The sequence below is a fragment of the Coregonus lavaretus genome (assembly GCF_964263955.1).
Source record: "Coregonus lavaretus genome assembly, chromosome: 37".
Lineage (NCBI taxonomy): Eukaryota > Metazoa > Chordata > Actinopteri > Salmoniformes > Salmonidae > Coregonus > Coregonus lavaretus.
The window spans coordinates 6,336,030-6,408,118 of record NC_140024.1 but is presented as its reverse complement, the minus strand read 5'-3'; the positions used below and the strand labels follow the sequence as shown (position 1 = coordinate 6,408,118).

The 72,089-nt window shown below is 43.6% G+C and overlaps 1 protein-coding gene across 1 annotated transcript; it reads left to right on the top strand.

Annotated features, from left to right (window-relative positions):
* Window positions 1-17,369: 17,369 nt before the first annotated feature.
* LOC311111333 (anoctamin-1-like) lies at window positions 17,370-71,858 on the top strand (the record flags this gene model as incomplete). Its single annotated transcript, XM_084154054.1, has 25 exons — window positions 17,370-17,436; window positions 19,330-19,502; window positions 24,118-24,462; window positions 29,293-29,391; window positions 29,846-29,997; window positions 34,366-34,420; window positions 34,827-34,878; window positions 35,080-35,135; window positions 35,226-35,267; window positions 39,754-39,818; window positions 41,466-41,600; window positions 43,365-43,525; window positions 45,086-45,168; window positions 48,498-48,569; window positions 49,661-49,735; window positions 57,935-58,136; window positions 58,405-58,516; window positions 58,708-58,765; window positions 59,150-59,250; window positions 59,443-59,585; window positions 62,769-62,921; window positions 63,462-63,514; window positions 63,680-63,864; window positions 71,380-71,485; window positions 71,646-71,858. 25 exons carry the CDS (start codon window positions 17,370-17,372, stop codon window positions 71,856-71,858), a joined length of 2,958 nt encoding a protein of 985 aa, XP_084010180.1.
* Between the last annotated feature and the right edge of the window lie 231 nt (window positions 71,859-72,089).

Sequence of the window (72,089 nt, the reverse complement as noted above, 5' to 3'; positions counted from 1 at the left end):
ATCCAGTCCCTAAAGAAGAAAAACTGGAAGCAGGCCTGTTGGGAAGGGCCCTATCAGGTTATATTGGTCACTGCCTTTGCCATTAGAATAGCTGAGAGAGCCACCTGGGTCCACGTTACCCACTGCAAAAAGGTAGGCCCACATACCAGCACCGTTGAACACATGCAGAGTTAGAGAGAAGAACTGGAACCAATAGGGTCTGGGGATCACCTACCCCGACCTATCATCATATGTGTTCTCAGGGTGTGAGTATGGGGTAGTACCAAGCAGAAAGACTGAGGACAGGAGAGGGTTGGCGGTTTTTGGGAATATGGATAACTTGAGTTGCATCATAGTCTCTGTAATGGTCTTGATATGTCAAGATCCACCACCAATTGTGCTATGCCCTTACCATTGTTAAGAAGTAAAAGAGAAGAGAAGCGACCCGACATACTGACCGTCAAGGACGAGTGGCCTACAGAATGGGAGTCAGAGAAGGGCAGACTGTCAGATTCAGAATAAGGGTTAGGGACGTAGCCAATGGGTGGGGTACATGTCAATAAGCAAATTGGGATTATAAAATCCTATTATATTCGTGTTCGGCCCCCACGGCGGATTGTTCCTAGACTCAAGTGTTTAAATACACTTGGGGATGGGGATATGAGACCGAGGGGGACTGAATATCCAGATGGGGGGTAAAGAGAAATAAAGACATCACCAATTATCAATTGGAGACTTAAGTTCAGAAGCACAGGAGAGAATTCTGAACCTTACAGCCCCTGTAACCGATGTGTGGTGGGCGTGTGCCAGTAAAGGCAGTGTAAGGCAGAGAATTCCAAAGGGGTGGCTAGATACATGCGCCCTGATTATACTGGTTCAGCTAGTTAGAATTAGTTACCAGGAACCAAGGATTAAACAGATGTAGGAGGAGTTTTAACAAGAAGGAGAATAGCCCTATTTAGATGGATGCGATTGGGATACCAAGGGGGGTATCGGATGGATACCGAGCTATGAAACAATTAGGGGAAGGGTTTACTACCACGTTCTTTTGGTGGGTGACAATAAACAAAATTGTGAATTGGATTAATTATATCTATTACGACCAACAACGATTTATTGGCTGGACTAGGGATGCAACAGAAGGGATCTTTTGAACAATTATCCGCCATCTCACTCTTATGACTTAGTAAAAAGAGGTTGGCTCTAGATCAGGCAGAAAGGGGTGGTGTCTATAGAATGTTAAGCCATTGTTGTACATTTATCCCTAACAATACCAGTCCTGACTAGTTGGTTTAGATAAACTATCAGCTGAGATGAGGAGCATGGCTGGAATGGAGGGAAACGGACTGTTCTCCTGGTTGGGTGATTGGTTTGGTGGGTACTCTGTTATGGTGGTTACTGGATTTCTGACCCTAGTAGTTGTGTTTCTAATATTAATGTGCTGTACTGCCTGTGTAATTCCTTGTCTGAGAAAGTCTGTTACAGATGTCGTGCATACGGCTGGTATGATGCCCCTCCTAGGGGCTCAAGAAGGGGATGCAGACACTGAGATGGGGTTGACAAAGGATGACCCTTGGTTTGCTATTGGTGTGGTGGTGGAGTGACATCCTAGAGGGTGTCTAAAGGGGGCCAAAATGTACTTCCCTGTTTGTGTTTTATGTTTTGTTAATCTTGTATTTTGTGTTCTATTAATCCTGTGTTTTATGCTTTATTAATCAAGTTAACCATTGTGAATGTTTGTCTTTCCTTATGTGAAGGTTTGAAGTTCCTGGGTGGCTGGTAGCCAACCTAGTACAAGTTGGGTGTAGATGGAAGGACTGAAGGCCTTTTTTATTATCATTATTGCCTATTAATAAAAGTGTGATTATTTTTGTTTGTATTGTATTTTAATGAGTGACACCCTAGAGGGTGTCAAAAGGGGGAATCCTAAATTTCCCTTTCTTATTTTGGGTTTTCTTATTTTGGATTCACACCCAGTGGGTGTGAAAAGGGGTATTGTGGGAAATTATTCTCTTATATTTTAGATGTGCTGTTAGCTTAGAAAGAATACATTAATGATTAAACATAATAGGTTTGTGCTGTACTGATATAGATTGGTCAACATAACAAGCTGTGATTAATGTGAGGAACTATTAGGGGGTAGGCCGAGACAGACTTGTGTCTCACAGACACAAACACTGCCTCTTTGTTAGAACGCTCAAGGACGTGTACTGCAAAAGTGCTGACTCTCTGGACAAGTTGCAAAACAACCAACACCTGGCAACAGTGAAGTGCCAAGGGGCTGGGACCAGCCTGTGCGCCAACGATAGGCTGAGTAAGTCTAAACCACGCTCAGTCTCTACTCTGATAGGCCAGCAGGGAGTGGGAACTATCTCTGTCAGAGTATTTGGAGAAGAACTTAGAACAATGGATCAGTTCTCTGAGTGCCCTACGTGGTATTTCAGTGAACTCGTATATACGAACATCATATTTACCATTGAAGCGTTTTGCATTAATTAAAATACTAGTCTATTTTAGAAGACGTGTATTGACCTCTTTTGTTCCCAATACCAGATTTGAATTGACGCAACTTATCATTGGGAAGCATCACATTTCAACCATCAACTGTCCAAGTATACCTGACTTTTTGAACTACTATAGAACAATTTTCTAAATGGCAAAATGTTCTAGATGTCACAATGGTCTCTGGGGTGTAACTTGATTTGCTAATGTAACACTTGTGAGTTCTGTTTGTTGGAATCACAGAACTAGAATTCATTAAATTTCTATAGTTGGAATTCTTGTTGATGTAAAATGCTCAGGATTAGAACAATGCCCGCATTCAATAAATAGAGAGATTGAACGGGATCTTAAGCACTTACAAATTCGTAACATATCCAGGTGAAAGCTATGATCCCTTATTGATGTCACTTAAATGAGTGTATATGAAGGGGATGAGTCAGGTTAGAGAAGGATTTTTAAGCCTTGACACAACTGAAACATGGATTGTGTATGTGTGCCATTCAGAGGGTGAATGGGCAAGACAAAATATTGAAATACCTTTGAACGGGGTATCGTAGTAGGTGCCAGGCGCACTGGTTTGTGTCAAGAACTGCAACGCTGCTGGGTTTTTCACGCTCAACAGTTTCCCGTTGTATCAAGAATGGTCCACCACCCAAAGGACATCCAGCCAACTTGACACAACTGTGGGAAGCATTGGAGTCAACATGGGCCAGCATCCCTGTGGCATGTTTTCGACACCTTGTAGAGTTTCATGCCCCAACAAATTGAGGCTGTTCTTAGGGCAAAAGGTGTTCCTAATGATTGGTATACTCAGTGTATATATCTTATTTTTTTGCAGGACATAACATATCATACAAAATGGATGACGTTGTACACAATAGTGCAACATTTACGGGGACCCATTTTGGCTCGTGAGCGATACTTTCAAAACTACCGGCTGAAATTATACAAAACCTTTAACGCATCTTTAGAGGGTTGAATAGCCACCCTTACAATGGACACCTAACAGCTGTAATTTAAGGTTGCTTGCATAACCCTGGTTCTCTGATAATGAGTGATGTCTCTCACTATGGGGACACGCCCTTCTAGGCAGAGTCACAGGAAGTGGGGAACCCCATTCATTATAAGGCTTCACGGTCCCATCCTCTACTTCATTATCAAGCTTATGTTTTCTTCCTTAAGCAAGCGTGAAGGGAAACACGGTGAGAGACCTCACTCATATTATCAGAGAACCGGGGTTACGCAAGTAACCTTAAGTTATCTTGCAAATACTTGTTTCGTTGTCTCACCATGGGGAGATAGCCAACACAGCGCTAGTATAATCTCCGAAGCTAGGTAGTCATGACAGAACCATGTCTCAGAGGCCCCCCGAACTAAGAGACATACGCACAGAGCAGGCGCAAAGACATTCATTCGGTAGAAGCCTCAAAACAAATGAAGGGTAACCAACGTACAGCATAATAAGTCTCTATACAGAGATGCTGCAAGTGATGCCCTTGAGTGGTCCTGAACACGGTAGCAAAGAGACCCTCAAGCCTTACCGAGGTAGCATACCCATGCTAACTTAATGGACCTCAGCTATCAAAACGGGAAAAGTTGTTTGATGAGTGTCACGGTTTCGGCCGAGGCGGCCCCTCCTCCTTGTTCGGGCAGGTTTCGGCGGTCGTCGTCTCCGGAGTACTAGCTGCCACCGTTCTATGTTTCTTGTTTGATTGGTTTTGTCTGTTTGTCACACCTGTTTTGTGTTATGTCTCATTAAGCACCCTATTTAGTTCCTTGTTGTTAGTTTAGGTGTTGTGTGTAATTGTTCCTTGTCGTGTTGCTGCGCTACCTGTTTTGGTGCGCTATTTTGTAGCTTACCTCCTTGTTTGTTTTAAGGAGAAGATTACGCACATGTTTAGTGCGCCCGTTTGTTTACGCCTGTGCGCGCTTTTCTCGCCTCCGGGCTGTTTTTGGATTATATTTTGTGTGATCTACTAAAGTCTTTGTTGGACTTAACTTCTGCGTCCTGCGCCTGATTCCACACCACACCTACCTACAGCAACTCTTGACAGAATTACACACCATCGAATGGAATCAGCAGGAGCACCCACCGACATCATGGAGGAGCGTCTCCGAGGTCAAGATGATCGGATTAATCAGATCGGGCACGCTTTGGACCGGGTGATGAACATTCTCCATCGTTGGGAGACCAGCGATGTACCCACACCTCCACCTACCGCACCATCACCTTCGGTCAACCCGCCCGTCCAACAACCGGAACCCAGTGGGATTCGGCTCTCGCTCCCGAGGGCGTACGACGGCACCGCTGCCGGGTGTCAGGGGTTCCTGTTACAGGTGGAGCTCTACCTTGCCACCATACACCCGGCGCCCTCGGGATACGAGAGCGTTTCCGCCCTCATCTCCTGTCTCACCGGCAAGGCGTTGGAGTGGGCCAACGCCGAATGGAGGGGAATAGACGCCGCCACAGTCACCTATGCGGAGTTCTCCCGCCGCTTCCGTGCGGTCTTCGACCATCCACCAGAAGGGAAGGCGGCGGGGGAGCGTCTATTCTACCTCCGACAGGGGATGAGGAGCACTCAAGAGTTTGCGCTGGAGTTCCGGACTCTAGCGGCAGATGCAGGGTGGAATGAGCGGGCCCTCATAGACCACTTTAGATGCAGCCTTCGGGAGGACGTCCGCAGAGAGTTAGCGTGCAGGGATACTACACTAACATTTGACCAGTTGGTGGACATGGCCATTCGGCTGGACACCCTGCTCGCGACCCGCGGACGTCCCAGGTGGGGGCCGCCCATTCCACCCTCCAGCGCCTCCGAGCCGAGCCCGATGGAGCTCGGAGGTGCTGGCGCTAGAGGGAGGAGTAGAAGGAGCCCGAGGGGGGCAGTCTCCTGCACCAACTGTGGCCGCGGAGGGCACACCGCGGCTAGGTGCTGGGGAGGGTCCCCTGGTGAGGGAGATGGCAGGTCACACATTGGGGAGTCCTCCCAGGTGAGTAGGCGCCCTACTTACCCAGAGCTTTCTGTCGTACACTTAACATTACCTGTTTGTTTCCCACAGGTTGCACCTCGTTCCCAGCATAAGGCGCTAGTCGATTCAGGCGCAGCTGGGAATTTTGTAGATCGTAAATTCTGTGTTGAGTTAGGGATTCCCCTCCTTCCGGTCGATAAGCCTTTCCCTGTACATGCCCTAGATAGTCGTCCGTTAGGATCTGGGTTGATTAGGGAGGTCACGGCGCCACTTAGGATGATGATGCAGGAGAGCCATTAGTAGACGATTCAACTCTATCTGATCGACTCTCCTGCGTATCCGGTGGTACTGGGGCTTCCCTGGTTGATTACCCATGATCCTACGATTTCGTGGCGAGAGAAGGCTCTTAAAGGGTGGTCTGCTCAGTGTGAGGGGCTATGTCTGGGTGTTTCCGTAGGGGCGACCTCGGTGGAGAGTCCGAACCAGATGCCAGCACTGCACATTCCGCCTGAGTATGAGGATTTGGCACTCGTGTTTAGTAAAACAAGAGCGGCACGGTTGCCGCCTCATAGACAGGGGGATTGTGCGATAGACCTCCAGGCAGGAGCTGCGCTCCCGCGGAGCCATGTGTATCCTTTGTCACAGGAGGAGAAAAGGGCAATGGAGACATACATTGCCGAGTCTCTGAGACAGGGATACATACGGTCCTCCACTTCTCCCGCGTCCTCGAGCTTCTTTTTTGTGAAGAAAAAGGATGGAGGTTTGCGTCCGTGTATTGATTACCGCGGTCTCAATCAGGTGACTGTGAAATATAGTTATCCACTCCCGCTGATTGCGACCATGACGGAGTCCTTACACGGGGCACGGTTCTTCACAAAATTGGACCTCAGGAGCGCATATAACTTGGTGCGCATTAGGGAGGGCGATGAGTGGAAGACAGCATTTAGTACTACCTCCGGCCATTACGAGTATCTCGTCATGCCATATGGTTTAATGAATGCTCCATCAGTCTTCCAATCTTTTGTAGATGAGATTTTCCGGGACATGCAGGCGCAGGGAGTAGTGGTGTACATAGATGATATTCTTGTGTACAGTTCTACTCGGGCCGAGCATGTAGCCCTGGTGCGCAGGGTATTGAGGAGACTGTTGGAGCATGACCTGTATGTCAAAGCCGAGAAATGTCTGTTCTTCCAGGAGTCAGTCTCCTTTTTGGGTTACCAGTTGTCTGCGTCAGGGGTGAGAATGGAGGTTGACCGGGTGTCTGCCGTGCGTAATTGGCAAACCCCAACTACGGTTAAAGAGGTGCAGCGGTGCTTGGGTTTTGCGAATTACTACCGGAGGTTTATCCGGGGTTTTGGACAGGTGGCAGCTCCCATAACGTCTCTTCTGAAGGGGGGTCCGGTGCGCTTGCGGTGGTCGGCTGAGGCGGACAGGGCTTTTGGGAGACTGAAGGACCTGTTTACCTCGGCTCCAGTGCTGGCGCACCCGGATCCCACTTTACCCTTCCAAGTAGAGGTAGACGCGTCTGAGGCCGGTATCGGGGCAGTTCTTTCACAACGGTCCGGCACACCACCTAAGCTCCGCCCCTGTGCTTTTTATTCTAAAAAGCTCAGTCCGGCGGAGCGGAATTATGACGTAGGGGACAGGGAGCTGTTAGCCGTGGGACAGGGAGCTGTTAGCCGTAGTACAGGCCCTAAAGGTGTGGAGGCATTGGCTTGAGGGGGCTCAACACCCTTTCCTCATTCTGACCGACCACCGTAACCTGGAATACATTCGGGCAGCTAGGAGACTGAATCCTCGCCAGGCTCGATGGACTATGTTTCTCGCCCGGTTTGTGTTCAAGATCACTTACATCCCTGGGTCCCAGAACGGGAAGGCAGATGCCCTGTCTCGGCGGTATGACACGGAGGAGAGGTGCGTGGAGCCCATTCCCATACTACCGGAGTCTTGTCTGGTGGCACCGGTGGTGTGGGAGGTCGATGCGGAGATCGAGCGGGCATTACGCACCGACCCTAGCCCTCCACAGTGTCCGGTGGGTCGGACGTACGTCCCGCTCGAGGTCCGGGATCGGCTGATTTATTGGGCTCACACGTCACCCTCCTCTGGACATCCAGGTATTGGCCGGACAGTGCACTGCCTTAGTACAAAATACTGGTGGCCAACGTTAGCCAGGGATGTGAGGGTTTATGTCTCCTCCTGCTCAGTGTGTGCCCAGTGTAAGGCGCCCAGACACTTGCCCAGGGGTAAATTACAACCCCTGCCCGTTCCACAACGACCCTGGTCTCACCTCTCGGTGGATTTTGTTACCGACCTTCCCTCCTCACAAGGGAATACCACCATCCTGGTCGTTGTGGATCGGTTCTCGAAGGCCTGTCGTCTCCTTCCCATGCCGGGTCTTCCTACTGCCCTACAGACCGCTGAGGCTCTATTTACTCACGTCTTCCGGCATTACGGGGTACCCGAGGATATAGTGTCCGATCGAGGCCCCCAGTTTACCTCCAGAGTCTGGAGAGCCTTTATGGAACGGTTGGGGGTCTCGGTGAGCCTTACCTCGGGTTACCACCCGGAGAGTAATGGGCAGGTCGAACGAGTCAACCAGGATGTGGGTAGGTTTCTGAGGTCATATTGTCAGGGCCGGCCGGAGGAGTGGGCGAGATATGTGCCCTGGGCCGAGATGGCACAGAACTCTCTCCGCCACTCCTCCACTAGACTAACCCCTTTCCAGTGTGTGTTAGGGTACCAGCCGGTTCTGGCACCTTGGCATGAGAGCCAGATCGAGGCCCCTGCTGTGGATGAGTGGGTGCGGCGCTCGGAGGAGACGTGGAACGCTGCACACGTCCATCTGCAGTGAGCCATCCGTCGACAGAAGACGAGCGCCGACCTACACCGCAGTGAGGGGCCAGTGTACGCACCTGGAGATCGAGTCTGGCTCTCAACCAGAAACCTGCCCCTCCGCCTGCCCTGCCGGAAGCTGGGTCGGCGGTTTGTGGGGCCTTTTAAAGTCCTGAGGAGATTGAACGAGGTGTGTTACAGGTTACAACTGCCCATTGATTACAAGAATATTAACCCCTCGTTCCATGTGTCTCTCCTCAGGCCGGTGGTAGCTGGTCCACTCCAGGATTTTGAGATAGAGGAGACTCCTCCGCCCCCGTTGGACATCGAGGGGGCTCCGGCGTACACTGTTCGGACCATCCTGGATTCGAGACGCCGGATGGGGGGTCTCCAATATCTCGTGGAGTGGGAGGGGTACGGTCCGGAGGAGCGGTGCTGGGTGCCGAGGAGGGACATTCTGGATCCGTCCCTGCTGACCGAATTCCATCGTGGTCATCCTACGCGCCCTGCTCCGCGTCCTCCTGGTCGTCCCCGAGGCCGGGGGCGGCGCACGGCTGGAGCCGCGCGTCAAGGGGGGGGTACTGTCACGGTTTCGGCCGAGGCGGCCCCTCCTCCTTGTTCGGGCAGGTTTCGGCGGTCGTCGTCTCCGGAGTACTAGCTGCCACCGTTCTATGTTTCTTGTTTGATTGGTTTTGTCTGTTTGTCACACCTGTTTTGTGTTATGTCTCATTAAGCACCCTATTTAGTTCCTTGTTGTTAGTTTAGGTGTTGTGTGTAATTGTTCCTTGTCGTGTTGCTGCGCTACCTGTTTTGGTGCGCTATTTTGTAGCTTACCTCCTTGTTTGTTTTAAGGAGAAGATTACGCACATGTTTAGTGCGCCCGTTTGTTTACGCCTGTGCGCGCTTTTCTCGCCTCCGGGCTGTTTTTGGATTATATTTTGTGTGATCTACTAAAGTCTTTGTTGGACTTAACTTCTGCGTCCTGATTCCACACCACACCTACCTACAGCAACTCTTGACAATGAGAGAGAGGAGAGAGAAGTGTCTTCTACCTTGGGGCGACACCCAAGAGACAGGGAGAGCAGTTCTTGTGTCAAGCCGAACTCTAGAAAGCAGATGCACCCCTCCTCCACTTTGGGGGAGTCTGTCTTCTGCCCGAGAAGGGGCAGGGCCGGACATTGTATGACCTGTGCCATGCTCCTCTCCGCCGCTGGGGACAGACCCCTAGGTCGGGACTTCGAAGCGGCTGCAGTGAAGGACTGCTTGCCCCAGGACTGTGTCGGTGGGGTCTGGAGCCTCTGGATGCCGAGAGCTGTCTACAAGCCTGATGACTTGCGCTCACAAAAGGTAGGCTTTTATAGACATAACAAGGCTCCGTGCCCCTTGGCAAGGGGACATAGAGTGTTATATTTCTGGAGGCAGGGTGCTGTAAGCACGGAGTGGGGACAGTGCTAGGTGGCGACTGATATTTACCCGTCCAGCCTCGGCTTGAACTTAAAGCGGTACCGAGGGGACAACTTTAGCTTGGAGGGCACTTGTGCCCAGAACAACCGTCTTTTAGCCCTGCTTCGGCGAGTGGTTGTAAAAACTAGCCTTGACGCGGTAGCTCGCTTGGTTTTAGCGTCTCTTGGACCGGAGTACCGTGTAAGTGGGACTAGTTATGTAAGTAAGGACGACCGACAGAAAGTAGGTGAACTATGCAAGAGAGCTAAGCTAGCCATGTGCTAGCTGAGGTACCCCACGTGAGAGTTTAACGCTAGCCTTGTCGCGTTAGCTAGCCTGTTTTATGCCGTCTTGTAGACTGAATCACTGAGTAGTGGGACCGGTTCAAACAGTAAGCACAAGCAACTGGGTACTAGGCGAACTATATATGAGAGTTAGGCTAGCAATTTGCCAGACGGTAGTTAATACTGTACCTAGCTGGTGTTTGCCGCAAGGGCTAGTAGCCTGGCTTAAGCTGACTCAGACCGGTTCTAGATAACGCTGTACAACACTCAAAGGATTTGGTGTCGCCGAGAGCTGCCTGAGCATGTTAACCGGGTTATGCGTGTGCTAGACGATGTTTAGGTGTGGGATTCTTGTAATCGGCATTAGCTAGCTAAGTGGTCACCCACTAGACTACTAGCTTAGCCAAAGCTAGCACCGTGTTAGCTGAAGAGAACCATGTTGCTATTCAGTCTAGAGAGCTTCTTTTGACCATACTAACCTGCTGTGTAACCGGTCAGTTTAGCTGTAGTAATTCTATCAATTTCAGTGCTTGTCTTAGTTCTCCCAGTAAGAAGAAAGCAGTAGCCATATCTCCGAGAGAGACGGTTCTGTCAGCAAGGTTATGCATGTGCTACTCAAAGCCTGAACATGGGGTCTGTAAAGCTTAGCTAGCTAGTAGAAGCCTAGTGGGCTAAACGCCTAGCTGTAGTTAGCACTCTGTTAGTCGGAGAGCACCGCGTGGGGGTGTTGCTCTACAGGCTAAAAATCTCCCACAACCATAGTACGGAGAGGCAAAACCAGTCAGTCTAGCCAGCGAGGGTGCTGATAAGCTAAACGAGGGGAGAAGTAATGCTACCAAGTGCAGGTAGAAATAGCTAGCAGAAACAGTGAGCTCTAATTGTGTGCTGGCCGACGTTAGCTGTGGAGCTCGTCCTGGCGTTCGCTAGCTAGCATTCACCCTAATAGCCTAGCTATTGCTAGCATACTGGAGAGAAAGCGTGTTCTTCGCAAGCTAGCTAGGTTAGCTTTGCCTTGCAGCATGGTCTAACCAAATCTCAAAATTCTATTTTCTCTCTTCCACCATGGTGGGAAAAAAAGCAACACGAAGCAGGTAGCTAAGTGGGCTAGAGGGGTGAAGGCTGTGGCGCTAGCTTCGACTGAGGACTGAGAAGTAAATTTTTCGGTAAGTGTGCTCAAGCCTCATGAAGAGCTTGCCTTCTCCGCAAGGAAGAAAACTAATCATGAAGTATAGGATGGTAGCATTGCGCCTTATAAGGAGTGGGGTTCTCTGACAGATGTTGTGTGATTGGAGCTTCCTGTGACTCTGCCTAGAAGGGTGTGTCCCCATAGTGAGAGACCAAAATGAGTATTTGATAGAGAACCCACTTCCACTATACCAAACTGTTAGTTGAAGGCAAAACACATATTGGTTGTTACACAGTTGATTACTACATAAAGTGAATGAAGAAGAATGCCTGAATAGTTGCACACTCTGCACGGATACATTCATCGGGATTGTGGTTCGCAGCCTCTACCAAAGAACTGACATCATGAAAAGGCTCCAGACAACTCATCAAATGAACAATAGAAAGATACCAATGTTTGGATAAATTTGAAGGGAAATTATTTTTGACACCACCCAGAATGACATCCCTATTATTCTAAATTCCACTTGTGGAATAAACTGATGTAATTACTGTGTTTAATGTTAGTGGTTATCAATTGAGATAGGCCTGTAGGCTATGCACCAGCATCTGTCCAGAGCACTGCAGGAAACATTTTACATATGTAAAGTCACTGTTGTTGCAGAAGCATTTGGTAGGGAAACATATTCAGATCATCCCTCACTGAAACTTGGAGACACAAGCCAAATGGGTATACCATAGAGAATGATAGAGTGCTTCCTATATACTTCCCACTTTAGTGTCTGTGAGCGCACTGGCAGCGCCATTGAGGCAATCTCCATTTTGAAGTCGTCAATTTTATTTTTCACGATTGGCTGATCCCTCCTGATGACCTAGCTGACAACATTAAAATTGTGGAAGCTCTCAATGGTGCTGCCAATGCTAAAATGGCCTTTTGGCCACTAGAGGCCTCTATCGTTCTCTATGTTGGGGTATACTCATTACAATGGATACATGCGAGCATGTGATGAAGATGCAAAGCGTTGCGCAATGACAATTGTGCCAAATTTGACCTTTGGGCACTCTCCAATGTTTTAATTACATACCCTGACTTTCTCTGTTTCCTATTTCTATCATGTTAAATATTAACCACTATCAGTATCAACCATCAGTAGTCCTAATAACCACACATATTTAACTGCCAATTTACTGTTAGTTCCCTTCAGTTGGTATAGCCTACATTTCGTATCTTTCCATTTAAACCATTGTTTCTTTACCTTAATTTGCTTCCTCTGTAAACGCTGTCACGGCCATTTGGTTGTTGCTGAGGATCTCTAACAGTTGATAATATTTCATGTAAACATTAATTTAGCCTCCCGAGTGGCGCAGCGGTCTAGGGCACTGCATCGCAGTGCTTGAGGCATCACTACAGACCCGGGTTCAATCCCAGGCTGTGTCACAGCCGGCCGTGACCGGGAGACCCATGAGGCGGCGCACAATTGGCCCAGCGTCATCTGGGTTAGGAGAGGGTTTGGCCGGCCGGGATTTTCTTGTCCCATCGCGCTCTAGCAACTCCTTGTGGCAGGCCAGGCGAACAGTTAAGCAGGACAGTAGTGGTTCAAGTCATGCTGAGGAGAGATAGAGATCTTGCCTTTGCCATAAGTAAGAACACGAATCATAAAGTAGAGGATGGGAGCGTGGCACCTTATAAGGAGTAGGGTTCTCTGACAGACGTTGTGTGATTGGAGCTTCCTGTGACTGCCTAGAAGGGTGTGGCCCCATAGCGAGAGACCAAAATGAGTATTTGAAAGAGGACCGACTTCCACCATACCAAACTGTTAGCTGAAGGCAAAACACACAATGATTGTTACATAGTTGATTAATACATAAAGTGAAGGAAGAAGAATGCCTGAGTAGTTGCACACTCTGCATGGATACATTCATCTGGATTGTGGTTTGAGAAGACCACAGCCTCTATCAAAGGACTGACATCATGAAAAGGCTCCAGACTACTCATCAAATGAACAATACAAGGATACCAATGCTTGGATCAATTTGAAGGGGAAATAAAAAAAAATTCGCCCAGAATGACATCCCTAATATTCTATATTCCACTTGTGTAATAAACTGATGTAATTACTGTGTTTAATGCTAGTGGTTATCAATTGAGATAGGCCTGTAGGCTATGCACCAGGGCACTGCAGGAAACATTTTACATATGTAAAGTCACTGTTGATGCAGGAGCATTTGGTAGGAAAACATCTTCAGATGGCCTTTCATTGTCCATTGATTTTTGCATAAAAGAAGTCCATCAGCTGAATAAGATTATTTATTTGTAACCTAATTACATCCATCCCCTCAACAGGTACAGTTGAAGTCGGAAGTTTACATACACCTTAGCCAAATACATTTAAACTCAGTTTTTCACAATTCCTGACATTTAATCCTAGTAAAAATTCCCTGTTTTAGGTCAGTTAGGATCACCACTTTATTTTAAGAATGTGAAATGTCAGAATAATAGTAGAGAGAATAATTTATTTCAGCTTTTATTTCTTTCATCACATTCCCAGTGGGTCAGAAGTTTACATACACTCAATTAGTTTTTGGTAGCATTGCCTTTAAATTGTTTAACTTGGGTCAAACGTTTCGGTTAGCCTTCCACAAGCTTCCCACAATAAATTGGGTGAATTTTGGCCCATTCCTCCTGACAGAGCTGGTGTAACTGAGTCAGGTTTGTAGACCTCCTTGCTCGCACACGCTTTTTCAATTCTGCCCAGATATTTTCTATAGGATTGAGGTCAGGGCTTTGTGATGGCCACTCCAATACCTTGACTTTGTTGTCCTTAAGCCATTTTGCCACTACTTTGGAAGTATGCTTGGGGTCATTGTCCATTTGGAAGACCCATTTTTGACCAAGCTTTAACTTCCCGATTGATGTCTTGAGATGTTGCTTCCAATTATCCACATAATTTTCCTTCCTCATGATGCGATCTATATTTGTGAAGTGCACCAGTCTCTCCTGCAGCAAAGCACCCCCACAGCATGATGCTGCCACCCCCGTGCTTCACGGTTGGGATGGTGTTCTTCGGCTTGCAAGCAACCCCCTTTTTCCTCCAAACATAACGATGGTCATTATGGCAAAACAGTTATATTTTTGTTTCATCAGACCAGAGGACATTTCTCCAAAAAATACGATCTTTGTCCCCATGTGCAGTTGCAAACCGTAGTCTGGCTTTTTTATGGCGGTTTTGGAGCAGTGGCTTCTTCCTTGCTGAGCGGCCTTTCAGGTTCTTTCGATATAGGACTCGTTTTACTGTGGATATAGATACTTTTGTACCTGTTTCCTCCAGCATCTTCACAAGGTCCTTTGCTGTTGTTCTGGGATTGATTTGCACTTTTCGCACCAAAGTACGTTCATCTCTAGGAGACAGAACGCGTCTCCTTCCTGAGCGGTATGATGGCTGTGTGGTCCCATGGTGTTTATACTTGTGTACTATTGTTTGTACAGATGAATGTGGTACCTTCAGGCGTTTGGAAATTGCTCCCAAGGATGAACCAGACTTGTGGAGGTCTACCATTTTTTTTCTGAGGTCTTGGCTGATTTCTTTTGATTTTCCCATGATGTCAAGCAAAGAGGCACTGCGTTTGAAGGTAGGCCTTGAAATACATCCACAGGTACACCTCCAAATGACTCAAATTATGTCAATTAGCCTACCATTTTCTGGAATTTTCCAAGCTGTTTAAAGGCACAGTCAACTTAGTGTATGTAAACTTCTGACCCACTGGAATTGTGATACAGTGAATTATAAGTGAAATAATCAGTCTGTAAACAATTGTTGGAAAAATTTAGATGTCCTAACCGACTTGCCAAAACTATAGTTTGTTAACAAGAAATTTGTGGAGTGGTTGAAATACGAGTTCTTATGACTCCAACCTAAGTGTATGTAAACTTCCGACTTCAACTGTATTTCTATTCCATTTCCCATCAGTGTTTTCAACATTTTAAACAAGACTGTATGCACAGACACAGGCTACTTTTTAAAGATGTTACAGAACAGGTGGTTAAATCCAGATGTGAATTATGCACAATATAATACTTTTTATGCATGTACTTTCACTTTCCTACTGTAGTTAGAAGTCTCAGGTTATCTGGCTCTGATCTGATCTGAGAACAGCTGGGAGTGCCACACGTTGGATCTTATTCCCTGCTTCATACCAATCCCTACAGGTCCAGGCTGTAATGTGTGTGCAGAGATTAGGTCATTTGAAAACATTCCTAATGTGTTGTATTGCGTTTCCTATTGTCATCCTAGGCTTACCTGATATTGATATATAACTATTCTGATTCACAGACTTGCAAGACTATTTGCTATCTTCAATGGTAATTCAATACCAAACTCTGTAGGTTATTGTTTGTTGTGGCACTATGATGACGACAACAATTTAACATGTCCTGATTCATTCTCTAGGAGGGAGTTGTAGCAGGGAGGTGCGGAGCAGGTAGACAGGCAGAGAGGAAGAGGCGAAGGGAGAGGATTTACTCTGCCCAAAATCTGTCCGCGTGAGATGAGACCTTTTTTGTATGGAGGTCTATAAGAGAGTGTCGAATTACGTAAGGCATATTTCATCAAATAGAAGTTTCATAATGTTTAGGCTGTTACAAGTGTACTGACATAAGTGGATGAAAGTGGCATTCCGGCAACTTTGAGAAAAACGACTTAGTTGTACCTGTTGTTCACACGCGTATCTGGCCTCTCATTGGCTAGAATGGTCCCACCTGATCTCGTTTGCCCATAAAAATTGAGGACATGTATTTCCAGTCGGCGATCTTGTCATAACAGATCATCTTTGACACAGGTGAGTCGCCGACAAGGGTGAGATTGGAACCATGTGGGAAAGTGCAGTGTTGTTGACTTGTGTGTCTGGACATTATTGCTTTATTGTGCTGAACTAAGGTAGGCCTAATTGCTGTCTAAATAAATAGTGTTTCGTTTGACCAAGTTGGTTCAAAACTCAGGTGCGTCGCGGTGGGAGTTTCCCTATAAAATACCAGTGTTTTCCTGTGGCATCCTGGACAGCCTAATCGTAAAGTGTATAATTTCCAGAATGTTTCGAAAAACAGATTACATGTAAATATAGGTTTACCATCATACACGGCTACAGGTTACTAGGTGTGTTTTTGATGACGACGAACTATTGCTAGATATAAAAATACGTTTTAAAATATTTTGTTATGGAGAATTACATTTGTACCATGATCATGCTCCTGACAAATTTAAGCATTGTACAGAACGAAGTCGTTTCCTCGCCAGCTGCGTAAAATTCCAAATCTGCGGGTATGCAGAATGTCCCGCATAAAAGTTAGATATAGTGGGCGATTGGGCATCTGAATTTGACATGCTGTACACGTTCTAGGCTACATCTGACCTTTTTCTTGAACGTTTAATCTGTGACTGTCACTCTGGGTTCCTATTTGAAGAGAGACTAGCCTAGATTCATTGGACATGCATGCATTGCGTGGCGCACGCACTGTCGCCTCCAGGTATTGACGTGGTCTCCAGGCTCGAGGTAATTGAAATGCCCTCACTCGAACTCCTCTAGAATGGGTTCTTTCATTGAAGAAATAAATCCAATGATTAATTCATTTGCTCATTTTTGGGGTCCACAAAGTCAGCAATCAAGTTTTTGATACGAGTATGAAAAGCTGAGTGCATGACAGTGAAGGTCAAATAAGGTGCAGGTCAAATCATTACATTATTAGAAATCATAGAACCATTATGCACTGTAAGATGTTGCCGCGTTGCTCAGTCAAATGAGTGTATCGTAATTCATGCATTTCAAGCATGAAACATCCCCTGCGTTTGACGGATAGCCTGACACCTACCCATGTTGGAGGATACATCAGATCGTGGGCGGCACCAGCTGTCTTTTGCTGCTTTCACCACCACATTGACCATCCTAGTGATGCACTGCACTGAAATATATTAAAGCTATTTGGCACGATGTGTTGTGGGAGGGCACATAATGCACATTATGTCGTTCGTAACGCGTATGGATTAGATGTCTTGTTTAGAGAGCGAGCCTCTGTAGTAGGCTAGCCTTCGGTGGGGAGGCAGGGGGACGTTCTGTGGGAAACCCAACGTTTGCATGACACATCACTGCATTGAGCCCACGGGCGCAGTGAAGGCTTCGACTAGATGATGTTCAGAGCGTGGAGGATAGAGGGAAGAAATCTGTTGAGATAAATAGTATGTTCAAATGGAGAGACATGGTGGTGGTGATGATGATCCGATGCAACCCATAAACAATCATGATAAAGTCTCTGGTAAGTTAATGCTGTTTGATTAAAGGCTGATTTGAAATTATTTTCTAAATGTACAAGCTCCAATAAAAAGAAGCGCACCACAGGTAGGCTATGGTTGTATAAGGTATAGAGCTACATTTGATGGATGAATATGCGGCAGGTTAGCGGTTAAGAGCGTTGGCCAGTAACTGAAAGGTCGCTGGTTAGAATCCCCGAGCCAAGTAGGTGAAAAATCTGTCCATGTGCCCTTGAGCAAGACACTTAACCCTAATTGATCATTTAAGTCGCTCTTGATAAGTGTCTGCTAAATGACTAAAGTAAATGTCAAATGTAGGAAGGCAGGCTTGTAGCCTAATCTTTAATTATATGAAAGCCCACTCGATTTATTTTTAACACATTATTTTTTGCATGTTTATATTTGGAAACGATTTATTACACATTTGTCATCATGACCATTCACTGTAAGGTTATAGCCTACTGTAATGTAGCATTGAGAGGTTTGTTTACCTGGCTGTCAGTGCTGATCAGTATTCGGAGATGAGTGTTCCACTGTGGAACCAGTTGGACTACCCTAGGCTACAGTAGCTGATAGAGAGAGAAACACAGACTGATATATTTATGTAAGCATGACTCCATTTAAGCATGCCTTATACTGTCATCCAAACTATTCTAACTTGAATTCATAAAAACAAATATGTTAAGAAATGTTTTTGACAGTTTTTGTTTTATACAGTATCTATCTATCTATGACTACTATTGAATTATTCTAATGTTGAATGGTATGAGGAATGGAATTAGCATAGAAAGGTATTCTTTCTGATAAGCATGTAATTTCATTTTGCTTTAGCTACTCCATCACTACATGTCATATTCCTTCAGCTCTCAATAAGTTCACATAGGTTTGTTTCATGTTGATATAACAAATCAAGCTTCTAAATCGGAAAATAATCACTTTACTATTTGCCAATTTTGATTCATATAGCATCTTTATGGAGAGATACAAAATAGTTTTTGTATCATTACTGAATTGTAAATTCTAACACACAATTTTGCAGTGCAAGACAACATCAGGTCACTAGTTTTGACTGAATGGAGCTGTCAGTGTAATTATATCATGTAATTCTTAAGCCTATTATGGTCCATATCAGGCTCCTGCTAATTTCAGCACACACTCCTTTTTTCTCCTAAAGAGCACCAATGGGCCCTTATCTGTGAAAGGTTATTACAAGGACTTGACTTACAGTATATAGGAGTCTTTGACTGTCAGAAGCTGTCCCTAGCATTGCCTAGGGTAAGGGAATCCTTGTGAGTCATTGCCCAAGAATAGGCAGATACTTGGTGGGGTTCCTTTGTATTCCTTCAAAGGTTTTCTCAATGTAAAAGGCATCTCAATGTTTCCTAATCAAAGATCAGATCTGTACATTGTCTAGGTACGCTAAGATATTAAAATATTTATAGAAATATTGTCATAAAGGCATGTGGGGTGACAAATGAACAAAAATCAAGCCTTTAGGCCATGAGAGATTCATGGACATGCTTACACGACCAGTGCTTTACCATTAGCTCTTTGAAAAAAACAAAAACATTTTTGCTCAACATTCACACAACATGCACGTAGATGTTGAGTGCAATGAAGATATGATCAGATTCTCAGTGATTATAGTCAACTATATGGGTACTTCCTCATCCACATGGTTGGTTTACCCTAGAAATTAATACCCAAAGCATGTTGGTTCTTTTTTGTGGCTGTCAAGAACGTCATCATACGATACACAATGGTGGGATGCTCATCATGCTTCTCATGACATTGAGCTGGACAGTGCATTCTTAGCACCATTTGACCTGGAAGCACATATCAGAGTATCAAATACTTATATTGTTCCAACCGAATCATATCTCTTTCCTCCCCCACAGGTAAAACCTTCCTAGTACACGACCTCTCTGGTAGTCTTCTCCCTGAGTTGGAAGAGCAAGGCGCCATGAGGAGGAATGACTATTATATCCCTGTATCCGTTGAGGAGAAGGCAGCTGACTTTGGGAACACTAAGGATGGTGGTGATGGCAAATACAACCGGTATGACTCCATCGTAAGTTGTCTTCTCTACATTGGGAATTTGTATTTGTATTTATTAGGGATCCCCATTAGCTGCTGCCTTGGCACTGCAGCCTTGACTCTTTCTGGGGTCCAAACACATTAAGGCACTTACATCACACATAAAACAAAATATAAAACAGTACATCATATAACATTATTACACCACTACCTATCTACAATACAAAATGTATAATACCACCATACAACAATATTACAATGTACGTGTGTAGAGTGCGTGTGATAGCGTGTGTGTGCATATGCGTGTGTCTGTACCTATGTGTATGTATCTCTTCACAGTCCCCGCTGTTCCATAAGGTGTATTTTTATCTGTTTTCTAAATCTGATTCTACTGCTTTCATCAGTTACCTGATGTGGAATAGAGTTCTATGTACTCATGGCTCTATATAGTACTGTGTGCCTCCCATAGTCTGTTCTTGTGAAGAGACCTCTGGTGGCATGTCTTGTTGGGTATAATACAAAATAATTTGACATTTGTTCCTCAAGATCAAAGCATTTAATAAAGTAGTTCAAAGTGTGTAAACAACTGATGGGCATATCTAATCCTGGGTGGAATCTTTATTTTAATCCTCATTCATCATATTTACCACACTAAGATGAATTTATGTGTATAATGAGTGTATGTTAATAACCTAAAACCATTCAAAATAATCTCTTCAGCACTGTTCAACTGGCTTTTGAAGAAAGAAATGGAGCAAATAATGAATTCTCATAGGAAGTAGCCCCCATCTACTGCCCTGTGTTAGCAGTTGTGTAGAAAGTGAAAAAGTCAGAGTTGGTGTTCCTCTCTTGATGAGGACTACTCTCCTATCACTGTGAAGATTGTATGAGGTCAAACTTGTGGACCTTTCATTTGGTCAGCGGGTCATTTGGACAGTAATTGCAGTCTTGGTCTATCTAATCACAGACACACTGGAATGATTAAGTGAGCTGAGATAAGCACTTAAAGCAGGCAAGAAAGGTCAAGTACATTGGTCGAAACGCCGTCAATTAAATCAGTGCGGAATGCGGATGTATTGTTATGTATCAAGTGACTGCTAAAACATACACTGATGGATTATTTTTTTTGTGAGGACCTATTTCCAGAATTAGTTTATGTATTCATTATGATATAAAAATGATGCAGTATTGTTGTTCAGCTATCCTATAGTGAACTTACGGGTGTTATGTTCAAACCTCTCCCACAGGACTCTGCTGATAGTGAATCGGCATGATAGTTAGATGGCTTAGCACCAGTAGCAATACAGCTGTAAAGGTTGATATGCAAATGTGTAAGAAGATATGCATGCGTCTCTAGATTGGGGGGCCTGTGGCTGAGTAATAACACTCTTGATATGCATGCTAGTTTTGCTCACAGCACAGAAGTTAGGAGGTGGGTGGTTGAATTAAGGGTACTGGTTCTCTCCGTTCCTGTATCTGTAACATGTCGTAATCACATCCTTATTTTCCCTGTGAGGAGTGACCTTTGCTGTGACTTCCTGTTCTGAGGGGGCTGAGGCTTGTCGTCCAGTGGGATGCTTGTACTGAGATGTTTCTCCAACGAATAGGGCTTTTTTTGTCTCTCGATTATCAAATAGGTTTGTTTTCCATGAGGAAACTACTGTTTGTTCTCAAGGCATGTTCCATACAGTATGTTATTGAAAAAGCAATGAATTTCAAGCAAATAATTGCAGAGCAAATATTGTGTTTGGGTGTGCCTTACCGGTAGAGAGAAGATACAGGTGAGGCCATTCAAACTAGAGTCCTTAAACAATATCTACACAAATGTACTTTGTGTTAATGCATACAATCCATTTTGAGTTATTTTAAGGTAAAAATACTTATATCCCTATTATATATCAATGTGTATCATTATACCTAACAGTTATTTTGCAGTAACACATCTACAGTGGGGAAAATAAGTATTTAGTCAGCCACCAATTGTGCAAGTTCTCCCACTTAAAAAGATGAGAGAGGCCTGTAATTTTCATCATAGGTACACGTCAACTATGACAGACAAATTGAGAAAAAAAATCCAGAAAATCACATTGTAGGATTTTTTATGAATTTATTTGCAAATTATGGTGGAAAATAAGTATTTGGTCACCTACAAACAAGCAAGATTTCTGGCTCTCACAGACCTGTAACTTCTTCTTTAAGAGGCTCCTCTGTCCTCCACTCGTTACCTGTATTAATGGCACCTGTTTGAACTTGTTATCAGTATAAAAGACACCTGTCCACAACCTCAAACAGTCACACTCCAAACTCCACTATGGCCAAGACCAAAGAGCTGTCAAAGGACACCAGAAACAAAATTGTAGACCTGCACCAGGCTGGGAAGACTGAATCTGCAATAGGTAAGCAGCTTGGTTTGAAGAAATCAACTGTGGGAGCAATTATTAGGAAATGGAAGACATACAAGACCACTGATAATCTCCCTCGATCTGGGGCTCCACGCAAGATCTCACCCCGTGGGGTCAAAATGATCACAAGAACGGTGAGCAAAAATCCCAGAACCACACGGGGGGACCTAGTGAATGACCTGCAGAGAGCTGGGACCAAAGTAACAAAGCCTACCATCAGTAACACACTACGCCGCCAGGGACTCAAATCCTGCAGTGCGAGACATGTCCAACTGCTTAAGCCAGTACATGTCCAGGCCCGTCTGAAGTTTGCTAGAGTGCATTTGGATGATCCAGAAGAGGATTGGGAGAATGTCATATGGTCAGATGAAACCAAAATATAACTTTTTGGTAAAAACTCAACTCGTCGTGTTTGGAGGACAAAGAATGCTGAGTTGCATCCAAAGAACACCACACCTATTGTGAAGCATGGGGGTGGAAACATCATGCTTTGGGGATGTTTTTCTGCAAAAGGACCAGGACGACTGATCCGTGTAAAGGAAAGAATGAATGGGGCCATGTATCATGAGATTTTGAGTGAAAACCTCCTTCCATCAGCAAGGGCATTGAAGATGAAACGTTGCTGGGTCTTTCAGCATGACAATGATCCCAAACACACCGCCCGGGCAACGAAGGAGTGGCTTCGTAAGAAGCATTTCAAGGTCCTGGAGTGGCCTAGCCAGTCTACAGATCTCAACCCCATAGAAAATCTTTGGAGGGAGATTGAAAGTCTGTGTTGCCCAGCGACAGCCCCAAAACATCACTGCTCTAGAGGAGATCTGCATGGAGGAATGGGCCAAAACACCAGCAACAGTGTGTGAAAACCTTGTGAAGACTTACAGAAAACGTTTGACCTGTGTCATTGCCAACAAAGGGTATATAACAAAGTATTGAGAAACTTTTGTTATTGACCAAATACTTATTTTCCACCATAATTTGCAAATTAATTAATTAAAAATCCTATAATGTGATTTTCTGGATTTTATTTTCTCATTTTGTCTGTCATAGTTGACGTGTACCTATGATGGAAATTACAGGCCTCTCTCATCTTTTTAAGTGGGAGAACTTGCACAATTGGTGGCTGACTAAATACTTTTTTTCCCCACTGTATATAGCACAAGGGGAAAATATTTGTGCTTAATATATAAATGTGTAAACATGACGGAATAGCATTGTATTCATGAACCCTTCCCCGCAGAGAAGGATTATTTCAGAGTCAAAGTTGTGGTGTTTGTTTATAACAGACTATATGGCACACATTTAGCTTTTCATATATCAGCTGTAATAAGATGCAGTACATTTTATTTGACAAGGTCATGAGTTCGATGTGGACAAGTGCAGTACATTTTTGAAAGATGAAAAACAATACATGCGTCATTTACACAATCCTCATCTGTAAAACAAACATATTTTTGACTCTGTAAATGGGGACAATTTGAACTACAACATTTATCATTTATTATCCCTTTGGGTCGGGGGCCTCGCTGGGCCGGTGGCTCGGGGTGGGAGGGGTCGAGTGCACCCTTTGACAGGGGTGGCCTTGGGGAACTCCGATCTGCCCTGTTTGTTTGCATTTTTAGATATAATTTTTAGATGTATGTTTTGATGTTTTTGTTTTGTGATGTGTATTATACAAAAACTACAATATTCCATTTAATTTAAAGCCTTACTTCAATTTGCTGCCAAATCCCATTTCACACTATAACAAATCGTGTATTTACGGATAATGAAGCAATAATGTTTTTAGGTCACAGGCTAAGACAAACACCAGTCTCTTTGTTACCATATGTTCCTCTATGAGTCGTACTGTCAAATAGTGTATAATTGATTTGGTCACTGGTCTTCAGGTACTGTATGTCCTCATGAGTTGGATTAGGACATGTAGTATTATGAGAAAGTCTAACGTAATGTGTTGCAGGTGCAAATACTATTTTGTCATCTTTTGAGGGGCATCATTTAATCTCTACAGAATGATTAAATTCCCCCTCCATGAAGAAGGCAGTAGCAGAGATGGGGTTGAGTGCACTGATTTATCACGGTGGAGAGGGGGGATTTGACTAGCCACATGGCTTAAGCTTTTGCAATTTAAAAGATAAACAAATGTGCAAACAACAAATTCTCACAGGCTAGAATTACACATGCCTTGTCCTCATGATCTGCCAACATGTCTCCATTAAAAACTACAATCCCCTTTCTCTCTCTTCTCAGCACTTGAACTCCCTCAAGTCAGATGAGGCAGCCTCAGGCCCAAGGCAGGGGCCTACATTCCAGGATGGCCAGCGGCGGGTGGACTATGTTCTCACATATCATGTCCAGAAACCCCAGAGTGTTCGCCGCAAGACATCCCGCTTTGCAGATTACCGCATCCTCAGGAGCCTGCGCCGCAGTCTGAGCATGATGAGAAGTCGGGACACACCACCACCCAAAGAAGACCCTGAGATTGCTGCCTACAAGCATCGCCTTGACTACCATGAGGATGACAAGCGCTTCTGCCAGAATGAGTTTGAGGATAACCTTCGGGAGATGGGTCTGGAGCTAGAAAAGGATGAGGGGGTGAGTTAGTGGCCTTCGACTGTGTCTTTTCCCCACACTTTGGAAAAACTCAACAGTAGAACATCTCAAGAGGTCTTTTTGGAATAACCTAGCAATTAGACACCCTAACCTAACTGATACCAAAAATGTTGATCGAACTATTCTGTAGTAGACTCTGGGGTAGTATTCAAGCCCTGGTGTGGTGGTGCATTTAGCCTAGTCAGGTTGTTCCATTGAACACGACTTAATTCTCCATTCCTCCTCCTAATATTGACTGGTTGACATTTGTCCATCTATTGTTCATGTAGCGATTGTATCATCTATCTTCATACTGGAACAAAGCACATTGACCTGCCTCTTGCAGTGAGGGTTTCCTGTGTTCAGTTATGATTTTTCAAATCTACAATAGCCCTGTATTCGTCAAGTTATTGATCTTCACCAAATATACAGCACCAGTCAAAAGTTTGGACACACCTACTCATTCCAGGGTTTTTCTTTATTTTTACTATTTTCTACATTGTAGAATAATAGTGACGACATCAGAACTATGAAATAACACATATGGAATCATGTAGTAACCAAAAAAGTGTTAACCAAATGAAAATATATTTTATATTTGAGATTCTTCAAAGTAGCCACCCTTTGCCTTGATGACAGCTTTGCACATGCTTGGCATTCTCTCAACCAGCTTCATGAGGTAGTCAACTGGAATGCATTTCAATTAACAGGTGTGCCTTGTTAATTTGTGTAATTTCAAGAGTTCAAGGAACAGACACATCTCAACATCAACTGTTCAGAGGAGACTGCTTGAATCAGGCCTTCATGGTCGAATTGCTGCATAGAAACCACTACTAAAGGACACCAATAATAAGAAGAGACCTGCTTGGGCCAAGAAACACGAGCAATAGACATTAGACTGGTGGAGATCTGTCCTTTGGTCTGATGAGTCCAAATTTGAGATTTTTGGTTCCAACTGCCGTGTCTTTGTGAGACGCAGAGTAGGTGAACAGATGATCTCCGCATGTGTGGTTCCCACCATGAAGCATGGAGGAGGAGGTGTGACGGTATGGGAGTGCTTTGCTTGTGACACTGTCTGTGCTTTATTTAGAATTCAAGGCACACTTAACCAGCATGGCTACCACAGCATTCTGCAGCGATAAGCCATCCCATCTGGTTTGCACTTAGTAGGACTATATCATTTGTTTTTCAACAGGACAATGACCTTACACACCTACAGGCTGTGTAAGGGCTATTTGACCAAGAAGGAAAGTGATGGAGTGCTGCATCAGATGACCTGGCCTCCACAATTGTCACGACCGTCAGGGTAAGGAGTAGACCAAGGCGCAGCGTTGCAGGCAAACATACTCTTTAATGAGCGAAAACACGATCAAAACAAACAAAGACGGTAACGTGACAGTTCACGGTGAAACTAAACCAACTAGAAACAAGAACCCACAAAACCAAAGGAAAAACCGACAGATTAAATATGGCTCCCAATCAGAGACAACCAGCAAACAGCTGACACTCGTTGCCTCTGATTGGGAGTCACTCAGGCCAACACAGAAATACGGAACATAGATCTACACACCCTGGCTCAACATAACAGTGTCCCCAGAGCCAGGGCGTGACAGTACCCCCCCCTAAAGGCGCGGACTCCGACCGAGCCAACTAAATACCACAGGGGAGGGACCGGGTGGGCACTCCGCCTTGGCGGCGGATCCGGCTCTGGACCCGATCCCCACTTCCTCTCCAACCCCCCAAAGTACCCCTGGTCCTGTCTAGCCCCGCTGGCCGGAGCCGGACTGACGACATGCATCCCTGGCTTGGTGCGTGGAACAGGAACGGACCGGACCGGGCTGACGATGCGCACCCCTGGCTTGGTGCGTGGAGTAGCAACTGGCCGGACCGGGCTGACGATACACACCCCTGGCTTGGTGCGTGGAGCAGGAATGGACCGGACCGGGCTAACGATGCGCACCCCTGGCTTGGTGCGTGGAGTAGCAACTGGCCGGACCGGGCTGACGATACGCACCCCTGGCTTGGTGCGTGGAGCAGGAATGGGCCGGACTGGGCTGGCGACGCGCACCACAGACTTGGTGCAGAGAGCAGAAACGAGCCGGACAGGGCTGACGAAACGCACCACAGACTTGGTGCGGGGAGCAGGAACAGGCCGGACCGGGCTGGCGACGCGCACCACAGGTTTGGTGCGGGGAGCAGGAACAGGCCGGGCCGGGCTGGCGACGCGCACCACAGACTTGGTGCGGAGAGCAGGAACGGGCCGGACAGGGCTGACGAAACGCACCACAGACTTGGTGTGGGGAGCAGGAACAGGCCGGACCGGGCTGGCGACGCGCACCACAGGTTTGGTGCAGGGAGCAGGAACAGGCCGGGCCGGGCTGGCGACGCGCACCATAGGCTCGGTGCGGGAAGCAGGAACAGGCCGGGCCGGGCTGACGACACGCACCACAGGCTCGATGCGAGGAACAGGAACAGGCCGGACCGTACTGGGGACACACACCACTGGCCCTACGCAGGGATCAGGAACGGGCCGGACCGGACTGGTAACACACCCCAGTACCTCTCGCCGTGCCTCCACACTTTCCCTCTCCTCTGTGACCAGTGGCCCCCTTAACCTGGCGGCCTCCTCTGCACACCCGCTGGACCGCTCCATCGCGGCCTCCTGCTGCCCCGTCGTCCACGTCGTGAGCCCCCCCCTAAAAATTTTCTGGGGTTCTCTCCTCCCCGTGGACCAGGCCTCCCTAGTTCTCGCCAGACTCTCACTCTTCTGCTTCCAACTCCCGCTATTCAGCTCCTCAATTGGCTTGACCCAGTCGAAACTCTTAATCCATTGCTCCATAGACCAGCCTCTCTTCTCTTCACTTAGCGGGGCCCAGTCGAAACTCCTACTCCACTGATCCCAGGTCCTTCCTCTCTCCTCTTCACGCTGCTTGGTCCAGTTTAGGTGGGTTCTTCTGTCACGACCGTCAGGGTAAGGAGTAGACCAAGGCGCAGCGTTGCAGGCAAACATACTCTTTAATGAGCGAAAACACGATCAAAACAAACAAAGACGGTAACGTGACAGTTCACGGTGAAACTAAACCAACTAGAAACAAGAACCCACAAAACCAAAGGAAAAACCGACAGATTAAATATGGCTCCCAATCAGAGACAACCAGCAAACAGCTGACACTCGTTGCCTCTGATTGGGAGTCACTCAGGCCAACGCAGAAATACGGAACATAGATCTACACACCCTGGCTCAACATAACAGTGTCCCCAGAGCCAGGGCGTGACAACAATCACTTGACCTCAACCCAATTGAGATGGTTTGGGATGAGTTGGACCGCAGAGTGAAGGAAAGCAGCCAACAAGTGCTCAGCATATGTGGGAACTCCTTCAAGACTGTTGGAAAAGCATTCCAGGTGAAGCTGGTTGAGAGAATGCCAAGAGTGTGCAAAGCTGTCATCAAGGCAAAGGGTGGCTACTTTGAAGAATCTCAAATAGAAAATATATTTTGATTTGTTTAACACTTTTTTGGTTACTACATGATTCCATATGTGTTATTTCATAGTTTTGATGTCTTCACTATTATCCTACAATGTAGAAAATAGTAAAAAATAAATAAAAACCCTTGAATGAGTAGGTGTCCAAACCTTTGACTGGTACTGTATATCTGATAAGAAAGGACAGCATGTGTAATATATTTTCTCTACAATGGGAGTAATTATTTTCAGCCTTACATGCAAAAAGAGGCCTAATGTCATAGGTTATTACATACACCATAGAGAGTGGCTATTGACCCATTAATCATTACTCATTTATCATAAATCATTACATTGATCAAGACACAAGATACATTGTGTCTCCTATTCAGATTGAAATACCTTTACAGTATAAAACATGTTTGGGATTTAAAAACCATGGGAAATTGCCCTGTATGAAAGACTAATGGTAAGGCCATAGTTCCTAACCACTCCATTTTGCTAAACAATACTGAAACCACTTAAGTAAAGATTTGACATGTCTTTCCTGTTCTATATTTTATTGTTTATGTGTTTCGTAGTGTCTGTTACGTGACATTTTGGCAGAAAAATGGTAGGAGGCATGTGGTTCTGTGGGAGTTGGGTTCCCATTGCATGCATGAAGAGGTCTCCTACCGTTTAGTGATTGTTGCTCACAAGGGAGAACTTTTGTTTTGAGTGATATTAAGGCAAATCCAAAATGATTTCATACTTGTTCACAACATCCTTATGCTTTGTTGAGTAAGTCTGTACATAGTGTATTCAACACTACTTGTTTTCTTTTATTAACTTACTTTGTCCATGAATGAGGGTTGTTTGTGGATAATCGAACCAGAGCCCAAAAATAGAAGGGCTCTGCTTGATATTGCTGTGGAAAGTGTAGTCTGCCACAGTGTTCTCAACAGACAGGGCCAGGACCCTGAAGTGGGCTGGGAGGTGTGAGGAAGTGGGTCAGGAGCATATGAGAGGGACTTACATAACGACAGTTGTTTTTTATAGAGGAGATTGTGGAGAGAGAACATTAGTCCGATATATTTGACTATGAGACATTGTTTTCTTTTCAAGTGGATACAGCCTTTGGCTGACTCTAACCGACAACAATCCTTTCTACTGTAGCATTGCGACTTTTTTGCAGTTGCCATGCTGCAGTAGCATTGCTGTGCCTTGGAGAGACTGATTAGTCCTTAGAGATGTGAAGGTAGCTTTATTCTAGAGACGTATATATCATGCAGATAAAACAGGGGAAAATTATTTCAGCACACGTAAAATTTCCATGCAAACCTTTTGCCTTATTTATAAAAAATTCAACACAACATTCTCTGTTTTCTAGAACAAAATCCCGGGAATTGGCTTCCTGAAGATCCATGCTCCCTGGAATGTGCTCTGTCGGGAGGCAGAATTCATGAAGCTCAAGATGCCCACCAAAAAGGTATGATCTGCCTTTAGATGAATCACTGTGGATCTCTGGTCAGTTTCTATGGGAGGCCTGCATCCCAACAAGCTTCCCCCTAAAGTCAGGACAACGAAGTCCCTGCCCAACTTCCGAAAACGTCTAAAACCCTATTTCTTTGAAGGGTGACTTAAAGAACTCTCACAGTGCCCCGACGCCTCCCCCCAAAAAAGAAAAAAATTCACTTTTCTTGTTCTACTAGCACTGATGTTGCTGATAAACACATTGTTGAGGGAACATGTTCTTGATAAGATTGTGATGGGTTGTTGTCTCACCTAGCTATCATAAGATGAATGCACTAATTGTATGTCGCTCTGGATAAGAGCGTCTGCTAAATGACTAAAATGTAAATGATATAAGAATTATGTAACTAAAAGCCTTTCATGCACTCATTTCTCAACATGTTTTCTTCCTGTTTTCCCTTTCTCTTCAGGTGTACGAGGTCAAACAGGGAAGTGATGTGGTGGAGAGGATCAATCTGTTCATCCACAAAGTGACTGCACCACTTCATCCTAAAGTGGAGCCGAATAGACCCCAAAATGTGAAGCATCTCTCCCACCCTTTCTCCAGGGAAAAGCAGCACCTGTGAGTATAGTAGTAGCACTGAGACATGTGGCATTGAACATTAAGCACATTCTGACGTGATCAACTTTGCGGAGCTCAAAGGTTAATGGGTGTACTTCCTGTACTATGGATGTGAGAAATTCAACGTGGCTTGAAATGTGTGTCATGCAATAAGGAAGATATATATTTGCAATGCAAGACATGGGTACAATGCTACAGTATAGCTATTGCAATCATTACAGTAGGGGCCTCCTGAGTGGCGCAGCGGTCTAAGGCGCCACTACAGCCTGGGTTTCGATCCCAGGCTCTGTCACAGCCGGCCGTGACTGGGAGGCCCATAGGGCGGCGCACAATTGGCCCAGCATTGTCCGGATTAGGGGAGGGTTTGGCCAGGGGCTTTCCTTCGCTCATCGCACTCTAGCGACTCCTTGTGGCAGGCCGGGCATCTGCAAGCTGACTTCGGTCATCAGTTGTACTGTGTTTCCTCCAACACATTGGTGCGGCTGGCTTCAGGGTTAAGGTGAGCATTGTGTTAAGAAGTGGCTTGGTGGATCACGTTTCGGAGGACGCATTACTCGACCTTCGCCTCTCCTGAGCCTGTTGGGGAGTTGCAGTGATAAGACAAGATCGTAACTACCAATTGGATATCACGAAATTGGAGAGAAAATGGCGTTATTAACACTAGAACCACTAGAACCACTAAAGCAGTCATTTTGACTGCTCATGAATTTAAAACAATTATTACTCTGCCATTTTTTAAGTCTTGTCCCCCTCCGTCCTTGACTTTTCCTAAATAAGTCTATATAACACGCTAAATGACTAAAATGTAAATGTACCGTTGTTAGAATCTTAATATGAAAAACAGAACTGGAGTTATAACCAGTTTGATGTTTTTCCCCCGTTGTTCCTCCTTTTCACAATAGTAGGGCCTGCTCAGCTTCTTCTCCCAACAGTGAAATGGCCGTGCCCAGTTTATAATTACACCAATAATTGCCTCGAAACTAATTTCACACATATAACAACAGATGAAATAAATTAAGAATGTATGATTGGGAGGATGGGTGTGTTGACAAGCGAAGGGAAGCGAACAATGCATAATTATGCAATCACCAATTATGAATGAAGAACAGGGCGGCCCATTCAATTGTATTAGTATGTTCTAATTATAAACTCAAAATGTTATGTACCCTATTTCAGTCCACCAAATCTAAGCAGGTTTATCAGTCTACTCTGGCCTACTTGGAGTACACAGTGAGAGCGTGCGTAATTTACAATGGCAAGAAGACCAAGACGAATGGATGCACATGCTGTGTTAGCGATGCTACAAGATCCAAATGAAAATGACTGATGGCGGGGAAGAAATTGATCATGACAGCTCTGATTATTCTTCTGATTCTGAGCCTCAGCCTGAATAACCTACACCTTCTAGGCTTAAGCACAAAAAAGCCAGAATGATAGGCACTGCGTAGGTTCCCCCGCCACTACCAAATGAAACAGTGAGACAGGAGAGTAAAAGAAAGAGTATTCTGTTACCTTAGACCTTCATAAACACAACCAAATGATAATTTTTGCAATAGCATATATGAAATATATTAATTACCCTCAAGAATTTCCCTGTATTTAGCGCCATCCATCATTCCTTCAATTCTGACCAGTTTCCCAGTCCCTGCCGATGGGGAAAAACATCTCCACAGCATGATGCTGCCACCACTATGCTTCACTGGGGGGATGGTGTTCTCAGGGTGATGAGAGGTGTTGGGTTTGCGCCAGACATAGCGTTTTCCTTGATGGCCAAAAAGCTCAATTTTAGTCTCATCTGACCAGAGTACTTTCTTCCATATGTTTGGGGAGTCTCCCACATGCCTTTTGGCGAACACCAAATGTGTTTACTTTTTTTTTTTCTTTAAGCAATGGCTTTTTTCTGGCCACTCTTCCGTAAAGCCCAGCTCTGTGGAGTGTATGGCTTAAAGTAGTCCTATGGACAGATACTCCAATCTCCGCTGTGGAGCTTTGCAGCTCCTTCAGGGTTATCTTTGGTCTCTTTGTTGCCTCTGATGAATGCCCTCCTTGCCCGGTCTGTGAGTTTTGGTGGGCGGCCCTCTCTTGGCAGGTTTGTTGTAGTGCCATATTCTTTCAATTTTTTAATAATGGATTTAATGGTGCTCCGTGGGATGTTCAAAGTTTCGGATATTTTTGTATAACCCAACCCTGATCTGTACTTCTCCACAACTTTGTCCCTGACCTATTTGGAGAGCTCCTTGATCTTCATGGTGCCGCTTGCTTGGTGGTGCCCCTTGCTTAGTGGTGTTGCAGACTCTGGGGCCTTTCAGAACATGTGTATATGTACTGAGATCATGTGACGGATCATGTGACACTTAGGTTGCACACAGGTGGACTTTATTTAACTAATTATGTGACTTCTGAAGGTAATTGGTTGCACCAGATCTTATTTAGGGGCTTCATAGCAAAGGGGGTGAATATATATGCACGCACCACTTTTCCGTTATTTATTTTTTAGAATTTATTTAAACAAGTTATTTTTTTCATTTCACTTCACCAATTTGGACTATTTTGTCCATTTAGATAAATCCAAATAAAAATCCATTGAAATTACAGGTTGTAATGCAACAAAATAGGAAAAACGCCAACGGGGATGAATACTTTGCAAGGCACTAAATGTGCAGAAGATGTGATTATGTATGAATGATACAGGCTGCTACCTATAATTATTAATCTCAGTAGGTGCATTTCCCCATAATGTGATATGGCCCTCTTCTACCCCCGCAGTCTTTGCCAGTCTTGAGCTTTTTTTCATGGCTAATGTCCCCACTGTGCCCTACGGTAATAATGTAGAGGTGCAATCAACAGGCACAAAATCTGAACCAAGATGTTTGTAATACTACGATTCAATATTATTTTTAAACAGAGACTTATCCTCTAATGTTCAGGGAATAGCTAATCCGCATTTGGATGTTAGAATATTATGTATTGTGAAAAGCACAATATTATAATGTGTTTTGAGCTATGTTTTATTCAAGAGAGTGGGCATAGAGGTTACAGGCTATTTTGAGCTCCTGACTCTCAATGAACATTGTGTAGGCCAGGCTGCTGACTAACACTAGCTACCAAGACATGTTGCAACCATATTCTCCCTGTAACCACCTTGTATTGTATGTCTGGTCTAACTAATGACAATATGTGTATGACATCTTGGCCACAAAAAAACATTGCTGTCCACGTACAGTACCTACAAAACTGATATGATATCTGAAACTTTGAACATCCCACGGAGCACCATGAAAATCCATTATTAAAAAATGGAAAGAATATGGCACCACAACAAACCTGCCAAGAGAGGGCCGCCCACCAAAACTCACGGACCAGGCAAGCAGGGCATTCATCAGAGAGCCAACAAAGAGACCAAACATAACCCTGAAGGAGCTGCAAAGCTCCACAGCGGAGATTGGAGTATCTGTCAATAGGACCACTTTAAGCCATACACTCCACAGAGCTGGGCTTTACGGAAGAGTGGCCAGAAAAAAGCCATTGCTTAAAGAAAATAATAATAATAACACGTTTGGTGTTCGCTAAAAGGCATGTGGGAGACTCCCCAAACATATGGAAGAAGGTACTCTGGTCAGATGAGACTAAAATTGAGCTTTTTGGCCATCAAGGAAAACGCTATGTCTGGCGCAAACCATCGGCAGGGACTGGGAAACTGGTCAGAATTGAAGGAATGATGGATGGCGCTAAATACAGGAAAATTCTTGAGGGAAACCTGTTTCAGTCTTCCAGAGATTTGAGACTGGGACGGAGGTTCACCTTCCAGCAGGACAATGGCCCTAAACATACTGCTAAAGCAACACTCGAGTGGTTTAAGGGGAAACATTTAAATGTCTTGGAATGGCCTCGCCAAAGCCCAGACCTCAATCCAATTGAGAATCTGTGGTATGACTTAAAAATTGCTGTACACCAGCGGAACCCATCCAACTTGAAGGAGCTGGAGCAGTTTCGCCTTAAAATGTCTAGTTGCTAGATGTGCCAAGCTTATAGAGACACACCCCAAGAGACTTGCAGCTGTAATTGCAAAAGGTGGCTCTACAAAGTATTTCGTTTTTTTGTCTTATTTCTTGTTTGTTTCACAATAAAATTGTTTTGCATCTTCAAAGTGTTAGGCATGATGTGTAAATCAAATGATACAAACCCCCCAAAAATCAATTTTAATTCCAGGTTGTAAGGCAACAAAATAGGAAAAATGCAGAGGGGGATGAATACTTTCGCAAGCCACTGTATGTCTGCATGGAACACCAACATACTTTCTCCTGGTTGAGTACATTGCCCTTTAAATAAACCCCTGACAAAAGGCTCCTCTGTCTTCTGTATTAACAGGTTTGATCTCTCAGACAGAGAGTCTTTCTTCGACAGCAAAACCAGGGCCTCAATAGTAAGTACTATAGATTTGCTTGAATGATGGACAAGACAATAAAAAGCCCTTCACACCACAAGTAAATTTATGATTTGTTAATGTAATTAACTTTTCATTGGATTCTTTCTCAATCAGCATAGATTGCTCCCAGTGGAGATGGTGTAGAACTTTACCACTTAACAGAAACATCAATACTGAGCTATAATGACTTTGGAGATCGCTGTGAAGCTTGAAAACAACTTGTCCATCAATGCATTTAGAGTTGTTCATTAATGGCCAGGAGTTTAATTTAAAGAGGTCAATTTCTTAACATTCATGGCACAAGACAGGATTTCTGCCCTATTTGGATGTGATGATTACCTGAGATCATCTTAATACATTGCAGAGGTATTTTTTTAAATGTTCATGTTATTTACCCGTTTAGGTATATGAAGTGTTGAAACGTACAAGATGCACTAAAGCCAAATACACCATGGGTAAGCCAAGCCATGTCCCCTCTCTCTTAGGAATATTACAATTCATTCTGATCCTGTAGGGGTGTAAATGACATCTGTCTTATTATCCCATTTAAAATACCTTTATAGACAGCACTACATGTAGGATGCTGTAGTATAATATTATTGCTATTGTGTGCCTTCTGTTTGATAGTAAATTTGATCTCTTGAAAATGTTTACAGGAATCACCAGTCTCCTTGGCAATGGTGTTTACACTGCTGCGTACCCTCTTCACGATGTGAGTGTATTACCACACATATCAATACCCATGCAAAGCCAGGCGCTTTGTGACCAGACAATACTCATTGTGTCATTACTTGTCTTGCAGGGGGATGTTGACGGCGTGGGGGCGGAGGCCAATGACAGAAAGGTGAGACGAGCAAATCATTGGTTATAAACCATTTTCTTTTTGTGAGGACAGGAATGTCTTGTTGATAGTGACAGAGCATATTGAAAAGGTTAAAGCACAGAATTCAAACGCTATCTAAAAGCAAGCCCTTAGCAGCGATGGAGAGGAAAAGCCCCTTTTGGCTTAGAGAATAATTATACTGTATGTATTGAAAGTGTCACCACGGCAACAGGCTTAATCCCTTTTCACCATCCTCAAGCATTGTACGACAATCAGTCTGGTCGAATCTAAGCAATTTACGCCCAGAGCAAAGAAAATCCTAAAGCCTCAGAGAAATACTCAATTTCCAAGCTGCCATATGGCAGTGGTATGTTTTTTCCCACCCATGTGCTGTAGTCCGGTGCACAGAGCAAATTGAATGCTCACAGAAATTACTTATGTCCTTGAGATGAGGGCATGATCACATTTCAGAGTTGATGTCGTTATGTGTTGTATCATGGTTTGTTGTTTTTCCAGTCCTGTGTTCTTTTACGCTAGGCTGGTCTATGATGAGTCACAGGCATCACTAATTTGTCTTGCAAAGTGGGCGCTCTGTTTGGGAACAGACAGGGCCATTGGGGCGGAGGATAGTAACCTACTGAAGCTTTTTTGGTGCTGTGCCATTGGGACTACTGTTCAGTAAAAATATAATATTTGTGAGGCTCTGATGGCAAGACCCCTGGGTGCCCATTTCCCTGCCTGAGAGCGATGGCATTTTATTAGTGAAACCTCATGTCTGACAGGCAGTGGAGTGCAACATGAGACCAACAGTGAAATTCACTTATATAATTTCATGTAGATGCACGCTAGCGACTAATGAGGAGCAATATAAGAGTCGTCTAAATAACATTTGATGCTCAAGGATGACCTTGAGCTTGAACCGCCTACTGACGACACAGACCACAGAACCCTGTCTCTACATGCTGATCCTGGGCCCAGTTGCATAAAACATCTTAAGTGTTTCCCTTAAGTACGGAAGTCCAGAGAGGACATATTAATACAAATAATTCCCTCGTTATCGAGATCACAATTTATTTATATCATGATCACGACATAACAAAAGTTGTTTTGTCGAGATCACGAGATAAACTCTATAAATAGGAGTGGAGGTATTGATGATAGATTGTCATTATGGCTGAGGCGGCAGAGCCCACAGTGGATCAGCGCGTACGTTTCTATTGATTGATACACTAAGGGATGGTAAATTTCATGCTAACATCATGCTTTTATTTGTGTTTGGAGCTCATTATCAGGTTCTAAGTTAGAATGTTAGCAAGCTAAATATCCCTTACCTTGGCTAAGAGCTTCTGAGCTCGTGGGGCATTTAAGCCCTGAACGATGCCTGAAAGGCAGCACTGTCTCTGAGGCTGTGCGCCACCCCAACGACCACAGCCAATCGCATGCAAGCAACAACGCAACTAACTTGGCTACTCTTGTGAGTGAGCGAGCGAGCTAGCTAGTTAGCTAGGTAGTCTTGTTAGCTAGCTAGCTAGCTTGTTATCCATACTGGTTGTTAGCTTGCATAACTGATATGTGTATAATTGTATGGGACACGTCATGTTATATGGATAATTTAAGTTTACTGAGTGGGTGAGCTCTATTCCTGACAGGCTGATCAGATTCAATAGCAGCCTCAGAGGCTGATAAGTGAGGATGCTGCCTTGTATGCTGTCTGCAAGGAGCCTTACATATGAAACAGCCTACAAGGCAGCATCCTGGCTTATCGACCTCTGACGCTGCTATTGAATCTGATCAGCCTGCCAGGAATAGAGCTCAACCCCTGGATCAGATATGCATCTGCCTATAAAGCATTTTGACAGGTAATCTGCCTGAAAGGAGCCTTACTTATGAAACAGCCTACAAGGCAGCATCCTGACTTACCAACCTCTGAAGCTGAAATTTAATGTGATCAGCCTGTCAGGAATGGAGCTCACTCACTGTACATTTTTAAATATTAACACAAAACATGTGTCCCTCATACACATATCAGTTATGCAAGTTAACAACCAGCACAGATAACAAGCTAGCTTGCTAGCTAACAAGACTATCTAGCTAGCTCACAAGACTAGCCAAGTTAGCTGCGTTGTTCCTTGCATGCGACTGGCTGGGGTCTTGGGGGCGGCACACGGCCTGGGAGACAAGGCAACCTGTCAGGCATTGTTCAGGGCTTAAATGCCCCACATTGCAATCAACGCAGCCACAGGGCTCCTTGGTGAGGTGGTTATTGTGCATCTGAACAAATGAATGGATGATGCGGGGTACTTTTATCTCGTGATCTCGACAAAACAACTTTTGTTATGTAGTGATCATGAGATAAATAAGTTGTGATCTCGACATAGAGGGACATTTTTAATTTTGTATTTATATATCCTCTCTGTAGATATATACTTAAGGGTTTACCTTAAGGAATAATTTTCCCTTACTTAAGGGAATTGTTTAACCTTTTACTGCAGTGGGCTAAATCAGGGTCACGGAGTGTTTCTTGGTAGTCTTAAACAAATATACTTTGAAACAAAGGTGTACACCTCACACACATGGTTATGAGCTTAAAAATAAATAAATGATGAAATGTATTACATTTTTTGTTGGCGTCCCAATATTAGACTTTATATACATCACAGAAGACTGAAATATAACAAAACCGGTTGACATAGAAACACCGGATTTTCTGTGTTTAAAAAATAAATGTTTATTAATTATGAAATAGTGAAAAATATTTATATTATTAATAACATTCCACCCATGAGGCCACTTGGTCATTTGACTGCAGGAAAGGGTTTTAAGGACGTTGCATAGAGACCCTCAAATATATCCTCATGTAAAGGCATACGTAAAACCTGTTAAACTCTTAGCGGTTGTTCCAATTCACTGTGCCATTTTGGGGTGAGAGGAGAAAACTACCCAAGCCAGACTCAACTAGTTTCAAGTGTCCAAGAGACGTCATGTGATCTCCTACTGCTTTCTAGTGGACAAACTGGGAATCAGACAAAGGATATATTTACATCAATGGATCGGTAGAGACTTCAGCTTTCTCCTCATATGTATAAAATGAAGGTATGGCACGTTGCACAAGCCCTGCACTTTAAAAATGGCTGTGTTCCAATGGGGATTTGCACATGTTTAGAGTGCCACCATTACGTAAAAGATCTGACCCAAAGAAATGCATACTTTTTTTACATTCCTTTTGGAACAGTAATTGGTGACATATATTTGATCTCAAACCTAGACTTTCAAGCCTCTTATTCCCCAACATGGGGACAATTGGGGGGACCCCCACCCTATGAAAAACAAATGTAAATGTGTTTTGTTCGGTCTGCTGTATCTTGGGCTCTGTAGTAGTCACATTGTTTCTGACACCTCTATCGGAGTCCCACAGTTCTTACCGTTCTACCAGTACTAAGAATGTGTTTGTAGGACTTATAGTTTTGAAACCGAAACATAGTTAATGTAGGTAGTATACAATATTATGCGTAATTTAGAAAATGCCAGAGTGGGTCAGAGTTGAACAGGTTAAGGGGTTTTATGGTAGTTTGAAGGCATGTACTGAAGAATGAGTATCTGGTTACCATGGAGATGGCCTGATTCACTGACTAAACGTCTCATCAAAGAGATCGCATTTATTTTGTGAGCTAGCAAAATAGAACTTCTACAATCAAGACAGGATAGCCAAATTGCTTCAGAAGATAATACACCACGTTCCTTGTAGTTACTTCTTTCTCAACCTGTTTCTATTAGTTTTGAGCACTTCAAGCTAGCTTACAGAGTAGCTAGCTAACTAGCCAGCTAGCTTTGTAGCTATGGATTGTGCATCTTCCATTGTTTAGCTAAGTAGCTTAGCTGGATGATGTTTTCCTATTGTAACCAGGGCAGATGAAAGCAACATTCACCTCCACAAATGCTGTTTACATTGATATCCATACTGAATGAAGCAGTTAAGGGACTTCATAGGCACCCTTAACTTTTTTACTTAATTTAAGGGGGGAATTCAACTTAACTTTAGTCAGTTGCACAAAACATTTTAAGGAAACTTTAAGGGAAAAGATCAGGGGAAAATAAAAAATGTTATGCAACCGGCCCCTGGGCCTTAATGGCACTGATTCTGTGTACAGATGTACTCAATCACACAGACGTACTGTACTTTGCATTTGGCAAATCTAAGGCTGCAATTATAGCATTGAGATCACAGCACAGCTGTGACTAGTAACGGCCATGCAATATTTCATAAGGGCTTTGTGATAGGACTGACCGTTTCCCATCGGCATTTTTTAAATGCATAATCGGCATGATGAATTTCAATCATTTATGATCCCAAACCGACTTCTCCTCTGTTCTATAATGAGAGTCTCAGAGGTAAGATAATAAACTAGATTAAATAGTCATTTAATTAAATTGTCTTCCATCATGGATTTGCCTCACTAAGTATTTTGTTTCATTTAAAATGTTGTTTTACCCGTTATTGTCTCGTCAGATCTTGTATGAAGAATGGGCAAGCTACAGTGTCTTCTACAAGTACCAACCAATTGGACTAATCAGGTGAGAGAATCCTGCTCTAAACTCTAGGACATGACAAACAGAGACTATATACTATACTGTCTTGGAGCAATCAAACAGACAAAGCATTATATCATTGGCCTGAGTTAATGTTAGTTAACCACCATATCTGAACTGATTCCTGATGTACACTACCAGTCAAAAGTTTAGACACACCTACTATTTACATTGTAGAATAATAGTGAAAACAAAAAAGTGTTAAACAAATCAAAATATATTTGAAATTCTTCAAATAGCCACCCTTTGCCTTGATGACAGCTTTGCACACTCTTGGCATTCTCTCAACCAGCTTCACCTGGAATGCTTTTCCAACAGTCTTGAAGGCGTTCCCACATATATACTGAGCACTTGTTGGCTGCTTTTCCTTCACTCTGCGGTCCGACTCATCCCAAACCATCTCAATTTGGTTAAGGTCGGGGGATTGTGGAGGCCAGGTCAACTGATGCAGCACTCCATCACTCTCCTTCTTGGTCAAATAGCCCTTACACAGCCTGTAGGTGTGTAGGGTCATTGTCCTGTTGAAAAACAAATGATATAGTCCCACTAAGTGCAAACCAGATGGGATGGCTTATCGCTGTGGTAGCCATGCTGGTTAATAAAGCACAGACCGTGTCACAAGCAAAGCACCCCTACAGCATAACACCTCCTCGTCCATGCTTTACGGTGGGAAATACACATGCGGAGATCATCAGTTTACCCACACCACGTCTCACAAGACACGGCGGTTGGAACCAAAAATCTCCAGACCAAAGGACACATTTCCACCGGTCTAATGTCCATTGCTCGTGTTTCTTGGCCCAAGCTGGTCTCTTCTTCTTATTGGTGTCCTTTAGTAGTGGTTTCTTTGCAGCAATTCGACCATGAAGGCCTGATTCACACAGTCCCCTCTGAACAGTTGATGTTGAGATGTGTCTGTTACTTGAACTCTGTGAAGCATTTTATTTGGGCTGCAATTTCTGAGGCTGGTAACTCTAATGAACTTCTACTCTGCAGCAGAGGTAACTAGGGGTATTCCATTCCTGTGGCGGTCTTCATGAGAGCCAGTTTCATCATAGCGCTTGATGGTTTTTGCGACTGCACTTGAAGAAACTTTCAAAGTTCTTGAGATTTTCCCTATTGACTGACCGTCATGTCTTAAAGTAATGATGGACTGTCGTTTCTCTTTGCTTATTTGAGCTGTTCTTGCCATAAAATGGACTTGGTCTTTTACCAAATAGGGCCATCTTCTGTATACCCCCCTATCTTGTCACAACACAACTGATTGGCTCAAAGGCATTAAGGAAAGAAATTCCACAAATTAACTTTTAAGAAGGCACACCTGTTAATTGAAATGCATTCCAGGTGACTACCTCATGAAGCTGGTTGAGAGAATGCCAAGAGTGTGCAAAGCTGTCATCAAGGCAAAGGGTGGCTATTTGACGAATCTCAAATATAAATTGTGTTTTGTTGAACACTTTTTTGGTTACTACATGATTCCATATGTGTTATTTCATAGTTTTGATGTCTTCCCTATTATTCTACAATGTAGAAAATAGTACAAATAAAGAAAACCCCTTGAATGAGTTGGCGTGTCCAAACCTTTTACTGGTACTGTATGTACTCAGTGCTGCTTTCTTTCCTCTACTGCAGGAAGTACTTTGGGGAGAAGATTGGCCTGTACTTTGCCTGGCTGGGGGTTTACACCCAGATGCTGATCCCTGCTGCCATAGTGGGGGTCATAGTGTTCCTGTATGGCTGTGCCACTGTGGACAATGACATTCCCAGGTACACTGACCTCCCACAACTACAACTACACCCACAACTACAATTAAACCCACAACTATAAACAATTTCACCTACAACTGCACTTACACCTAGACCATCATTTAGATTTCTAATGGCTTGGAAGCACTAGTGATGGTTTATCAATAACCCATTGTTGTAAGAGTTGCTAAATACAGTGTTGTAACAGTTGCCTGGCACAGACATGCCGTGATGTTTTGTTATTGCTTTTCATTTTGAGTGTGTGCGTTCTTGGTATTTTATCTGTATGTATCTATAAGCGACCCTACCTGTGTAGCGCCTTTTATCTTCTCAGTCTGCTACCAGTTAGGACAGTGTGTCACCTTGGCCCTAAACCAATGCTCCTGTGGATATTGCCACAACACAAACAGTCTATCTAGAGCAGAACGAGTGGGCGGCAGACCAATTTTATGATCACATATCCCTTCAGGACATTCCCTGGAGAGCTATCATCCTGTAGGTTTTTGCTCCAACCGCAGTTGTAATGAACCTGATTCAGCTTATCAACCAGCTAATTATTAGAATCAGGTGCACTAGATTAGGGTTGGAGTGAACCTACAGTACGGTAGCTCTCCAGGGGCCTCATTTGTCAACCGCGCATACATTTCTCACTAGATTCTGGCGTCTGTGGAGAGTCTAGGATTTGCGTGCTCAACAAACTGTTGTATGCAACATATACACATGTTTTCATTGATAAATCAGAGCCATACTGTATTTCTGCGCTCGTTAACGAGCGTTACAACCCCGCCTAGAAAACGCCCTCTACTCACCTTTTTATGGGAACAAAAATGCCCTGATTTGCTGTATGATTTGGAGATGTTGGAACTGGACCATGACAGTTTATAAAAGAAAGTGCAATGGCAAATTTGATCACATTTCTGTAGAGGTGTGGGCAGTATGTTTTTGCAGTAACTTTTTTAAACCAAAAATTAATGCTGCCTATACCAGGTGCAAAACACTGGCATTCTACAAGATTGATTGTCTATTGAACAATTTAAAAGTAAATGCTGCCTACAGCCAACACTTCTATACAAAACACATATTGTTGTTCAGTATTTTGTTTATCAATACATGATTGTGTTTCTATCTCCTGTTCATATCTCCTGCCTTGTTATAGGCTCTGAGATGAAATAGGCCATTATGTCATGCTTCTATTGCACAGCAATACTGTAGCCTACCCATACTGTCATAGGCTACCATTCTATTTACTTTCGAGCATGGTTGGCTATTAAATGAGCAATGGATAAATGGTAGCCTAATATTTGTTGTGTAGCAGTAAATAAATGCTGCTATGCGATCTTCTTACCAATGGCAAATACATCCGTTTTATCATTAGACCTATGTTTTTATTAGCCTACCATATTATAATTACTGTTCATCAACCACCTCCATTTCCCCCAAAATGACAACATTTGCTTGCAATACAGTTGATCAACCACTAGAAGTTGTGCATATGCATGGTCTGAGATTTGTGTGGAGATACGCACACTTTCCTGTCAAGTTCAACATTTGATAAATAACTACCTTTGCGGGAAGTGGCGCAGGCAAGATTTAGTATTTTTGTGCGCACGCACCTTTGATAAACGAGGCCCCTGGAACAGGGTTGAATATTTCACTATTACATTATTGCATTCCTCGTTGCTGTTGGACTCTATAACCTCTAAAACTGGTAACTGAGTTGATGCTGATCATTATGGTTAGATGTCTTTTACTGAGGCTTTCCACTAATGTTTTTCTCCCACGCAGCATGGAGATTTGTGATCCGAGAAACAACATCACCATGTGCCCACTGTGTGACCGCGCTTGCAGCTACTGGAAGCTGAAGACCGCATGCGGCACGGCCAGGGCCAGCCATCTTTTTGACAACCCGGCCACCGTCTTCTTCTCCATCTTCATGGCCCTCTGGGGTGAGCCGTCCCTCCCATGTTCTCTCCCATCTTCTGCCAATAAAACAATCCCATCTGCTACAGACCACAGGACCAGGCAGAGTCCTGCAGGGCAACCTGGTCTCAAAGCCACCCTGCTTTCATTTTCATTTTTGGATCCAGGATTTCGTGGTGATAAAAAAAATAAAAATACTTGTGGGCAGAAATGCCTGATTTTACTGCTGCAATTCTGATATTTTTCATTGCAATATGCAAAAACATTGTCCAATTTGTCACACGTGCGCTGATGAGGAAAACATTTTGACGTGACTTGATTGAACCATATTATGCAGTAAATGTGCCGTGATTGGTTGAAATTGCGAGTCCTCTTTGTAGTGCGGTGATCCATCAGTTTTAATGGGATAATATTGCAGTGATTTGACTATTTTATGTGGTAATAGTGCAGTAATTGGTCAAATTTGCAAGCCCTTGCATAGTAGTCTCGAAAACCAGACCCTAGGCAGTGACTAGGGTCTGGTTTCAATGTTGGACTCTTTTGGCATAGAGCAGGGGTATTCAACCAGGAGTCTGTGAAAGTACTGCAGGGGGTCTGCATTTTTTCCCCAATGTATCGCTAGCAACAACAGAATAAAGGATTTTATTTTATTACATGCCTACAGCAGAAAGGAGGAGAATATCTTATTTCTAATTATGTCAACTTTATGGCTCAACTCCTAAAATTGAGCAAATGACACTCATTGGAGCTAATTACACTCACTGGAGTATCTGACATAGGCTTTAAAAAAACACCCGCGAATAGGCTACCAGTGTGGCAAGTGCAACTGGCTGCTAGTAAGCTTTCTTGACTTAGACATACATTTTTGCCAACACATTGCTAACCTTTGTTTAAACAGCTGCTCTTATGAGTTTCGAGATACCTTTCTAGCTTATGGGCTATGTTAGTTTACGCTTTCTCTTCCAATTATGTGGGGAGGTCAAAATAATGAAAAACTATTTTTAGATGTTGATTACTTCTCCTTGCCATATTATTTTATTTTTTGCTAACGAATGATTGGGATCCCTGGGCCGCCGGTTTGCCTGGGAGGGGATCCCTGGGCAAGTAAAGGTTGAATACCCCTGGCATAGAGGAACTTCAACACTGCCGACATCAGTCAGTACTCTATCCACTTGAATAAAATACAAAATAGTAGCTAGCAAGATGGAGATCAGAAGTTACTTTTAATGAGTGCATTTCGCAAGTGGCTAGTTTGCATTAACTACCTTTACTAAAACCACTGCAAAGGTTTGCCTTCAAACTTTGGTTTTGAATCGCGACGTTCTGGCATGTCTGCCTTGTGATTTGTTGGGAGAGTTTCTGTCTGAAGAGGACCCACCCCGGATAGAGTAGTGACGTAGGCAGTGACGTAGTTCCTCTATGCCAAAAGAGTCCATCGTTGAAACCAGACCCTAGTCACTGTTGCCTAGTGTCTGGTTTTCGAGACTACGCATAATATGCAGGGAATTGTTGATTTTGCTGAACACATTTTGATCCCAAAATCCTGGAGGGACTGATTTAAGGATGGGTTGTGTTTTATTTCCCAGCTGCCATGTTCATGGAGCACTGGAAGAGAAGGCAAATGAGACTCAATTACATCTGGGATTTGACTGGCTTTGAAGAGGAAGAGGTGAGCCTATGCCCTTGTTTTGGAACCTGTTTGGCCAATTTGGACATGAATGTCTGATACAATGAAAAATGATTTATTCTCTTAATCATATTTTTTATGTTTTATATTATGGTGGTTCCTGAAGCAGGCGCACAAGGTTTGAAATTGATTTTATTTATTTATTTATTAACCTAATTTTCTAGGAGCTTCCTCTGCAGCTGCTGTTACTCAATACTAACCAACTTCCCCGGACAAGGTTTATAACACTCTCCCTCACTCTGACACTTATCTATTTCAGACAGAATTCATGGTATGTTATCTCTAAAATAGAATAAGTCAATGTTTATATGACCCCCCTTTCAAACAGTCCCTTATTTGCCACTTTGAGGGGTGGGAGTAGGCTAGTGGTTATCTGGCCATCATTTCAAGTTTCAAAGTTTATTTGCCACGTGCACAGGATTCAACGGATGTAAAATAGTACAGTGAAATGCTTACTTGTGAGCTCTTTCCCAACAGTGTAGTGATAAAAGTAACAATCTAGACATCATAAAATCACAAATACAGTGGGGGGAAAAAAGTATTTAGTCAGCCACCAATTGTGCAAGTTCTCCCACTTAAAAAGATGAGAGAGGCCTGTAATTTTCATCATAGGTACATGTCAACTATAACAGACAAATTGAGGGAAGAAAATCCAGAAAATCACATTGTAGGATTTTTATGAATTTATTTACAAATTATGGTGGAAAATAAGTATTTGGTCACCTACAAACAAGCAAGATTTCTGGCTCTCACAGGCCTGTAACTTCTTCTTTAAAAGGCTCCTCTGTCCTCCACTCGTTACCTGTATTAATGGCACCTGTTTGAACTTGTTATCAGTATAAAAGACACCTGTCCACAACCCCAAACAGTCACACTCCAAACTCCACTATGGCCAAGACCGAAGAGCTGTCAAAGGACACCAGAAACAAAATTGTAGACCTGCACCAGGCTGGGAAGACTGAATCTGCAATAGGTAAGCAGCTTGGTTTGAAGAAATCAACTGTGGGAGCAATTATTAGGAAATGGAAGACATACAAGACCACTGATAATCTCCCTCGATCTGGGGCTCCATGCAAGATCTCACCCCGTGGGGTCAAAATTATCACAAGAACGGTGAGCAAAAATCCCAGAACCACACGGGGGGACCTAGTGAATGACCTGCAGAGAGCTGGGACCAAAGTAACAAAGCCTACCATCAGTAACACACTACGCCGCCAGGGACTCAAATCCTGCAGTGCCAGACGTGTCCCCCTGCTTAAGCCAGTACATGTCCAAGCCCGTCTGAAGTTTGCTAGAGTGCATTTGGATGATCCAGAAGAGGATTGGGAGAATGTCATATGGTCAGATGAAACCAAAATATAACTTTTTGGTAAAAACTCAACTCGTCGTGTTTGGAGGACAAAGAATGCTGAGTTGCATCCAAAGAACACCATACCTACTGTGAAGCATGGGGGTGGAAACATCATGCTTTGGGGCTGTTTTGTACTGCAAAGGGACCAGGACGACTGATCCGTGTAAAGGAAAGAATGAATGGGGCCGTGTATCATGAGATTTTGAGTGAAAACCTCCTTCCATCAGCAAGGGCATTGAAGATGAAACGTGGCTGGGTCTTTCAGCATGACAATGATCCCAAACACACCGCCCGGGCAACGAAGGAGTGGCTTCGTAAGAAGCATTGTGAGTGTGAGAGTGGCCTAGCCAGTCTCCAGATCTCAACATTTTACATTTTAGTCATTTAGCAGACGCTCTTATCCAGAGCGACTTACAGTTAGTGAGTGCATACATATTTGTATTTATTTTTCATACTGGCCCCCCGCGGGAATCGAACCCACAACCCTGGCGTTGCAAACGCCATGCTCTACCAACATCCCTGCCGGCCATTCCCTCCCCTACCCTGGACGACGCTGGGCCAATTGTGCGCCGCCCCATGGGTCTCCCGGTCACGACCCCATAGAAAATCTTTGGAGGGAGTTGAAAGTCTGTTGCCCAGCGACAGCCCCAAAACATCACTGCTCTAGAGGAGATCTGCATGGAGGAATGGGCCAAAATACCAGCAACAGTGTGTGAAAACCTTGTGAAGACTTACAGAAAACGTTAAGCCTGTGTCATTGCCAACAAAGGGTATATAACAAAGTATTGAGAAACTTTTGTTATTGACCAAATACTTATTTTCCACCATAATTTGCAAATAAATTCATAAAAAATCCTACAATGTGATTTTCTGGAAAAAAAATTCTAATTTTGTCTGTCATAGTTGACGTGTACCTATGATGAAAATTACAGGCCTCTCTCATCTTTTTAAGTGGGAGAACTTGCACAATTGGTGGCTGACTAAATACTTTTTTCCCCCACTGTAAAAACACAAGAATACGAGATAAAATAAAGAAAATACTGCAACGATGACTAGGTCTTAAAGCAGAATTTAATGTAGCACGTTTTTTACCCACACCCCTTTTTAGATATAAAGAAGAGGCAGTATGAAGGTGTTTTTTTGTCTAGATATAAAAGGAATATCTGTTCTCTCTCTTACCATCTGTCTGTCGTCTGCGTCTCTCCCTCTCTATCGCGCTCTCTCTCTTTCTTTGTCTCTCTCTCTCATTAAAGTGCTTCTTAACATCCCCTGTCCTCAGCATTATATATATATTTTTCGTTTAGGCACTAGGCAGCACCTACTGATGGTAGCAGAGTTGACAGTTGTTTACCTCATACCTGCCTTACCACCAGGGTGTCTGGTAAACTGTTCTTCATGACTGACTGCTGCGGTTCTCCATCGGCTCTTTGCATGTCAGAGATGGTTAAAAGACACTTGCTTTACCTCCTCTGTTTCTGTCTGCTCGCACAGTTATGGGCTGTCTTCTGTTTAATATAAAGTGACATGCAGTGGTTTCTGTTTACTGGTAGATGGGGTTAAGGTTTTTAAGAAGACCGGCAAGATAATTAATATCACCTGTAGAGGTATTCTAATAGGTGTCTTTATCAGAATAAGGGTAAAGTAAACATTTCCAAATGCATGAATGCCAAACTCATATTTGAAAGCCTGCATCCCCTCTTACTGATACTGCACTCACATTGTTCTGGCACACATTTCCTCCTGTATGCTAGAAATGTTGGTGTACCCCGCCGCGCTGAGCTGAAACACTTAGCAACACCCACACAAAAAAACTCTGTCATCTACTATGTACTTGACAACTGGTAAAAACGCCATTTGACCTGGATGATGTCAGTTCCTCCATCTTGAGGAAAATGTGTTGATACCGCTAAGGTGATACCGCTGGATGAGCATGTTTATGAATGTGTATCTGTCCCCCTAGGGCCACCATAGGGCTGAGTATGAGATCAAAGTCATGCAGAAGACCCTGAAGAAACAGGATATGTCTCCCGAGGTAGGCCTTTTCCGATCCCTCATGTGCCTCTTGGTGGGCTGTCAAACACACCATAAATAATATTCAATTATTTATTTATTCTATGTATGCTTCCATGCATAGAATAAATGAATTATTGAAGATTATTTATGTTGTGTTGTCCATCTCTTTCAATATGGACTTTTCCTTTGGATAATTCATGTGTTCAGTGTTACTCTGTCTATTATTTTTCTGCATCAATTGTCTGTTTCGCTGGTGCTGTTGACTTACAGTGTCAGAGATGGGGACTGGAACCATCCTAATGGAAGCACACAGACTGCTTCTCCCCTCTCTCTATTCTCTGGGCGACATTTCCCTTTCGCAAATACGCATGCACTATGAGTAAAGGCACCGTGACACATGGAATTTGTCGCCTCACGTGAACTCCACTATTGTAAAGTTAAACATATTAGCCACAGTCCAGAACTTTAATGTCACCTAAGAATTCCAATCTGAAGTTGGACTCCTATATAGATGACCTAAATTCTACTGTCACAGGATCCACATGCACATCTCATCTTCTCCTCTAAAATGTAACGTATCGTGGAGTTGTCCACAACCCATACCCCCACCCTCAGATACTCCTATCAACTATTTTATTAGTCTTAGATGCTCTGCAGTCTATAAGCTGAACAACCTTCACTGTCTCTATTTACTGCTGCATAAAAACAGTTAGCACATGTTGGATATCAGCACATGCCAGGGTGGTTGTTTCTGTCTGGCTTCCTCTGTTCAGCAGCAAAACTGCAGTTCTTGCATGTCAGCTCCTTTGTCATCAGACCACGAAGGAGTCATTACATTGCCTTGCGCATCTGGAAACACTGTCTGAAGTCGCTGACCCCCATTGAAATGCGATTTGACTGCACGGTTTCGCTTCCATTATGTGTGCTTGGTTGGAGCGCCGTCAGTCTGCTCGGGGCGAGAGTCACTCTGGCTTGTTTGGAAATGGCCGTGTCAGCATAAGCAATCACTGCTGAGGTCAGGTTCGCCGTCAGATAGATACTACTGCTTGTTTGCTTGTTTATGTGTGCTCTTATTTCTCACCTGATTGTGTATTAATTACTCTGTTTCAGGATGAAAAAGTGAAACTGACATGTACAGACCGTGCACCAGCATATTTGACTGGCCTTTTCATTATGCTTTTTATGGTAAGTTGATGTGCCCAGGGCCCACATATCTTGTTAGTCTGTGGTATTAGATCCAAGGACGTCACTAGGACCGGGATTTCAGGGCTTTAGCCCTGAATGGCTTTGGGTTAACCCCAAATGTTTTCCGCTGCTGTGATGGTGTAAAAAAATATTTGGTCAACTGAATGCATCGCTTAATTCATAGAGCCGTGGTTACGTGAAATTCCCAAAGTCATCCAACCGTTATAATAAATGTGAAGTAATTGCCATGTGTGGTCAACTAGATTTCAGTAATTTCAGCACCGTTTTGATTGGGACCACGGCATTGTGCTGCCTTGAGACAAGCACGGGAACTCGTCTTGATAAATCAATCAAATTTGATTTTTGTTTTCACTGAATCTCTGTTTATATATTTGGTTACACAATTAGACTGGGAAATGTTAGCTAAGTTGAGGTGAGTGCTCATGATCATCAGTCTAGCAATTGAAAGCAATGTAGATCTTCTGTGCACACGCACAATTAGGCCTACAGGTAAATTAGGGAGTAAATGAGGGATACAAAGTATATTGAAAGCAGGTGCTTCCACACAGGTGTGATTCCTGAGTTAATTAAGCAGTTAACATCCCATCATGCTTAGGGTCATATAAAAATGCTGGGCAGGCCATTATTTTGGCTACCATGGCTGTGCCCCCTTAGGATGACAATGCCCCCATCCGCAGGGTACTAGTGGTCACTCAATGGTTTGCTGAGTATGAAAACGATGTAAACCATATGCCATATGGACGTCTCCGTCACCAGATCTCAACCCAATTGAACACATTTGGGAGATTCTGGAGCAGCACCTGTGACAGGGTTTTCCACCACAATCAACAAATCACCAAATGATGGAAATTATCATGGAAGAATGGCGTCGCATCCCTCCAATGGAGTTCCAGACACTTGTAGAATCTATGCCAGGGTGCACTGAAGCTGTTCTGGCTCATGGTGGCCCAACGCCCTATTAAGACACTTTATGTGTTTCCATAATTTTTGCAGTTACCTGTATATAGCCTACCTGACGAGCTTTCCTGATGTTTTCCTGAATTTTCCAATACTTTTCTGATGCATTTCAGTCACAGCCTACTGGTGCTAATACACATTTTTACACTTTTCCCATAGGCTATTCAAGTCATTTGACATATTTTCTTGTTATCATTATGAACATAGAAACTGTGCCACAATGGTTAAAAAGGTCATAAGGCCTACATCGTTTCTATAAAAATATAGCTAAAACCATTATCCAACTCATTTTCGAACGCTTTTTAAAACATGGAAGCCAAACACGGAAACTATGGAGACAACTTCCTCTCCGCTCGCGCATTATCATAATTAATATGTTTTCCACTAGAAATCCCTGCATTAGCATGATTCTGTTAGCTGATACATACTGACAAAATACACCATATTACTGGCCTGCTAATGTGCCTGGACCATGTAGGCTAAACTGCTGAGAAAAAACCCTTACAGTGGGGAAAAAAAGTATTTAGTCAGCCACCAATTGTGCAAGTTCTCCCACTTAAAAAGATGAGAGAGGCCTGTAATTTTTATCATAGGTACACGTCAACTATGACAGACAAAATGAGAAAAAAAAATCCAGAAAATCACATTGTAGGATTTTTAATGAATTTATTTGCAAATTATGGTGGAAAATAAGTATTTGGTCAATAACAAAAGTTTCTCAAACTTTGTTATATACCCTTTGTTGGCAATGACACAGGTCAAATGTTTTCTGTAAGTCTTCACAAGGTTTTCACACACTGTTGCTGGTATTTTGGCCCATTCCTCCATGCAGATCTCCTCTAGAGCAGTGATGTTTTGGGGCTGTCGCTGGGCAACACGGACTTTCAACTCCCTCCAAAGATTTTCTATGGGGTCGTGACCGGGAGACCCATGGGGCGGCGCACAATTGGCCCAGCGTCGTCCAGGGTAGGGGAGGGAATGGCCGGCAGGGATGTTGGTAGAGCATGGCGTTTGCAACGCCAGGGTTGTGGGTTCGATTCCCGCGGGGGGCCAGTATGAAAAATAAATAAAAATATGTATGCACTCACTAACTGTAAGTCGCTCTGGAAAAGAGCGTCTGCTAAATGACTAAAATGTCAAATGTAAATGTAAAATGTTGAGATCTGGAGACTGGCTAGGCCACTCCAGGACCTTGAAATGCTTCTTACGAAGCCACTCCTTCGTTGCCCGGGCGGTGTGTTTGGGATCATTGTCATGCTGAAAGACCCAGCCACGTTTCATCTTCAATGCCCTTGCTGATGGAAGGAGGTTTTCACTCAAAATCTTACGATACATGGCCCCATTCATTCTTTCCTTTACACGGATCAGTCGTCCTGGTCCCTTTGCAGAAAAACAGCCCCAAAGCATGATGTTTCCACCCCCATGCTTCACAGTAGGTATGGTGTTCTTTGGATGCAACTCAGCATTCTTTGTCCTCCAAACACAACGAGTTGAGTTTTTACCAAAAAGTTATATTTTGGTTTCATCTGACCATATGACATTCTCCCAATCCTCTTCTGGATCATCCAAATGCACTCTAGCAAACTTCAGACGGGCTTGGACATGTACTGGCTTAAGCAGGGGGACACGTCTGGCACTGCAGGATTTGAGTCCCTGGCGGCGTAGTGTGTTACTGATGGTAGGCTTTGTTACTTTGGTCCCAGCTCTCTGCAGGTCATTCACTAGGTCCCCCCGTGTGGTTCTGGGATTTTTGCTCACCGTTCTTGTGATCATTTTGACCCCACGGGGTGAGATCTTGCGTGGAGTCCCAGATCGAGGGAGATTATCAGTGGTCTTGTATGTCTTCCATTTCCTGATAATTGCTCCCACAGTTGATTTCTTCAAACCAAGCTGCTTACCTATTGCAGATTCAGTCTTCCCAGCCTGGTGCAGGTCTACAATTTTGTTTCTGGTGTCCTTTGCCAGCTCTTTGGTCTTGGCCATAGTGGAGTTTGGAGTGTGACTGTTTGAGGTTGTGGACAGGTGTCTGTTATACTGATAACAAGTTCAAACAGGTGCCGTTAATACAGGTAACGAGTGGAGGACAGAGGAGCCTCTTAAAGAAGAAGTTACAGGTCTATGAGAGCCAGAAACTTTGCTTGTTTGTAGGTGACCAAATACTTATTTTCCACCATAATTTGCAAATAAATTCATTAACAATCCTACAATGTGATTTTCTGGAAAAAAAATTCTCAATTTGTCTGTCATAGTTGACGTGTACCTATGATGAAAATTACAGGCCTCTCTCATCTTTTTAAGTGGGAGAACTTGCACAATTGGTGGCTGACTAAATACTTTTTTTCCCCACTGTATCTGATCCAAATGGTTGCCCAATCAAGCATCCAAAACGCCAGGCTTTGGAGCGGTTATTCAAATGACCTAGGCTATTCACTGAAGTTTACAGCCTAGACTGGAGTTGTGTACTCACTTGAAAACAATAATAATATTCTTCATTACATTGTGTTGTTGTAGCATACATTTCTTGTCCCTAAAAAACGGAAACAAAAGGGTAGCTTTTCGAGCTGCATACCTGGGGACTGGGAGGGAGGGCAAACGCAGATAGTGTAGGTTACGATTTTGTTATCTGATTAAAAAAAGACATAATTCACTGTGGAAATTGACGGTTATATTCACTGACTGGTAATACAGACATGCTGTTGTGGTCCTCTGTAGCTCAGCTTGTAGAGCACGGCGCCTGTAACGCCAAGGTAGTGGGTTCGATCCCCGGGACCACCCATACACAAAAATGTATGCACGCATGACTGTAAGTCGCTTTGGATAAAAGCGTCTGCTAAATGGCATATTATTATTATTATTATGCTTCTGTTGGCCACAGATACCTTTAAAAAAAAGGTAGGGGCGTGGATCAGAAAACCAGTCAGTATCGGGATTGACCAACATTTGCCTCATGCAGCGTGACACATCTCCTTTGCATAGAGTTGATCAGGCCGTTGATTGTGGCCTGTGGAATGTTGTCCCACTCCTCTTCAATGGCTGTGCAAAGTTGCTGGATATTGGTGGGAACTGGAACACGCTGTCTTACACGTCAATCCAGAGCATCCCAAACGTGCTCAATGGGTGACATGTCTGGTGAGTATGCAGGCCATGTAAGAATTCAAACATTTTCAGGTTCCAGGAATTGTGTACAGATCCTTGCGACATGGGGCCGTGCATTATCATGCTGCAACATGAGGTGATGGCGGCAAATGAATGGCACTACAATGGGCCTCATGATCTCGTCACGGTATCTCTGTGCATTCAAATTGCCAGAGATATAATGCAATTGTGTTCGTTGTCCGTAGCTTATGCCTGCTCATACCATAACCCCACCGCCACCATAGGGCACTCTGTTCACAATGTTGACATCAGCAAACCGCTCGCCCACACGACACCATACACGTGGTCTGCGGTTGTGAGGCTGGTTGGACGTACTGCCAAATTCTCTAAAAGACATTGGAGGCGGCTTATGGTAGAGAAATTAACATTAAATTATCTGGCAACAGCGCTGGTGGATATTCCTGCAGTCATCATGCCAATTGCATGCTCCCTCAAAACTTGAGACATCTGTGGCATTGTGTTGTGTGACAAAACTGCACATTTTAGAATGGCCTTTTTATTGTCCGCAGCACAAGGTGCACCTGTGTAATAATCATACTGTTTAATCAGCTTCTTGATATGCCACACCTGTCAGGTGGATGGATTATCTTGGCAGAGGAGAAATGCTCATTAACAGGGATGTAAACAAATTTGTGCACAACATTTCAGAGAAATAAGATTTTTGTGCATATGAAACATTTCTGGGGATCTTTTATTTCAGCTCATGAAACATGGGACCAACACTTTACATGTTGCGTTTATATTTTTGTTCAGTGTATTTCAACTGATTTTCTTTAGCCTACTAATAGCCTATTGGAGGACAGATGCATGCTTCCTCTTGCTTGCTGAATGTAAAATAGGCTAAAGCATTAAGAACAGGCGGGGAGTTGGAAAGGAGAAGCCCATATTGTCCTATAGTAGGCTTATCTTAACACTGATAGGCTACATCCAGACAAAATACACCATATGATTGGCCGGCTAACATACCTTTCTGGACCTTCTACACTGTCGAGAATAGACCCAAACTGATCCAAATGGTTGCATAATTAGGCCTAGGCTGTAGACCTATGCAGTTATTTTGGCATAAAAGAAAACAGGATGTTTGAGCGGTTATTCAAATTTACAGCCTAGGGACAATAATAGTGTACTCACTTGATAACAATAATAACTTCCTCATTGCACTGTGTTGTAGCCCAGGTATAATAATGATCTTGTTTAAAGACGGAAGCCTAGGCCTAATCAATAGTGGAGCTTTGAGTGCCCGACAACCACAGAGCGCAGCCTGAAGGAACGCACTACAGATCTGCCATTTCATCATCTGTTTTTTCTTGCTCTTCAATATTTAGCTAATGAATGGCCTAATATCTAGATAATATTTAGCTTCTTACTCTACACATCAATAGCCTCTCTCTTCCATCTGTTCCTGTGCGCAATAGGCTATATGCCACAGGTTTGGTCAGAGTAACCCTTTGTAAGGCAACAGGTTCTCCCTAGAACCTTTAACATCCTAAGAACCATTTTTGGAAGATAGTTGTCTTAAATGATTCTTTGGAAGGTAAGAAGGATTCTTTGTAAGTCAAGAAGGGTTCTACATAGAACCATATATAATATTTCCCAGCATGCTCTATTGCAGGGATATTTTCAGAATTGTTTGTTTTACTGCAATATTTGTGTTTTTGCATGTACATTAATAATAATAATAATAATATGCCATTTAGCAGACGCTTTTATCCAAAGTGACTTACAGTCATGTGTGCATAAATTTTTACGTATGGGTGGTCCCAGGGATCGAACCCACTACCCTGGCGTTACAAGCGCCATGCTCTACCAATTGAGCTACAGAGGACCACATTGATTGGTTTATTTAATTGTATGCTACACAAAAATAAATATAGTTTTCTAAACTAATCCAATCTGTTAGTATTTTGATTTATTGTACCCCTTACTGAGATGTTTGTTCCAGTTTAGATGATTGAGGTAGTCTGTGTTCAATCTCCCCTATCCTGGCAGTCATTCTGAATGTAGATTGTGGGTTATTAACAATTCCACTAGTTGTATATCCTAACTCTGGCTGGACCAATAGGAATTACACATCACTTTTTAAGCCAGCATGTGACTTACATGCCTGATGTGGCCTGTAAACCAGGAGATTCCTAACACCGCTGAGTTAGGGTATAACTAGGCCATCAAAGAAAGGCCTTATGATATACTGTATGTAATGTACTGTCATAAATAATGACATTTTAAATGCTAATATGGCTGGTAGAACCCTTCATAGACGGTTCTAGGCAGAACCCTTTATAGAGTGTTCTATGTAGAACCATATACAGGGGGTACTTTAAAGAATCCTGCATAGACAGTTCTATAAAGAACCCTCTGCAAAGGGTTCTACCCAGCACCAAAAAGTGTTCCCCTATTGGGACAAACCGAAGAACCCTGTATGGTTCTCCTTTTTTCTAAGAGTGTACAGCATAGAAAATGCATGTCAGGGAAAGTTGAAGAGAGAGAGTGCATTGGTGTGATCACTTTTGGCCAGTTATGATAACATTGTTGCACTGATGCATTGCAAATAGTTGTACAGGACAGAGAGATGATCACTGAAAAAGACGACCCAAAGGACTTGACAACCGTTAGAAAAATGGAAATCACTTGAAAACCACTTGAGCAACGAGGCAATGACATGCTGTAAAAGAGGCGCAGGCTAAACAGCGTTTGTTGTTGAATTGCTACATTTAAATACAAGTTACTATATTTTTCATTAGGCCTACATTGAAGTATTATTTGCAGTTGTCATTGTGACAATGAACACACCCTGAAAGCGCTGAATGGTCTTGTTTTACCAACTTAATAGGCAGCATGCAGTAGGATGCGTCGATCAGTTGATTGACAGGTGTAGGACTGTAGAACGATAAACTTCCTCTGGAGTGGATGCTCACCAACGTTTTATAGTTAGCCTATAGTTTATCATTATAGTTATCATTATTGGCTTGGCGGCTGGCCCTTAACTCTGACACCACAACTAACGTTAACACAACAGAACTAGTAGGTCTAGCTAACGTTAGCGAACTTGAACAAAATCCATATAAAATTACACTTAATACACTTACGCTTATACTTGTTTACTTCACTTTTATGCTGTATAAATTGATTCCTTCAAATAATTTACACTGGCAAGTATGCCACCTGCACACTGCAGTAGGGAAGTAAAGCAGAAGTCGGAATCCATCACTTCCTTTGTTTGGCTGTACCCATAGCAATGTTCGAAAATGAGGTGGATAGGTTATTTTCAATAAAACGTCACAATACGTGGAGAGAACCAGCTTCGCTAAAATCATTGACAACTACTTGCCGTTTTGAAGGGATTGTTAAATAAATGTTAGCCTATAACTATTTGGTTTTAAAATCATCACCTATTGAGCATAGTCAGAACTACAAATGTCTGATTATTCCATGCAAAACAATTGCGCACATTTAGCTCTATCATCAGAGTTATACAGCAAGTAATCTTAATTCAGTGTACTTGTCTTTAACTGCCATTTCCGGAAAGTCCGACTCTTCCCACACATCAACATATTTTTCTCAGCTTCAGAAGCATCTGCATTCACCAAATGTGGTGTGGTTATCCTTAGATATATTCTCCAGACTTGCCCAGAGGGAATTGTTGCTATGCTGTTAATTTTGTATTCTAGATAATATTTTATTTTACATATGTCTTATGTATTTTACAGATTGAAAGATGAAAAGCGTATTTATCCACAATCTGCTCTGGACAAGTCCGCTCCTGGAGTGTCTTGACAAAATGAAACAAAAATATTTAGGCTGACTTCATCCAGTGTCCAGAAAAAATAATTAGCATGATATGAAAATATGTGCATATTTAATGAGATATAGCTTAATTTGCATATTTTAAGACTATATTTCAGAAACATTTTAATACAAAAAAGAATTTTATTTGTGTTTACATTCAACTGGTAAAAGTTAATTTGTGATATGATTAAGATAAACAAATTATCCCTATTAGGGTGTGGAGCCTGGCCATAAACAGCTCATGAAGTCGAAGGTTGTCTTCTCTTGCCTCCTCTGCAGGTTGGTGTGACCTTTGCCATAGTGTTCGGGGTCATCCTGTACAGAATCTCCATCAGGGCTGCCTTACACATGAGCTCCAATCTCACGGCTCGCTCCAACGTCCGGGCAACTGTCAAGGGCACCGCTGCTGTCATCAACCTGGTGATGATCATCATCATGGATGAGGTCTACGGTGCCTTAGCTCGCAGGCTCACTCTTCTTGGTTAGTCCCTTAAATATGAAAAGGATGCTGTGATCACACAGCTGTATCATATTAGCCAAGCTCACCCTGTATTAGGCCCTGCAGTCTATCCGCGAGTGCTACCTGTATTGACTGTATTTCAAATTTTTTATTACATTTTTAACTACCTTCCTCAACTACTTTTCAGTGTCGGCTACAAAAGCTACAGTTCTGGATTATAACCCCCTTGATCACTGAAACCTCTCCAGTTTTTTATCAATCAGGTGACTCATTGTGTTTGTATTCTCAGAGGTGCCAAAGACTGACAAGAGTTTTGAGGAGAGGCTGATTTTCAAGACCTTTGTTCTGAAGTTTGCCAACGCCTTCACCCCCATCGTCTACCTGGCCTTCTTCAGGGGCAGGTTGAACTCTCCTCTACTCTATTTGACTAATAAGCCTCTTCACAACTCAAATATCTAAACAGATATTTGCCATAGAAACTTTCACCATAAAACCCAAGTTTGTTTAATAATGTGTATTGTAGTGTGATTTACACTTCTTACAGATACAGTGGCCAATGAATGTTACCCTTTTTCAACCTGTATGTCCACAGAATGGTTGGGCGTCCTGGGGACTATGTGTATGTTATCGGGTCATACAGGATGGAGGAGGTAATCAACTGTGTTTATCTTTAAACATTGACCAGAAAGCTTTTTAAATGCTGACCAAAAAAAGTCTAAATTCTTCATGATGCAATGCTGGATAATCAATGGAAATATTACCATATGCTGTAATGGTTATAACCCTCCCTTGTTTACAAAGTAACAGGGGAAAGATCCGTTATAGGTATCCCAGGGCAGTCGTATAGGTTCCAGGCCTGGTGCCCTTGAGCCCTATCCTAAAGACAGTTGGCATTGTAGATAACATCAAAGCTAACCAACCTATCAGAGAAAACAGAAGTATAACAATTATAGCCCTTCCAACCTGTTAGATTGAGATTACCTCTGTTATCTGTGTGTCTGATTGGTTTGACTGCTGTCTCGTCTGCACACCAGTGTGCCCACGCAGGTTGCCTGATGGAGCTGTGTATTCAGCTCTGCATCACCATGCTGGGCAAACAGCTCATCCAGAACAACCTGTTTGAAATCGCCATCCCGTAAGTACAGTACAGAACAGGCGCCAAACTGTCTGGATGAAACTAGGACATAATCACACACACACCCACTCACTCTCACACGCACATGCATGCAGGCACACACACACACACACGCAAGCACACAAGCATTAAAAGAATGATGCTCAGGGCTAGACTCATATTAATACCATTTATTTTCTCTGCTCACTACAGTAAAATAAAGAAGCTGATCAGGCGTCGGAGGTCTGAAATGGACTCTCAGCAGCAGGAGGACTATAACATGACCCTACAGCGCCATGAGAAGGACCACTTCCTGGGTCCCTTTGTGGGCCTCAGCCCAGAGTACATGGAGATGAGTGAGTCATATGTCTGTCTCTCTGCACATCATGTAAAGCTCCTGACAGCTTACTGATGATCAGCCGCCCTCAGCCCACCCTATTCCAAATGCTCCTTATCACATGAGACAGAAGGAAAATGAACTACTGCAGTGTGCCGTGAGTAGAGATTTGGAGCAAAGGATCATATACAGTGAGGGAAAAAAGTATTTGATCCCCTGCTGATTTTGTACGTTTGCCCACTGGAGAGAGCTCTTTGGTATTGGCCACTCTCCACCATGGCCAATACCAAAGAGCTCTCCAAGGATGTCAGGGACAAGATTGTAGATGTACACAAGGCTGGAATGGGCTACAAGACCATCGCCAAGCAGCTTGGTGAGAAGGTGACAACAGTTGGTGCGATTATTCGCAAATGGAAGAAACAAAAAAGAACTGTCAATCTCCCTCGGCCTGGGGCTCCATGCAAGATCTCACCTCGTGGAGTTGCAATGATCATGAGAACGGTGAGGAATCAGCCCAGAACTACACGGGAGGATCTTGTCAATGATGTCAAGGCAGCTGGGACCATAGTCACCAAGAAAACAATTGGTAACACACTACGCCGTGAAGGACTGAAATCCTGCAGCGCCCACAAGGTCCCCCTGCTCAAGAAAGCACATCTACAGGCCCGTCTGAAGTTTGCCAATGAACATCTGAATGATTCATAGGAGAACTGGGTGAATGTGTTGTGGTCAGATGAGACCAAAATCGAGCTCTTTGGCATCAACTCAACTAGCCGTGTTTGGAGGAGGAGGAATGCTGCCTATGACCCCAAGAACACCATCCCCACCGTCAAACATGGAGGTGGAAACATTATGCTTTGGGGGTGTTTTTCTGCTAAGGGGACAGGACAACTTCACCACATCAAAGGGACGATGGACGGGGCCATGTACCGTCAAATCTTGGGTGAGAACCTCCTTCCCTCAGCCAGGGCATTGAAAATGGGTCGTGGATGGGTATTCCAGCATGACAATGACCCAAAACACACGGCTAAGGCAACAAAGGAGTGGCTCAAGAAGAAGCACATTAAGGACCTGGCGTGGCCTAGCCAGTCTCCAGACCTTAATCCCATAGAAAATCTGTGGAGGGAGCTGAAGGTTCGAGTTGCCAAACGTCAGGCTCGAAACCTTAATGACTTGGAGAAGATCTGCAAAGAGGAGTGGGACAAAATCCCTCCTGAGATGTGTGCAAACCTGGTGGCCAACTACAAGAAACGTCTGACCTCTGTGATTGCCAACAAAGGTTTTGCCACCAAGTACTAAGTCTTGTTTTGCAGAGGGGTCAAATACTTATTTCCCTCATTAAAATGCAAATCAATTTATAACATTTTTGACATGCGTTTTTCTGGATTTTTGTTGTTGTTATTCTGTCTCTCACTGTTCAAATAAACCTACCATTAAAATTATAGACTGATCATGTCTTTGTCAGTGGGCAAACGTACAAAATCAGCAGGGGATCAAATACTTTTTTCCCTCACTGTAGATCATATTTAATTCTAGGGATGTGATAAGCATGTCTGATTGGCATTTCCCTTTTAAGGTCAACTAATTACTGCTAATGAATTACATCTAATGTACTGTGCACGACATACTGACCAGTGTAGTGTGTACATTAGTTGACAAATTATTTTAAACTCTTGGTTTTAAGCTCTTGCTATTGAGGTCAGGTCTTTGTGGGTTTTTTATGCAGGGATGACAACAATGTTTGTATGAAATTGGCAACTTTGTTAAATGTCATTGATTACTGGAAATAGCAAGCAATAAAATGTTATCCTCAGTAACCACTGCTCTTTACGCAGTAATCCCTTTATCGACAGCATAGCATGACATTTGATTTATGATAAGAAATGTTATTTCATGCAACTCACAGTATTAGATCCTGATTAGTTGTAAAACCTCCGATGTGGAACCCTTTCTAAAATGCATATTCTCTGCATGAGATAATCTTCAGTGGAGAAGCAGAGAACCGTTCCGTCTATAATGCCCATGTAATCAGCCTAAGTGGATTCAGTTGACCTGATTTTACTTTAGTCCTTATATGTCTTTATCAGTGGCATCTTTCATAATTGCAGCATCAAACTGAATAACTGGACAATCTCTAAAGCATGTTCATTGAAAAGACACATTGTGTAAGATGGAGATGGGGGAAACCTCAAACATCTGTGCCATAACATACTGATACTACTACAATCTTACTGCTCCCTCTCACTATCCGTGCAGTGGATAAACCTTGAATAATTACTTTATGGAATTCATTCACAGTATTTTGAGCTAAAGTGTTTATAATGCAGTTCCATGACCATACCCTGGCACACCACACCATACCCTGGCACACCACACCATACCCTGGCACACCACACCATACCCTGGCACACCACACCATACCCTGGCACACCACACCATACCCTGATGCATAGACGCCATAAAGAAGGATTGTGGTGATGATTCCAGGGTTAGTTCAATCTGTCTAGTTAGTAGTTATACTAGTTATACTGTACAACTTTATCAACTAGAAATGGTTAATCTCTGGGTAGCAGCTATAGAAGCACAGTTATATTGCTGTGGCATACAGTCCCATCTACACTGACTCAAAGATTCAGTCCATCTTTAGGTTGGTAGGCATGCCTGTTTAAGTGGCTTTTTCAAGGGTACTCAACTGAAAACCAGCTAGAATTAATATATGGATGCAGCAGACATGAAACCTGTACAAAGGCACAAAAGGCCAGAGTGTTTGAACCCATTCAGACTGTGAAGTGGGCCTTTTTTTTTTTGTTGCTTGAATCTCTGCAAGTTTTACCCAGTACATTTCGGTAAGGTTTCTGACTGTGGCCATCTGAAAGCAAGTGCAGAAACATGGTGTGTCCTCATTCCACCATCTGATTCATTTTTGCTAAGACATGTTCATCTCTCATGTGTTCTCTTTGTAGTATGTACTGTGCATTTAAATGTAAAAAATGTAAATGCATATCTAGCATAATCTGGTATTAGAAGGAGATGATTATAGGCTTCATTTCAGATATGCCCTGTGCTCCTCTTTACAACTTCCCTCTATACTCATGCTCCAGTTATCTAATTTGAGATCTAGTCTACCCAGCATGCTTTGTGTTGATTTCCTTGTGGTTATAATGTCCATTTGAATATATCAGTTTTGTTTTTTAACTCGCAGTCATCCAGTTTGGGATGGTGACCCTGTTTGTGGCCTCCTTTCCCTTGGCGCCACTCTTTGCTCTGCTCAATAACATCATCGAGATCCGTCTGGATGCTAAGAAGTTTGTCACAGAGGTCAGGAGGCCCATCGCAGCCAGAGCAAAAGACATTGGTAAGTTTCCATCTACACACTTTAACAGCACTGGTCTATTGATGCTATAATAAAATTAACTTCTTTTGCCTAATTTCTTCGACTTTTCAAATTGAATTTGACTTAATTGGAGATTCCCAGGATTGACCCTACATGATAGATACCAAATTGAAATAGGTAGCAGGAGTTTCCCATCTGAAAACACAGGTCCCTCACAAATGTTTTGGTCTTGTTTGTGTGATTACGTCATTGAGTCAGTCTCTGACTTTGACCAAATACTGTGGCTATTTGGTTTGAATGCAATACATTTTTCTCATAAAATAATGCAGTGAAATCTAATGATCCTTAAACCCCTTATCATTATATCCATTCAGTGGGATATACATTTATTTTTGTTAATGTTTTTCATTTATGGTGTGACCATTATACATTTCTTTTAACCAATGAATCAACCATTGCATCTACCATTTTTAATTAAAGTAGGTACATGTTATAAAGCCCACTTGTCTACCCAGTTATTGGTGTTTTGGGCATATCTCCATATCTTATTTTTTCTCTCAGGCATCTGGTATAATCTTCTGAGAGGGCTCAGCAAAGTAGCAGTCATTGTAAATGTAAGTGCATACCTTCACATTAATAAAAACATTTAAAGTGCTCATTATTTCCAGGTCTGTCATCAAGATTATACTATGTTGACATTTTGTAATTTGCGTTAGTGGACATTTGGAGATAATTTTGGTCATAACACCTCTCCCCTCCCCTCTGTCTGCTCTCTCCAGGCGTTTGTGATTTCCTTTACGTCAGACTTCATCCCTCGACTAGTCTACCAGTACATGTACAGCCCTGATGGCTCCATGCATGGCTTTGTCAACCACACCCTGTCCTACTTCAACGTCAGTGACTTCCAGCCTGGCACTGCTCCTCTGCAGCCAATGCACCTCGGGTATGAAGTGCAGATATGCAGGTAAGACAATCCAAATATTATTGCCCCCCACGATGAAATCAGGAAGGGGACTATACTATGAATCTGTCTCCGTCCATACGTGTGTGCGTACGTACATACGTCACACACGATATCTCAGACACCACTGGCCCAATTTTGACGAAACTTGGGTGAATGATGTCTTGCCATAGAGGTCCGACATTTACACAATTACACGGATTGGCCAGATGGTGGCACTATAACAAGCGATTGAAAATGACAACTTTGAAAGGTCACGCTCCTCACTCTGTTTGACATAATGTCATGAAATTCGCTACATAGGTCCCTCTCGTCACAAGGAACAGTTTTGCCTCAGTGACCTGTAAGGTCCACCATGATGGATTCTCTGCCATTTTGAATGAAAAACACAAAAACGCTTCTCCTCTGGCACTGTATGATCGATCTGCATGAAACTTGCATGAAAGGTCTCAACGTAATATTTTCCAGACTAGTAATTAAAACAACATGGCCGCTATTGACCAAAGCTAACGGTAATTTACCAAAGTAACCGGAGTCTTCAATAATTTGGGCAATTTAACAGAATCTATGGCAACTTTTGTCATTTCTACTTGAATAACTTTATTTTTTATATATGTGTCCATATTGTCAATGAGTTTCTATTAGATAAACCATATGGTTCAAGAGAAAAATTGCCTAATTAATTTCAAAAGCATCTAATCAACAATGGCATTATTTTCAATAAACTCTGCAACTCTTCCAACTATTGACTTTTTTCACAACTGTCACCAGTTTGACGACAAAACATTGACAACAAATACACTACATGACCAAAATGTCGAACATCTCATTCCAAAATCATGGGTATTAATATGGAGTTGGTCCCCGCTTTGCTGCTATAACAGCCTCCACTCTTCTGGGAAGGCTTTCTACTAGATGTTGGAACATTGCTGCGGGCACTTGCATCCATTCAGCCACAAGAGCATTAGTGAGGTCGGGCACTGGTGTTGGGCGATTAGGCCTGGCTCGCAGTCGGCATTCCAATTCATCCCAAAGGTGTTCGATGGGGTTGAGGTCAGGGCTCTGTGCAGGCCAGTCAAGTTCTTCCACAGCGATCTCGACAAACAATTTCTGTATGGACCGCGCTTTCATGCTGAAACAGGAAAGGGCCTTCCCCAAACTGTTGCCACAAAGTTGGAAGCACAGAATCGTCTAGAATGTAATTGTATGCTGTAGCGTTAAGATTTCCCTTCACTGGAACTAAGGAGCCTAGCCCGAACCATGAAAAACAGCCCCAGACCATTATTCCTCATCCACTAAACTTTACAGTTTCGGGCAGGTAGCGTTCTCCTGGCATCCGCCAAACCCAGATTTGTCAGTCGGACTGCCAGATGGTGAAGCGTGATTCATCACTCCAGAGAACGTGTTTCCTCTGCTCCAGAGTCCAATGACGGCGAGGTTTACACCACTCCAGCCGATGCTTGGCATTGCACATGGTGATCTTAGGCTTGTGTGCGGCTGCTCGGCCATGGAAACCCATTTCATGAAGCTCCGATGAACAGTTATTGTGCTGACATTGCTTCCAGAGGCAGTTTGAAACTTGGTAGTGAGTGTTGCAACCGAGGACAGACAATTTTTACGCGCTTCAGCACACGGCGGTCCCGTTCTGTGAGCTTGTGAGACCTACCACTTCGACAGCTGAGCCGTTGTTGCTCCTAGACGTTTCCACTTCACAATAACAGCACTTACATTTGACCAGGTCTAGCAGGGCAGAAATGTGACTTACTGACTTGTTGGAAAGGTGGCATCCTATGACGGTGCCACGTTGAAAGTCACTGAGCTCTTCAGTAAGGCCATTCTACTGCCAATGTTTGTCTATGAAGATTGCATGGCTGTGTGCTCGATTTTATACACCTGTCAGCAACAGGTGTGGCTGAAATAGCCGAATCCACTAATTTTGAAGGTGTCCACATAATTTTGTATATATAGTGTACATATTGACATAGTAAAATAAATAAAATGTATAATTAAAAGGGATCATGCTGAAACCCTCATATTAAACACCAATGGTATTCACTAAATTGATGGTTTAGGATAATGTTTTACAGCTTTGTCATTCTATTATTGTTTTTTCATTATTTCAAATATTTTACATGTGATAAGGCCCCACAGAGGGCCAAATGTAATTACAGACACCTGTAATAATCTGTCTTGTGATGGATTACATAAATTCCTTGAAAGATACAACAATTCTGGTTGTTTACTGGTAAACTTCACAAGTTTCCAGTAATATATATTGTCCCTTTGCAACCCTTCTCAAGACTCAACATATGCAAGAACATTCATATCGACCAACTGGTGGCGCTATAACGGACACATGTTTTGTTACTATCCATACCTGACAGGTATGGCATATCAAGAAGCTGATTAAACACCATGATCATGACACAGGTGCACCTTCTGCTGGGGACAATAAAAGTCCACTCTAAAATGTGCAGTTTTGTCATACAACACATTGCCACAGATGTCTCAAGTTTTAAGGAAGCGTGCAATTGGCATGCTGACTGCAGGAATGTCCACCAGAGCTGTTGCCAGAGAATTGAATGTTCATTTCTCTACCATAAGCCGTCGTTTTAGAATTTAGCAGTACATCCAACCGGCCTCACAACCGCAGACCACGTGTAACCACGCCAGCCCAGGACCTCCACATCCATCTTCTTCACCTGCGGGATCATCTGAGACCAGCCACCCGGACAGCTGATGAAACTGTGGGTTTACACAACCGAATAATTTCTGCACAAACTGTCAGAAACCGTCTCAGGGAAGCTCATTTGCGTGCTCGTAGTCCTCGCCAGGGCCTTGACCTGACTGCAGTTCGGCGTCGTAACCGACTTCAGTGGGCAAATGCTCACCTTCGATGGCCAGAAGTGTGCTCTTCACGGATGAATCCCAGTTTCAACAGTACCGGGCAGAAGGCAGACAGTGTGTATGGTGTCGTGTGGGCGAGCGGTTTGCTGATGTCAATGTTGTGAACAGAGTGCCCCATGGTGGCGGTGGGGTTATGGTATGGGCAGGCATAAGCTACGGACAATGAACACAATTGCATTTTATCGATGGCAATTTGAATACACAGAGAGACCGTGACGAGACCCTGAGGCCCATTGTTGTGCCATTCATCCGCCGCCATCAACTCATGTTTCAGCATGATAATACACGGCCCCATGTCGCAAGGATCTGTACACCATTCCTGGAAGATGAAAATGTCCCAGTTCTTCCATGGCCTGCATACTCACCAGACATGTCACCCATTGAGCATGTTTGGGATGCTCTGGACCGATGTGTACGACAGCGTGTTCCAGTTCCCGCCAATATCCAGCAACTTCACACAGCCATTGAAGAGGAGTGGGACAACATTCCACAGGCCACAATCAACAGCCTGATCAACTCTATTAGAAGGAGATGTGTCGCGCTGCATGAGGCACACCAGATACTGACTGATTTTCTGATCCACGCCCCTACTTTTTTTTTAAAGGTATCTGTGACCAACAGATCCATATCTGTATTCCCAGTCATGAAATCCATAGATTAGGGTCTAATTTATTTATTTCAATTGACTGATTTCCTTATATGAACTGTCACTCAGTAAAATCTTTGAAATTGTTGCATGTTGCGTTTATATTTTTGTTCAGTGTGTGTGTGTATGTATGTGTGTATATATATATTACACAGTGAGGGGGAAAAAAGTATTTGATCCCCTGCTGATTTTGTACGTTTGCCCACTGACAAAGAAATTATCAGTCTATAATTTTAATGGTAGGTTTATTTGAACAGAATAACAACAAAGAAATCCAGAAAAACGCATGTCAAAAATGTTATAAATTGATTTGCATTTTAATGAGGGAAATAAGTATTTGACCCCCTCTCAATCAGAAAGATTTCTGGTGTCTTTTTTATACAGGTAACGAGCTGAGATTAGGAGCACACTCTTAAAGGGAGTGCTCCTAATCTCAGCTTGTTACCTGTATAAAAGACACCTGTCCACAGAAGCAATCAATCAATCAGATTCCAAACTCTCCACCATGGCCAAGACCCAAGAGCTCTCCAAGGATGTCAGGGACAAGATTGTAGACCTACACAAGGCTGGAATGGGCTACAAGACCATCGCCAAGCAGCTTGGTGAGAAGGTGACAACAGTTGGTGCGATTATTCGCAAATGGAAGAAACACAAAATAACTGTAAATCTCCCTCGGCCTGGGGCTCCATGCAAGATCTCACCTCGTGGAGTTGCATGAGAATGGTGAGGAATCAGCCCAGAACTACATGGGAGGATCTTGTCAATGATCTCAAGGCAGCTGGGACCATAGTCACCAAGAAAACAATTGGTAACACACTACGCCGTGAAGGACTGAAATCCTGCAAGGTCCCCCTGCTCAAGAAAGCACATATACATGCCTGTCTGAAGTTTGCCAATGAACATCTGAATGATTCAGAGGAGAACTGGGTGAAAGTGTTGTGGTCAGATGAGACCAAAATCGAGCTCTTTGGCATCAACTCAACTCGCCGTGTTTGGAGGAGGAGGAATGCTGCCTTTGACCCCAAGAACACCATCCCCACCGTCAAACATGGAGGTGGAAACATTATGCTTTGGGGGTGTTTTTCTGCTTAGAGGACAGGACAACTTCACCACATCAAAGGGACAATGGACAGGGCCATGTACCGTCAAATCTTGGGTGAGAACCTCCTTCCCTCAGCCAGGGCATTGCAAATGGGTCGTGGATGGGTATTCCAGCATGACAATGACCCAAAACACACGGCTAAGGCAACAAAGGAGTGGCTCAAGAAGAAGCACATTAAGGTCCTGGAGTGGCCTAACCAGTCTCCAGACCTTAATCCCATAGAAAGTCTGTGGAGGGAGCTGAAGGTTGGAGTTGCCAAACGTCAGCCTTGAAACCTTAATGACTTGGAGAAGATCTGCAAAGAGGAGTGGGACAAAATCCCTCCTGAGATGTGTGCAAACCTGGTGACCAATCACAAGAAACGTCTGACCTCTGTGATTGCCAACAAGGGTTTTGCCACCAAGTACAAAGTCATGTTTTGCAAAGGGGTCAAATACTTATTTCCCTCATTAAAATGCAAATCAATTCATAACATTTTTGACATGCGTTTTTCTGGATTTTTTTGTTGTTATTCTGTCTCTCAATGTTCAAATAAACCTACCATTAAAATTATAGACTGATAATTTCTTTGTCAGTGGGCAAACATACAAAATCAGCAGGGGATCAAATACCTTTTTCCCTCACTGTGTGTACATATATATATATATATATATACAGTGGGGAGAACAAGTATTTGATACACTGCCGATTTTGCAGGTTTTCCTACTTACAAAGCATGTAGAGGTCTGTAATTTGTATCATAGGTACACTTCAACTGTGAGAGAGATGGAATCTAAAACAAAAATCCAGAAAATCACATTATTATTTTTAAGTAATTAATTTGCATTTTATTGCATGACATAAGTATTTGATACATCAGAAAAGCAGAACTTAATATTTGGTACAGAAACCTTTGTTTGCAATTACAGAGATCATATGTTTCCTGTAGGTCTTGACCAGTTTTGCACACACTGCAGCAGGGATTTTGGCCCACTCCTCCATACAGACCTTCAGGTTTCGGGGCTGTCGCTGGGAAATACAGACTTTCAGCTCCCTCCAAAGATTTTCTATTGGGTTCAGGTCTGAAGACTGGCTAGGCCATTCCAGGACCTTGAGATGCTTCTTACGGAGCCACTCCTTAGTTGCCCTGGCTGTGTGTTTCGGGTCGTTGTCATGCTGGAAGACCCAGCCACGACCCATCTTCAATGCTCTTACTGAGGGAAGGAGGTTGTTGGCCAAGATCTCGCGATATATGGCCCCAACCATTCTCCCTCAATACAGTGCAGTCGTCCTGTCCCCTTTGCAGAAAAGCATCCCCAAAGAATGATGTTTCCACCTCCATGCTTCACGGTTGGGATGGTGTTCTTGGGGTTGTACTCATCCTTCTTCTTCCTCCAAACACGGCGAGTGGAGTTTAGACCAAAAAGCTCTATTTTTGTCTCATCAGACCACATGACCTTCTCCCATTCCTCCTCTGGATCATCCAGATGGTCATTGGCAAACTTCAGACGGGCCTGGACATGCGCTGGCTTGAGCAGGGGGACCTTGCGTGCGCTGCAGGATTTTAATCCATGACGGCGTAGTGTGTTACTAATGGTTTTCTTTGAGACTATGGTCCCAGCTCTCTTCAGGTCATTGACCAGGTCCTGCCGTGTAGTTCTGGGCTGATCCCTCACCTTCCTCATGATCATTGATGCCCCACGAGGTGAGATCTTGCATGGAGCCCCAGACCGAGGGTAATTGACTGTCATCTTGAACTTCTTCCATTTTCTAATAATTGCGCCAACAGTTGTTGCCTTCTCACCAAGCTGCTTGCCTATTGTCCTGTAGGCCATCCCAGCCTTGTGCAGGTCTACAATTTTATCCCTGATGTCCTTACATAGCTCTCTGGTCTTGGCCATTGTGGAGAGGTTGGAGTCTGTTTGATTGAGTGTGTGGACAGGTGTCTTATACAGGTAACGAGTTCAAACAGGTGCAGTTAATACAGGTAATGAGTGGAGAACAGGAGGGCTTCTTAAAGAAAAATGAACAGGTCTGTGAGAGCCGGAATTCTTACTGGTTGGTCGGTGATCAAATACTTATGTCATGCAATAAAATGCAAATTAATTACTTAAAAATCATACAATGTGATTTTCTGGATTTTGTTTTAGATTCCGTCTCTCACAGTTGAAGTGTACCTATGATAAAAAATTACAGACCTCTACATGCTTTGTAAGTAGGAAAACCTGCAAAATCGGCAGTGTATCAAATACTTGTTCTCCCCACTGTATAAATAAAATATACAACATTTTCCTTCAAGTAGCTAACGTAGCTACCGCCAGTGACATGTGCCCGGTGAAGCAACTGCTGCCCAGTGGGAAGCAACAGTGGGAACTGGGAAACACCTCAATACAACACTGTTACACTTGTCATTCACACCGACTTGTCATTATGTTAGCTTATTCGCATGTCACGGTGACATCCAGATGGTGACCAATACTACAAGTTATTTCTCCCTCGCCCATCGAAATAAACATCACTTTCTTTTACAAGTTTTAACTAGATCCATGCTGCTGTTGTTGCCAGCTAGCCAGCATCAACTAGCTATCTGGAAAGGACTCATCAGGACGACTGACTCAACCGAATCCATTCGTCTCCACTCGACTCTCAGTTGCGCGACATACATCATCAATTTGGGCACCAGGTGTATCCGAATAGCCTCTCCCATTTGAATTGTTGCCACTAATTGGCCCAAGTGGGAGCGCTGCATCTTTGGTGGGGGACGACACTGTGCCTTGTTTCAAATAGGTGTTACATCATGAGAATGTGTGTGATGTCTATCATACTGGTTGGATGCGTTGTCATTTTATATTAAATAAGTTAGCCAATTCTATCCCCACTCCAGATACAAGAACTACAGAGAGACACCATGGTCCAACACCCCCTATGACCTCTCCAAGGAGTTCTGGGCTGTACTGGCTTGCCGGCTGGCCTTTGTCATTGGATTTCAGGTCAGATGCCTACACAAAAACAAACATATGAGTCATTGAGGGTTCAATCTTTTTATGCTGAAAGCATTTTGTCATATCCCTTTGAATGACTGTTTTTGGAATTTTATTGAAGGTATTGTGAAAGAAATGCCACAATCTGTACCATCTTTTCTCCTTCTAGAATGTGGTGATGCTGATGAGTGACTTTGTTGACTGGCTGATCCCAGACATCCCCAAGGACATCAGTCTGCAGATCCACAAGGAGAAGCTCCTCATGGTGGAGCTCTTCATGAAGGAGGAAGAGGGCAAGAAGCTCCTCCGAGACAACCACACCAACCAAAGTCCTCTTCAGCCCCGCTCTCGCCCTGCTTCGCATACACCTTCTAACTACTAGTGCCCTGGTGGGTGGCTCCATCTGCCCATTCATCTGGTCTGGTCAAAAACCTTGGACTTGGACACTCCACACACACAGCGGCCTACTCAAGAAAAGAGGGAGGCAGTTATTGGCAGGCTTCTGCACTTGCACCCCTTCTGACTTGTAGCAAGTCATTGCCCATCTTTTTGGTGAACCAGGTATCAGGTAGAAGGCTCAGAGGGCTTTTTTTTCTCTTTTGCACAAGAATAA